At 41.0% G+C, this 57,530-nt stretch overlaps 4 protein-coding genes across 6 annotated transcripts; 1 reads left to right on the forward strand and 3 right to left on the reverse strand.

Annotated features, from left to right (window-relative positions):
* Nucleotides 1-3,101: 3,101 nt before the first annotated feature.
* Nucleotides 3,102-5,159, reverse strand: LOC123626969 (alpha-1,6-mannosyl-glycoprotein 4-beta-N-acetylglucosaminyltransferase-like). Its single transcript, XM_045536271.1, has 2 exons — nucleotides 4,912-5,159; nucleotides 3,102-4,153 (listed from the first exon to the last, which is right to left on the reverse strand). The coding sequence occupies exons 1-2, from the start codon at nucleotides 4,982-4,984 to the stop codon at nucleotides 3,102-3,104; spliced, it is 1,125 nt and encodes a 374-aa protein (XP_045392227.1). The 5' UTR covers nucleotides 4,985-5,159.
* A 4,200-nt stretch (nucleotides 5,160-9,359) lies between these two features.
* LOC123627103 (alpha-1,3-mannosyl-glycoprotein 4-beta-N-acetylglucosaminyltransferase C-like) lies at nucleotides 9,360-19,704 on the reverse strand. The gene is made up of 3 exons (XM_045536515.1): nucleotides 19,597-19,704; nucleotides 18,552-18,708; nucleotides 9,360-10,579 (listed from the first exon to the last, which is right to left on the reverse strand). The coding sequence occupies exons 1-3, from the start codon at nucleotides 19,702-19,704 to the stop codon at nucleotides 9,360-9,362; spliced, it is 1,485 nt and encodes a 494-aa protein (XP_045392471.1).
* Nucleotides 19,705-29,262: 9,558 nt separating this feature from the next.
* On the reverse strand, nucleotides 29,263-40,474 carry LOC123626970 (alpha-1,6-mannosyl-glycoprotein 4-beta-N-acetylglucosaminyltransferase-like). Its single transcript, XM_045536272.1, has 3 exons — nucleotides 40,423-40,474; nucleotides 31,181-31,334; nucleotides 29,263-30,425 (listed from the first exon to the last, which is right to left on the reverse strand). The coding sequence occupies exons 2-3, from the start codon at nucleotides 31,251-31,253 to the stop codon at nucleotides 29,284-29,286; spliced, it is 1,215 nt and encodes a 404-aa protein (XP_045392228.1). The 5' UTR covers nucleotides 31,254-31,334; nucleotides 40,423-40,474; the 3' UTR covers nucleotides 29,263-29,283.
* Nucleotides 40,475-42,941: 2,467 nt separating this feature from the next.
* On the forward strand, nucleotides 42,942-57,180 carry TMEM183A (transmembrane protein 183A). Of its 3 annotated transcripts, none has more exons than XM_045536273.1 (8): nucleotides 42,942-43,161; nucleotides 43,352-43,441; nucleotides 44,229-44,396; nucleotides 48,633-48,792; nucleotides 49,697-49,877; nucleotides 52,298-52,378; nucleotides 54,996-55,151; nucleotides 56,490-57,180. In XM_045536273.1, the coding sequence occupies exons 1-8, from the start codon at nucleotides 43,053-43,055 to the stop codon at nucleotides 56,673-56,675; spliced, it is 1,131 nt and encodes a 376-aa protein (XP_045392229.1). In that variant the 5' UTR covers nucleotides 42,942-43,052; the 3' UTR covers nucleotides 56,676-57,180. The 3 variants fall into 3 exon arrangements, 2 of the variants coding, with proteins under 2 accessions (XP_045392229.1, XP_045392231.1); XM_045536275.1 differs by having other exon boundaries at nucleotides 48,636-48,792; XR_006731085.1 differs by lacking the exons at nucleotides 54,996-55,151; nucleotides 56,490-57,180 and adding an exon at nucleotides 51,567-51,730 and having other exon boundaries at nucleotides 42,967-43,161.
* The last annotated feature ends 350 nt before the right edge of the window (nucleotides 57,181-57,530 follow it).

The following is a 57,530-nucleotide window of genomic DNA, read 5'->3' on the forward strand; positions in this document are numbered from 1 at the left end:
TATAAATTCTGTCCTTTTTAGACATTTATTTTGTGCACCATGACTTATTGAACTAGTTAGTGGTTTTGCCTTTTGTGGCAGAAGAATTTTTTTTGACCCATCTGCTGTTTGAAGAATCTGTTCTCTCTGCATACTTTGACACTTTCTACTTTTAATACAATTTTTTAAAAGTAGTTTCACCCTGTGACAAAAGCTGTTGCTGATTTGTTGAAGAGCAGGGTTTCTTAATTTTGGCACTATTCACATTTTGGGCAGGATAATTCTTTGTTGTCGGAGGCTGTTCCATCCATTGTAGTTTACTAAGCAGCATCCCCAGCTGCACTAGATGTCAACAGCATGCTTTAGTTGTGACAACCCACAATATTTCCAGACATTGTTGAACATCCCTGGGGTCAAAATCACTCCTGGCTGAGACCACCTGTTGAAGAGAGGGTCAGAGAAGGATGAAATGCAAGAAGGCTGGAAAGAAGATATATGTGGGGTGAGCGTAGAGTGGAACTGAGGAAGCAAAACCAAACACTTTGTTGTCTCATTTTATTTTTGCCTTTGTTCTAGTCTTTTCACTCTTTGTTATTTAGAACAGCCCGAGTTCTTTGGAAACAGCACAACTATGTTTCAGCACCTGCCTTACTTCTTGTGACTCTCTCTTGAGATGGCACAGGTTGAGGGTGAGGAGCCAATATCTGGGGAGGATTAATGTCTTCCATGGGCACAGAAAGAACCCTGGAAATTACTGAGATCAATTCTTTCTTTCTTTCTTTTTTTGTCCCCGATTGTTTCTTTAATCTTTGCTTTCCTGCCCACTATTCCTTTGTGAGTGTTGCTGTGCCTTGATCAGTCTTTGCTAAGGACAATGGTCTGAATCAAGTCCAAGTTCTTCATGCCCCTTTGAACATCATAATTTGTCAAAGAATAAAGGGAGAAATGGTATCCTGGGGGGTAAGTAGAGTGTAGGATGGCTGGTAGCAAAGCAGCTAGCAGATGCAGTAGTGGTTGGATTGTGTTCTTGCAAAGAATTACTGGTTAATCCTCTAAATAATAATAGTAATGATAATAGTTGCTAATAAAAACAGGCCCTTAGTACATGGCAGCTACTGTTTTAAGTGTCTCTCATGAATTAAATCATTTAATCCTCACAACTCCATTACAAAGAACTATTTTTATTTCCATATTAGAGATGAGGAAATCAAGGCCCAGAGGGGTCAAAACAACTTGCCCGAGAGGTAGAGCTGTGTTTTGAATTCATGCACTCTGCCTTCCAATCCTCATTCTTAAGCCCAGTGATATTTACAAACCCCATGGTCACTCTAGAAAATGCCAGTGACATGGAGAAAGGTTCCCTGGGAAGTCTGGGGTTGCTTTGCCATATTTTCCTTTGTTTTGTTCTGCTTTTTGTAATATCTATAATTCTGTAGTTGCTGGATTGTTTTCAGTGTGGAAATTTCCTCAGGGACTTGGGTAAGGTTGCTGACAAACATGCAAGGTCATCTGGGCCCCTCATGTCTTGTGTGAGATATCACTGACACCAGGTCCTGACCCACACATTGAGCTGTGCCCACCTTTTACCACACCTCACCCCCTTCATGTCCTTTCTCCTATGCTCACACAGATTTAATTCAGTCCATCCCTATAGTCATTGATTTGCATATACTTGTAACTTCTTTGCCTCTCAACTCACTGTATAAATTTGGAAAATCCACAATGCTGTTTAAATCTGAGCGTCAATTTTCTCGTTTATTTATTTTTTTTGGAGACAAGGTCTCACTTTGTTGCCCGGGCATGAGGGCAGTGGCATGATCATAGGTCACTACAACCTCAAACTCCTGGGCTCAAGGGATCTTCCTGCCTCAGCCTCCCAGAGTGCTAGGATTACAGGTGTGAGCCACCATGCCCAGCCTGATTTTGGAATATTTGCCTGGCCATTACTCTGTTTCTAATGAAATGGGAGAATAAATATTCTAGTGAGATGCAACTGGCTAGATGCAAACTTTTTCTGTAAGTTTAACTTTAGGAAAAATTTCAAAAGCAAAGGAAACTACAAAAAACCTTATTTGTGTTTTTATTGGAGTTTATCAATTTTATTCATCAATTTTGAGAGAATCGACATCTATGTCCCATTTCCTGATTTTTGCTGTTAAGCCCTTGGTGGTGTCATCCATGTTTGGTTGATCTTATTATTCATATTGTCTTTAAAAGCACTCAACATTAAGTATGCACCCAAATATTTCCTGATTAGATAGATGAAGGAATGTATGATCCCATCTTCTTATTTTCCAATGGAAATAGATTTCTGCTACAAGTAACAGAAGTTTACAGCTACTGGCTTAGCTATACTTAACTTTTTAGGAGAAGATATGGAACATTTCAATGCTCTGATGAAAGTAAAGTGTCCTCTGCTTAGAAAACATGCATGTATAAACCTACACCAAATTTTGCACACAGTTCTAGGAAATTAATGGATACTTGAAACATTCATTCCTTAAACCCAGGTCAGCTAATTTTGCTCCAGCAAGGTCTCAACCTTGGAGGTTTGGGTGTACAGATGAGAGTCAAAGTCAGTTCTGCGTCCATGATCATAGTTATATTAAGACTGTTCCCAACTCTAGAGAAATAACTACCTCAAAGAAAGATCGTAGGATGTTATACTTGTGTGTAGACAAGAACAAGGCAGTTTGTGGTGACTCCTTGCTGCGCTCTCTGGCCCTTGGAAGCCAGAAGGATATTGTCTTTGCCCCTCATCAGAATGTGTCACCTATATTCAATAGCCTAGAAAACTCAGAATTAGGGTGACCATACATCTTGTCTTGCCCAGGACAGTCCTGGGCTTACATCTATTTCGTGTAATTTTTAATAGCATTTTCTTTCACTTTCAAAAGTGTGCTAGTTTCGATAATAAATTATAGGGTCACCCTACTAAGAATGAGCGGCCCTTGATTAATTTCTAGATTTATTTCTTGTCAACCATGTAGATTCCATTCCAAGACCCGATTCTTCTGGAAGAATCCCCATGGTGCCTTCTAACTCTCCTCTTCCTCAGGCTCAGTCCAGACTCTGATCTGCCTGATCAGTACCCAAGCCTTTTGAGATGCTAACACCAGCAGTCAGATACAACTCACCTGCTCAGAATCTTCTTCAGAGAATACCCTCTGGTCCAGATTTCCTTCCACCAGCGGCCCTAGCAGGGTATAGTGAGCACAGTCTTTGGTCTCTGCCACGGGACCATAGCCCAGTTCTACCTGTCCCTGCTGCAGGCGATATCTCTTTCCATTATCCAAGCCCGTCAGCACCGCTATCCGGGTGACTTTTTGTGGTCTCTCCAGAATCACTGTCAAGTGATTGCCTTTTAAAAGATCCAAGACAGAGTAGCTCTCCTGGTTCAGAGTATAAGCATATTGTGGAATCATATCCAACGATGTTTCCATGTCTGTGACGACAGTAGCAATAGGGTTATCTGGTTCCCCAAAGGCTTTGTCCTTCTCCACAGGAAAGCAGCTCTCCTCAACTGCAGAAAAAGTGCCCACATGGTGCAAGACAGAAGGAGTGAAACAAATTGGAATGTTTTGGGCCAAGAGAAGATGGAATTCAGAGAGAAGCAAGGGAGCAGGAGTGTTAAGGAAGAGGAGGAAGAAAGAGGTCAGGCGGGAGAGATCACTAGTGTGGAAAACTTTCCCTGAGATGTGCAGGCTGGAGAACTCCAGGATCACCCAAGGTAGTTCCTCCCAGGCTGATAATGCCCAGTAGATGGAGGAAACAAATTTGGGGCTGCAGCGTACATGATCTTCCATCAACAGAAAGTAATCAGAGAGGCTGCTAGCGAAGTTCATGAGGAGGGCATAGTCTACTTTCTGCCTGGAATAAAGTGCTTCACAGGGTGAGGCGTGATTAGCGTCACTGAGATTTCCTGGGAGAGGAGAGCCACCGAGAAGGCCGTGGATCACCAGCAGCTTCCTGGCATCAATGTGTGGTGCAAAGAGCCTGGAAATGTTGGCAGCTGTTTGGCGGAGCCACTCAGGGTCAGGATCTGACAGGTGGACCAGCACCACGATAGACTTCTGCTCAGGTTCCGAGGACGCTTCAAACACGGACTGCAGGGTGTCCAAGAGGTAGCTCCCACGAGGATGCTGCACTGAGGAAATCCCCACCGTGAGCAGTTCTGGAGGGAGAGAGGGGGACCTTTAGCACTTCAGGATGGTGACGAGTCCCTAGAACTCTCCTCCCAGGTCTTCCCTTATGCCAATACCTGTGACAATTCACATTTCTTTTCCCTGGGTGTGTACAGTCCCGCTGAGGGGTTAATATCTATGTGATCCGAAGTAGTGAAGTGGATTCACGGATCCATATGTTGAAAGGCTACTGGGGGAAGCTTTATGAAGGACAAGGCTCTCTCTCATGGGGAAGGCCACAGGGCACCAAAGGGAAACTTGCGGGCTTGGCAAATTATCTCAGCCTGGCCTTGACCTTCAGAGTTATCTCAGCTACCCCAGATCAATCAAACCTGGATTAGAGGATCTCCAGGGACCCATGTATACCCAAGGGTCTGGCCGTCTAGTGCACTGGGACCTGAAGTCCACACCACCCACCCTCTTTTCCCTCTACCCAGTGCTTTTTCCCATGGTTCCCGCAGTTCCTCTCCCATCCTGTCTTCCGCTCCCTGAGGGCCTGCCATGAATGAGCTTCTCTATGGGACACTAGGGCTTCTCATCCTGTCGGCCATTCAAGGGGTGACCAGGTGGCAGGAAAACACACTCAGGGTTATAACATGCACCAAATCCCATGGCATGGCCCTCCCTCAGAGCACCCTTCTTTCCTCAGCAGATGCCAGTCATTTCCCCTTTGACCCTCCTTCCCTTTTCTTGTTAAACTCCCTTGTCTGGCCTTCTCCTAGCCCGACCTTCCCTCCCGTGTACTCACTCTTTTGCTGGGGAGGGGCTCCAGCCAGGACTTTGTACTTGGCATGTTGGAGTAAAGGGGACCTTTGCTGCATCTCCTTGAAGGTTTCCAGATGGTTCTTGCTTTCAGAGCTGATTTGCTCTACAAGTATTTGCCAAGCTTTCTCCTTTTCTTTCTGAGGATAAGATACATGTGAGCCCTGAGGTTTGTCCCAGATTCTCTGGGGACAACTAAGGAGCAGATCCCCCTTTTAGGGCAGGCCGGGCAAGCCCCAGTACCCAGTCACCAGGGAGGCCGAGTCAGGGCTCAGTTCAGTGCTCTCCCCACCTTGTCATGAGAACACACAGGCTTTCGGCAGAAGCCATGAGTCCCGAGTAGGGGGGTGGGGGGGCTTCCCCAGTTTGGGCAAGATGTCTGTGGGAAGGTCCTAGGCTTATGTGGAGTAAGAATTTGCCTGTCCCCACCATGGCCCACACCTAATTTCTCCTACCATTATCAGCCTGGCAAATGTCATCTAGCTCAGCTTAGGCCTGTGCTAGTGTCTCTGAGATGTGCTGAGGACCAATGCCTGGCCCTGTCCTTAAAGAACATGCACACGGTGCCTCAATTCTGAAGTCCTTCCTTTTGCTCCAATCTGACCACAAATGCATTTCTGAACCACTTCCCCACATCTGCCCTGTGCTTTGCTCCAGCTGATCTAAGATGTTTTGGGAAAAAAATGAGGATTCCTAAACCTTATCACGACTTGTGTGGGATTTGGTCTTCTCCCTTGCAAACTATGTCCACTTGGGGAAGTTACTTCAAATCCCTTCATGTGAGAAATGGGGAGAATAAGATCTCCCGTGCCAGGCCCTGGTTGGGAGGTGGCCAGTGCCCAGGCGGTCCTCGTTGCCTGCTGGTCCTGCCAGTCAGCCTGGTCCTCTAGAGGTGGGTGTGCATTGCCCTCTCCACACGTCAAATGCCCTCTCTCCATCTCTGTCCCTATTCAAATCCCATGCATATTTCAAATCTGGTTCATATTTTTTCTCTGACACTCTCCTGATTGTTCAAGTATTCTCTTGTTAGAACTCCTTATGATGGGACTAATGTTTCACGTAATTGAGATAATTTCCCTCCCACTGAAAGGTAGGCAAATGGTCCAGTCTTTATCTCTGGTACTCACCAATGATACACTGTGCTCAACATGCTCTTCTTTATTCTCTTGGAAGATGAAGCCCAGGAGGACTAAGGACACAGCCACTATGAGATATCTCCATAGGCAGCAGTGCATGGTGCTGGGGCCAGGAACCACTCTGCATAGAAATGTCAGCTGGTTATGGATCCTGACTGCCTCCCACTCAGAGAGCACAAGGGTATTTTCCTCTTGCCTGGAAGCCTGCCACTTCATTGTCCCCATCTCTCTTCCTAGATACCACTGCCTAATTATTTCCTTAACCTTTTCCCTCCCAGATCAACTCTCCCTCCTCTGCTTATAGCCATCTAAGGAAAGACAAAGGCCAAGGAGTTTGATTCTGTTCAGCCTTTACCTTCTTTTTCCCCTCCCCGGGTTTCCAGGTAAAACTGGAGGAGCTACCTTCATTTATCCATTCTTGGAGCAGAGATCCTACCAGAGAGGATGTGTTGCCAAGAAGAGCAAATCCAAGGTTGGGTGTTATATTCTTCCCCATAGTTCAGACTCACGCTGAACACTCCTTTTGGGTTTTATTGCTGGGTAAACTGAGTCTTGTCTATTAGCTCCACACTTACTTTTTGTGTCTGATCCTATTTAGGATGATGTTAGGCATATATATGAGGTTTTGGATCAAGTCAGAAGGACGAAGGGAAATGCTTGTTAGTATATCTTCCCTATGCCAGACTGGTAAGAAGGATGGAAGCCCGGAAGTGACCAGAAATTTCTGATCATGTGAGAGTCTTCACCAGGTTTGGAGTATTATATCCATTGACACCTTTTTGTCTAACAGAAAATGTGGCTTGAGTGTTGAGAGCAGGGATGTCTCTGAAATCTGGGAGAAAAAATGTTAATGAAGGATGGGGTCCTCGAGTGGCTCCTTTGAAGTTGCTGAAACTAGTCACCCCTCCCAGGAGACCCCGCCTGACAACCATTGTTCACCCTGAATGGGGGCTGCTCACCTATCTGGCCTCACACTATGCACCTGTTTTGTGGTGTGGTCGAGATATAGTTTCAAAACCAGCTTTGCAGTCTTTTATCTCAAACCAAGAAATTTGTAGGCCGGGTGCGGTGGCTCACGCCTGTAATCCTAGCACTCTGGGAGGCCAAGGTGGGTGGATTGTTTGAGCTCAGGAGTTCGAGACCAGCCTGAGCAAGAGCAAGACCCTGTCTCTGCTAAAAATAGAAAGAAATTATCTGGCCAACTAAAAAATATATATAGAAAAAATTAGCCAGGCATGGTGGCACATGCCTGTAGTCCCAGCTACTCGGGAGGCTGAGGCAGGAGGATAGCTTAAGCCCAGGAGTTTGAGGTTGCCGTGAGCTAGGCTGACACCACAGCACTCACTCTAGCCCGGGCAACAAAGCGAGACTCTGTCTCAAAAAAAAAAAAAGATTAAGAACAAAATTCTTGCATTAAAATTAGTTGTAATTCTGATGAAGTTCAATTTTTTATTAATGGTCAGTGATTTTTTGGTCTTATTTAAGAAATACCATATACTACAAGGGGGCAACGATATTTTCTTACATTTCCTTCTAGCAGCTTTATGGTGTTAGCTTTTGCGTTTCAGTCTGTGATTCATCTCAAATTAATATTGGTGTCTGAGATGAGGTAGGGGTTGAGCTCATTGTTTTACACTGATATCCAGTTGTTCCAGCACCATTTGTGAAAAAGCCTTTCCCTTCCCTTCAGATTGCCTTAGTAACTTGTCAGAATCAATTAACTGTGTAAGCTTGGAGCTATTTTTATTCTTTTTAGTTTCGTTGATCTATTTGTCTATCTTTACTATTATAAATTGCCTTCCTTCCCTCCACTGTGAGGTCATAATGATGGTCTCCTGTGTTATGTAGGATGGATTTTTATGTAGAATATGAATTAGGGCTCCAATCATTATTTTTCCCGTGTGGATGATCAGGAGAAAATCTTTGCACTATTTATTAAAATGATCATTATTTCCCAACTCATCTGCAATGCTATCTCCATTATAAATCTGGTTTCTATATATCCCTATTTCTATCCCTATATATCCCTATTTCCCAGTGGCCTGTGTTGTGATTGTCCCACTGCTGCTTGTCATAAATTCTACCCTGCATTTTTGCCCGTCACTATAATCTTTGATACCATAGCATCTGCTGGATCATATTGCCCAAGTGGCAAAGCCTCTTGTCTTATGACCTGCTATAAGCCCTTTCTTGCCCCAGGACCCAATCTAAGCTGGCAGCTTTCAGTGTTACCCAGTAAATGAGCTGGAGCAGTGTTCCTAGGTGTGGAAAGTGTTGCCTCCAAAACCTGAGGAAGGCTACAAGGCATTGTGCTTCCTTTGTCATGGTAAAGGATGCAAAATGCTGCAATTTGTCCTTTACTCTGGACCCCTAAAAACTTTAGTCAAGTGGCAAGTTCCTGAATCTTTGCAGGGTTTATCTCTTATCCTCTTACCAAGGCCTCCGGCATCTAAGGTACCTCTTGCTTGTCCTGCCTAAGCAGCATGATGTCATCAGGGTAATGGGTTGATATGATGTTCTGTGGGAGGTCCACCCAGTCTAAATCTCTTTGGATTATATTATGACAGAGAGAAGGAAAGTTAACATAGTTCTGGGGCAGAAATGTGAATAAACATTATCACCTCACATGAACGTGAACCATTTCTGATCTTTTCCAATCAGAACAGAGAAGAATGAACTTGCCAAATCAAAGGCTGCAGAGCATATGCCCAAGGGCTTATTAATATGCTTTAGCAATGATACCATGTCTGCACAGCAGCTGTGATCAGGGCTACTCACCGGATGAGTTTGTGGCAGTCTATGGTCATTTTTCAGGATCTATCTGGTTTCTGCAGGGCCCAGACTAGTGAATGAAACAGACATATGTATGATAGAGTCCACCACCCTTGTATCTTTTAGGTCTCTAATGGTGGCTCTACTTTGTGCCATCAGCCCCCAACCTGGGATATAACACTTTTTAATTTACTATCTGGTGGAAGTATTACTTTCTGGCTAGTGGAAGGATCCTTTGTGTTCTTTCATGCACTGTTAGAATCTTGTGATACGAGCATCAGTTAGTCTTACATGTTCCTGTCCTTTTTAGAAGTCTGGTGTTATTGATCTAAGGAAAGAATTTTGGATGGTAGACCCTTTTGGATAGAAAACCAGAGAAGGCCTTAAGAAGTCCCCTTCTCCCACCCATGACTCTCTAGGACAAAGAGGATATTACCTTCACTCTGCCTTTCAACATGCTGTATCTTCTGTATTAAGCATCCTGAAAGGACCCAGCAAAGAGATGTGTCTGACCAATTTTAAGACTTTAATGTTTTGTTACCTTTGTAGACTCTACCTCCAACCTGACCACACCCAGAACTTCCAATGGCTTCTCTATGTATTTCTCAGTTTCCTTAATCCAGAGGTTGATGTGCCTGACTATTAATCCAGAGGGTAGAGTGGCTGTTACAAGGACTCTCACACATTTCACCTTCTTCCCAGACTCTTCAGATAATACGTGTTTATCCAGGATGCCATTTATGAGGAGCCCCAGCAGAATATAGTCGTCACAGTCATTGATCCTGTTAGTAGAGTCATAGCCCAGTTCTACTTGCCCCTCTTCCAACTGATTCTCCTTCTTTAGTGCAGAGCCAGTCAGCACTTGAATTCGGAACACTACAGCAGGTATGTCCAAAAGCACAGTCAGATGGCTTCCAGCCTTAGCCTCCTTGATATAAAAGAAATTCTCATCCAAGCTATAGGCATTCATGAGAACAGAGCCATTGGTAACATTTAGGTTAGTGTAAATGGTGGCAGCAGGGTTGCTGGGAGAGCCAGTGTCATTTTCCTTAAATTCTTCATCTTTGAGCCTATTGAATTTGCCTTCAAAGGAAGAGTACTGGCCCGTGTGCTGGAAGAGGGAGGGGAAGAACCGGATTGGTTTTTTCTGCATGAGAATGTCAAGGAAATGGGAGAGAAGGGAGTCGCAGGGCATTTCTTGGTAGAAGAGGAGAAGGAAACGAACAAAGCAGGGGAGGTCTCTGGTATGAAAGAGTTTTCCAATGAAGCCCACCTGGGAGAACTCCAGAGTCACCCAAGGTTTCCTCTCCCAGGCAGACAGTATGGAAGCAATCTGGGTGACAAATCCAGGGGCACATTTCACGTCATCTTCGATCATCAGGAAGTAATCAGAGTGGTTGGTAGCAAAGTTCATAAGGAAGGCATAATCCATGTTCTGCTTGGAGTGAAAGACTACATAGGTGGGGGTGTCATTAAAGTATTTCTTAAGGCCCTTCAAGGGAAGATAGCTGTTGAGAGGAGTAGTCATCACTACTAGCTGTCTGGCCTGGACATATGATTTAAAGAGAGTTGAGATGTTGGAGATCATTTGATCAAGCCACTTGGGGTCAGGATCGGCCAGTTGTACCAGAACAATGAAGTGTTTTCGTTCGGACAGGGAGGAAGCAAAGAAGAGAGATTGCAGGGTGTCCAAGAGGTAGCTCCCTCGGGGACGCCACACCGAGGAAATTCCTATGGTCAGCAGTTCTAGGATTGGGGAGAAAAGAGGACCTTTATCAACTTAGAGGACTGAGGGAAGTATTTGCTGTGGGTGAGGTTATGATATTGTCTTAGGTCTTTCTGTATGCCAACTTCATGTATTCCTATGGTTATTTCACATTTTCTCTCCCCCAGGACCAAGTGTAGACCATATTAGGAGTTAATATCTGGTCACAAATGGAGAATTTTTTTTAAAAAAAATTATTACCTTTGAAAACTATTGTGAGGGAAATGTATAAAGGTAACAAACTAAATATTTGCATGTATGTCCCCTCCCACCCAAAATTCTACTGAAAAAAACAGGAAGGTTGCCCTGAGAGAACCACAATATTTGAAGAATTCTGGAAGACAGAGAGAATATGGAATAGGGCTCATAGAGAAATAAAGGAATCTACAGTCCAAAAGACACGCAAGAGAACAACTGAACAGGTGCATCTTTCTACAAAAAACCTTGGGGAGACTCTAAGTTCAGAGCCACCAATACAAAGAAGAGGAGTGGGCCCTGGGCTGGTCATCTGGATAATTAATTATAGAACCATTTCCAGAACCACTGAGCCAGTGGCCACCAAGGGGCTGGTGGTGGCAGCATTTACCCTCAGACTAAAGTCCTAAGGATTTTTTGTCTAAATAATGTGTTCTGCCAGGGGAAAGCTCATGGTGTGAGTCTGGGGCTGGAGAAGACATCAGAACCGAAGCCAAGGACTCCAGGTAACAGAGGTGGGAAAGGAGATACCATGGCTAACTATGGCCTTTGCCTCTAGGATAAAGCTCTACATGTGGCTCTCTGAAGTAAGTTCCGAAATGAAGAGGCTGCCAGCGGGTGTCTAAGGCAGATCAGTGAGGACATGCCTCAGATGACTTAGGACTCTACTAGAAGAGATGGGGGATACTGTGCCCAGAAGATCAGCTACCCACATCCCCCACTGACCCCATGTGTCACTCCTCCTTACAATCAAATGGAGGCAGGCTTCCATAATCACTTTCACAGAGAGGCAAATGGGGATGGCTATTTAGAACAAAGAAGTTCAAAGTTCATTTCAGATCTTCAAATATAAATCTGAAACAGGAATCATCAATATAATGGAAGATAACTCCAGAAATAGAAGCTACCAGAGGAAACAAGGAATTGGAGAATGTCAAACATGTTAAATCAATACTCAGATCGGAGAGGAAATCACATTCTTTGGCAAAAGAACAGGCTGATATGAATCTGAAAGTGTTTGTAGAAAATATGGATGTGGGGACTTGATCAAGTTGAGGTTAGATTTTTGGGCAATGATACTTCACGGGTTGGTGATGTGTTCTTCCACCTGAAGGCACATAATGGCAGGTTGTCTCTGTTTTTATGATGTCAGCAGCCTTTGATGTTCAATGCCTAGATCTGTTACTACATTAAGGGTTACAATGCACTGATATTCTAAGTCAAGCATTTCTTCATTGATTATCTGGAATGTTCTATAAAGAGAAAATTCCCCTCATTTACTTTTTGGTTACCCAGTGGTATAGTTCATATAGCAAAGCAGGACAAATGCTTGATAGTTTCCCTTTGTTTATCAGCTTTCAGAATAATGGATTGATTTCCTAGCATTCTGAAATGAGGACAATATGTGTCAGGTTTTTTTTTTTTGTATCCATATTAACTCATGGATTTTATGTTTTTCAACCATTGAAATTTTATTCTTGTTGATGCTTAAATTGTTCCATCTTTGGCAAGTAGCTTCTTAAAGTTGAATCCTGAGCAGTTTTGATACAACTTTAGTCACTTTTTAAAAGCTTCCTTGCTATCTGGTATGACATTTCCTGCCGTGGACTGGGAATCACCCATTTTTACAAGGGTCCCTGGTTATTTTTAGTGGAAAATGATATTTAGAGTCTATAATCTGGGCACCAGGGGTGCTCACTGCTAGTCAGTTGGTAATTTCTAGGCCCTAGTGGGCAGAGTTAAACATTAAAAAAAAATAAGGTAAAATACATCATGAGTTCATACTGATATTTCAAAATACATTCAATTAAAATGCATTTAAACTTAAAGAAAAAGGTAGTTTCTCTTCATCTAGAGTTCTTTGTGTTATCAAAACCAACAAACTTAAGCACTCCTGGACCTAATCTTATTTTATTGACATAATAAACAGTTTAGCCCTGTCCTTTGAATTCTTAAAGTACTTGAATCATTAAAAGCTTATCATGTCTCAAGGTTTATTTTTTTTCTTATCAAAGATGATTGCAACCTGTGGAGATCCAGTGGCTGTCACAGTCAGACTGCGGGAGTCACAGTGCCAAGGGAAGCTGGCTCAGCAAGAGAATCACAAAGTCTTGACTGAGCTGAGAGTGTAAAGGCCACACGTTCTCTGCCACAAACACCAACAACAGATATCTGCAGGGTTGTCAGCATCAGAGAAAAAAGGACACATACCAATGCTGCAGAGGCCAGTGAGGACCACAGGCCAATCCAGGCTGGAGCTATACTTTTGGGAGTAGTTAGAAGATAGATGGTGACTCAAGCTGTGAGATTGGAAGAGGTCACCAAGATAGTGAGTCTAGACAAGGACCGAGCCCTGGAGTACATCAACATTTAGAGGTTGGAAAGAGAAGATAAACCAGCAAAAGAGAGTGAGGATCTCTACCAGCAAAGTCGGAGGAAAACCAGGAGAGTTTGGAATTCTGGAAGCAATTTAAAGGGAATGTTGAAAGAAGAGAGTGGAGTACTGTGTCAATGCTGTGATAGGTCAAGGAAGATAGAGATCAGTGGGTACAGCTATGTGGAAGCTACTGGGTATCTAGATAAGAGTAATTTTGGCTGCAATGATGAGGGCAAAAATGTGTGGTTTAAGAGAGGTTTCTTTCTTTTTTCAAAATGAGAAAAATTGCAGCATGTGTTTGTACGACAACAGGAGAGAGGGAAAATGGATGGCCCAGAAGAGAGACAATTGCTTGAGTGATGCTAACGAGCAGTTAGGAAGAGGTGGAATCTAGTGCCAAACTGGAGAGGCTGGCGCTAGATGGGAACGTGGACAGTTCATCTGGGCCAAGAGAAGGGAACTTTGCTGAAGTCTGACCGTGAGTTCTAGAGAGCACAGTGGAAGGGTGTGAGAAGTTGAGGAGGTGGCGTCAGAAAGGATGTTCAGAGCTTTATGGGAGGAGAGTGTGGAGGACGAGAACTGCCCCGGGTTTCTTGTATTAATAGTAACCTATTTAAACTGGAACGTGCTTCTCTCAAAATAGGAATATCCATCTTCTCATGCAGAAGTTTCTTGACTCTCTCATTTCTGCTTCTCTCTCTGATTGACTTCTTCGTTTAGTGATATGGCAAATCTGACATCCAGTGACCCACGGGTTTCTTTTAGGACTGGGTTATTACCAGTAATGTGTACATGCAGCCTCATTCTCAGCTTCTCTGGACTCTTGCACTCAGTGGAGTGAGAAAGAGGCAAAAATCTTCTGTTCCTCTGAATGTTTAAGTGCCTATTCTACTTTCCTGGGCTTCGAGTAACTTTCTTTAGATTTGCAAACTGAGGACACTGGAACAGGTGGTGGTACAATGTATCAGAAAGCTGATGATGTTCTTAGATCTAAACTGCATTCTTCAATCCAGCTTTATGTGAAGAAAAAGGGGAGGATGTTTCACTTAAATCCCTAGCCAAGCCCCGTGTATTTCTGAATTGGTCCAAGGCCAAGAGAAGAGAGAGACACCTGGACAAATGCCTCATTTAACATCGACATTAAATGAAATCCAGCTCTATACATTTTACTGAAAAATACACACATGCGACACAAAAATGCTGAAATAGTAATGAACAAAAGTATTGTGCAAATGCTAAGAATTGAATTCACTTATTTCAAAGCTATATTTAAAACTTTAGAAATACAAGCAGAAATAGATATATCCAAAGTCACATTGGGAAACATTTTATCTCTCTCAGAAATCAACAGATTAAATAAACAAAAATGAAGAAACAGAATTTTGAATAATGAAACAAAATTCATTGCGTGTACGTGTGTGTATATGTGCAGTGCTCAGCTGAAGATACACATTCCACTTAGATATCCAAAAAAATGTCGACCATACATTAGGCCATGAAGACAATTTTGATTTTAATTGTCCTTAAGATACCAATTTTATAGGCCATATTCTTTGATTACAATGCAATAAAACTAAAACTAATCATGAAAGTCTAACTAAAAGTATCCCTTTGGAAGCAAAAAATCAGTATTCTAAACATCTCTTGGATTCAAGAAGAAATCGAAATGGAAGTTACCAGCTACTTAGAAATAAATGGGACAGGAACACCATAGACCAAGCCCTGTGGGACATGGTTACCGTGGGACTTAGAGGAGAAGTAAAACCTTTCAATGTATTTGCTAGAAAAAAACATAGAAAATAAGGAAAATGAGAACACAATCAAAGGAACTAAGGCAAAAATAAAACTAAGGGAAGCAGAGTGTGGAATTAGGAAAACAAAAGCAAAATGGTAATTAAATACAATAGGTTAAAAAATGTAGAAGATCAATAAAAGGTGGTTGTTAGAAAATATTAAACTAAATTATGGTTAAAAGGGGAGAAAATGTAAATAATGTTAGGAATAAAACAACGTGTCATAACTAGAGGAATGAAGATTTTAAAAATATCGTAAGTGCAAACAAATCGTTAGAAAAATAGACAAAATTTAGGAATTGGCATGTCACGAAATACAAAATATAAATGACCGATAGACACATGAGAGCATAAATGACCAATAGACAGGTGCTCGACCATACTGGTAATCAGAGAAGAGCAAATCAGAACCAAAGAATTACAGAAGTTGAAAAATAGGACGCTGCTAACAGCTGGCAAAGATGTAGAGTAACAAGACTTCATATTTTAATGGCAGGAATATAAACTAAGCCATTTAAAAAAGCTTTAGCATGTTGATATATTTAAAACATAATTTGCATTAGAGAGTGAACCAGTGATAACTGCGTGTGTGTACTTTTTCGTTTTTATTTTGGTAAGCCATTTACAGTTTGGCAAAATCTAAGAAAGTGGAAGGTATACATATCCTCTAAGCTAGCAATTTTACTACTAGGAATATACCCTCCAGAATTTCTCACGTGTGTTCATAAGGATTTGTGTACATGAATATTCACAGCAACGTTCTTGGAAATAGCGAAAACTGGAAGTAACCTAAGTGTCTATCAACAGAAGAATGGATCAACATATTATGATGGTTCATTCAACTCGGTTAAATGTTTTATATATAGTAATACAAACATCACATTAAGTGAAAAGGAGTGAAAAGGAAGTGAAAGAAATCTCTCAAACATAACATTAAGTGAAAAAAGCAAGTCCTGGAGGAAACCCATACAGTTAGTTTTATACCATTTTTATGAAGTTTAAAAACAAGCAAAATAGACCAGGCGCGGTGGCTCATGCCTATAATCCTAGCACTCTGGGAGGCCGAGGCCGGAAGATTGCTTGAGGTCAGGAGTTAGAGATCACCCTGAGCAAGAAGGATACCCCATCTCCACTAAAAATAGAAAAAATTAGCAAGGCGTGGTGGCTCGTGCCCGAGGCAGGAGGATTGCTTGAGCCCAGGAGTTTGAGGTTGCTGTGAGCTAGGCTGATGCCACGGCACTCACTCTAGCCTGGGCAACAAAGTGAGACTCTGTCTCCAAAAAAAAAAAAAGAACTGTAACATACAGAGGAACACACCTAGCCAGAATTTTGAAAGATCTATAAAAGAAAATAACAAAGCTGTAATGAAGCTCATAAAAGAAGACTTGTATACATGTAGATACATAACACATTTGTGAATGGTATGATCAGTATTATAAAGGCATTAAGTAACTCCAAGTTTATCTGTAAATTTAATGCAATCTCAATCAAGAGTATTTTTCATAGAGTTTGATAAGCTAATTAAAAAATTCATCTGGAAGAGAAAAAATAAAGACTAGACAAAAATTTGAAAGAGTACAATAATAAGTCGGGGAGGGAGGATTATTCTAAAAACATGTACAGTAAAGCAACAAAGCTCAAATCATAAGGAATTGGTAGAGGAACATTTAAAAAAGTCAATGGAATAAAATGGTTTCCAGAAATAAGCCCATGTATACGTTGGAGCTTCTATGACAAGGGGAGCATTTCTTATCAGTGGGGTGTGTGTGTGGGGGAGATGGAGTATTTAATAAATGGTACTGAGATCATAGGATATCAAATTTTAAATAAAGCTAATTATCTAGCTCACATGTTACTTAAAAATAAATTTCATCTGTGTAAACTGTTTCTACCTGAAAAAGCAAAACCATGAGAGTATTAGAAGAACTTATAGTGAAAGTTTTCCAAAAATAATCTTGTGGTAGGGAAGTTTTTCCCTTAAGCAAGACAAGGAACCCAGAAGCCATAAAAATCATGGACAGATTTGATTATATAAGATTTAAAAATATCCATATGACAAAAGAATAATGAACAAAACACAAGCAGCAGAGAATATATTTGACACAGAATAAATATTTATAACACATAAAAAACTCCTACAAATCAACAACAAAAAGTAATCAATCCAATAGAAAATGACCAAAGGATGTGAACAGGCAATTCATAGAATACATAAAAATGATCTTTAAACATATATTTCAAAAAAGCCAAACTATTACTAATAATCAGGGATAGCAAATAACAACAAATATCACCAAATAAAAGGAAATGTTTTCTGCTCCTTAAACTGGCAAACAACAATAGCACTGGCAAGATTGTGAGGAAATGGACACTCCAAAACTGATGTGATTATAAATTAGTATCCTTTTTAAATACAATGTGGAGGTATCAATCAAAATCTAAAGTGTATGCTCTTTGACCCATTAGTTTCATGTATAGGAGTATTTCCCATAGAAATATTTTTACATATGAGCAAAAATATATTAATTGTGACATTGATTATAATAGAAAAATATAGAAAACTGAGTGCCCATCAATAAGGAATGATTAAATAAAATTTTTACATTCAGACTATGTTGTTGCCAGCAGTTAAAAAAAGAATGAGGTAAGGGAAAATTCTCCGACATACACATATTAATGAATGAAGAAAGAAAATCTTAGAACAATACATATAAAGCGATCTTTTTAAATCCCACAGATATAGCATACATGCAAATGCTAGAAAGATGTGTAGATTTCAGGAAGGGTACTCATCACACTCCTGGGGTGGGGGAAGAAATGGGGGACAAAAAGAAACTTTCACTTTCTACTCTCTATACAATAGATATTTACAATGTATTCTACGGAAATAGTTTACAATGAGAAGGTGTTCATCTGCTGCAAATGAAGGTTTTTACAGACTGTGAGGGTAGCTCACACCAAGGATGGAAGGACAAGGTCTCTAGCATATGGAAAGCCTAAAGAGCATTAAAACCAATTTTGGTGACCTGAAACTTTCATAGTCCTGGCTTTGCTCTCCAGAATCATCTCCTGTGCTGCAGATCTGCCAAACTATACTTCTTAGGCTTTAATGTGCACACCAATCACCTGTGGGTCTGGTTAAAATGAAAATTCTGATTCTGTAGGTCTAGGGTGGGCCTAGGGGACTGCATTTCTAACAAGCTCCCAGATATTGCTGATGTCTGTCCACAGACTACACCTTGAGTGGCAAAGCACTAGATGGTCTCTAGACCTCCGTGGAACCTAAGGAGACTACGCACTCAAGACTCTGCATTGCCACCTCTCAACTTCTTTCCCTTACAGTCAGTTCTCCTTCCCACACTTTCCTTCTGTATTTTCCCATCATCTCCGTAGTTTCATCAGAAGATGGAATGGGATATTAATGAACTCAGAATTACTATTAATTGTAGTCTAAATTCCACAGGCCTGATCCTTCATCTCTGCATTCCTGCCTTCTTCCCCCAGGAATCTGTTTCCTTTCCTTTCCACTTGTCTTCCCTCTCTACTCTTACCTGACCTGGATGATCTACAGCCGGTGTGGATACTCACTTTTTTCCATCGGAAGGGCTCCAATCAAGATACGGGAGCTCACATTTTTGAGTGGTTCTGAGTTTCTCTGCATATCTTTGAAGGTTTTCAGGTGGCTTGTTTTAACAGGGCTGATCTGCATCCGGGCTCTCTGCCAAGCTACCATCTTCTTTTCCCTCTGAGAAGAGGGTGAGTTTCAGCTCTATAGTTCATTCTCTTTGAAAATAATAGCTAGTAGGATCCCCCCTTACATAATGTAATGAAATAGTCACCAGGGTACCACAGGAGATTGCTCAGGCTCAATTTAAGTTTCTTCCTTATCTTCTGAAAAAGTTCTACCCTATGGGTTTTATATAGATTGTGGATCCTGGGGCAAACGGAGTTGGTAATTCTCTAGCCTGGGTTACATGTAGGGAATGAGATGATGGCAGTCTATGCCACTCTTCACCCACAGTTATCGCATGATTACAGTCTGATATGCCTCGCCTACTCCCATGAAGGGCAGAGCATGTTAGGTGTGAAAGATACAGAAGGCCAGGTAATACCGTCCCAGTGCCCCAATCTAAAGTCTTTCCCATTGCTGGCATTCCACCTTTCCAAATTCATTCACCACTCTCCCTGCTTTTTCTGGGTTCTGGTGAAATTTTCTCTACTCCCTAGAATTTTTCTTGACTTGGAGAAATGACTCAACTGCTCTGAGGTTCAGGATCCTAATGCATAAAATGGAAGAAAATGTATAACTTTGAAAACCAAGGAAATTTTCTAAAATGGGAAACATAAAACAAGAAGAAAAATTTCTATCTCATCGGAAGGCGCCAACTCTGCTGAAACATTAAATAAGTGTTATTTCTTCCCAGCCCTCAATTCTCTTTCTTCCAGAGGGCCGCCATCCCTTACTGTCTTCATCAGAGAAAAACGATACGTTGATTCCTCAAGCTTTCTTGTCTTTCCTTGAATGTCTACGGTATTTGTGACAATTTCACACAAATAGACACTTAGAGGATGCCTTCTTTCTTTTCAGTCCAGGGACTTCAAGTTTGCCCCACCCCAAATTTCTTGTACTTACCCAAGATAGAAAACTTGTAGTATCAAAGGGGTTTTCATCAATGAAATAGAAGATTGGGAGCACCAATACTGCTGCAATAGTGATAAGTCTCCACAGCAAAGCTTTCATGGTGCTGGGTTTGGGAACTTGTAGAGCTGTTTCCCAATCTGTGATCCTTGGAAGTACACTCAGGTGCCTGCAATTTATACACTATTGAGAAAAGTTTCATCTGATGGTAATATTAAAAACTTTTCTAATTTCAAAAAATTAAATTTCTCTCTTGCAGTTATAACTTACAATAGAAAGACATTATCATTGAATAAATGTAGTTTCCAAAGCCAGTAATTCTGAACCTTGGGTTCTTAGATATATATTCTTAGGAGTCCTTAAGCACTTTTTTCCCTCAAAAGAGGACTTTATATTTCTCATGTTTGAGAAACACATGTGTATAGAAGTGTATGCAAGGTGCTCTTAATCTCACAGCCAGGGCTACCCTATACTTGCCTGCAAATCTCCCTATTTATCCATTCCTTCATTTCTTTTCTTCTGGACACCACGGTTTAATTAAATTTCCCAAGCTCTTTCCCACCTTGACTGCCCCACCTGCATACTCCCTAACCTGATTTCCATTGAGGGTAAGGTGAAGGGCAAGGAGCTTCATTCGGTTCCAATAGGAGTTTCTGGGTGCATTACAGGGGAACATTTCTCATTCCCACATTTGAACCCTGAGGAGGAAAGGAAGGGGTGAAGAGGGAATGAGTGAGGAATTGAGAGAGGGTGATCTTTAATGAATATTTGTGGTAGAAGAATTGTGGAAGATCCTATTAACTCCTTTACCCTACTGACTCTCTGAAGCCAGGAAGACATTCTCTGGACTTCGCTCTTGTCTGTGTTGCCTAGATTATGCATCATGGAATGTTCTAGAATGGGATACCTGAAGGCTTTAATTCTCTCTCTCCTCCAAGCTCTGTCCCTTCCAAAATGCTCACTGCTTCCTCTGGCTACCACTAATTCTTATGTGTGATAGATTTTGACCTGATTCATGATGAGCCAGGAGTTCTGTGAGGTGGTGATAGACTTTAATCAGACACTTACTTCCCTCTTCCTCTTCTCTTTGTACAACCCTCAGTGGGATCAGAACACAGTTTAAGCCACATTCAAAGACTGTAGCTCCAAGAAAACAGTGGGTCATTTGGTCTTCTGCAAACTTAAACCTCAAGCCAGCATTTCCTCTTGTTTTTAGGTGTGACATGTCTATTTCCCCACAGATTTTCCTGCCTGATTCCAGAGACTGTCCTCCTTGTATATCTCTGAGGTTTGCTTGTCAGGAGCTTTGGGAATAACTTCATGTTTTCCCAGGGGGGGGGGTCCTCCCCTCCATTACCTGAAGTCTAGACCGTTTTTGGTTATGTATTCATCACTCCTGAATCTTTTTCATGTCATCTTCCTTTGTCCTTCTGGATGACTACTGAACAAAATGTAGACATGGGCACTCATTAAGGCTCTAAGGTAGGTTATGCATGGGGTCAAGTCAGAGGTTCCAGACACAACCTCCCTTTCTGACAGGAGCCAGTCCCACAGGGCTTTTGAGGAGGCAGCAAGTAAGGAGATTAAAAAGTTTTGGTTTTTTAAAAAAGGTTTAACCACAACACATGAAAGTCCTCACCTTGACTGGAGCTGTAGTTTCATGTAAGATTTTCTTTTTCTGGGTGCACAGGAACTGAGCTCTACACTTGACTCTTCAGGGCTTTTCCCAAAGTCAGGAAGTGACTGTAATGTTTGGGAGGACAGTGATGAGGCCAGAATGTGCATCCTCTGAGGCCAGATAAAGCTGGTCACCACTCTCAGATGATATCCCCCTGACAACCATTGTTCTCCCTGAATGTGGGGGGCGGGGAACATTTACCAACCCAGCCTCACACCTAGCACCAGCTCCAGGGTAAGGGATGGTGAGGAAGATCTGATATCAGCTACCCGGGATTCTGACCTGGATCCGGGGATGTGGACTGTAACTGGGACACATATTTCTCCAACTAAAAATAGTTTTATTGGTATTTTCCCTAATTATGAATATAATACATGTTCAGTGTAAAACAAATCAATTATAAGAAAAAAGAATAAAAATGACTCAAAATCCCAATGGTCAGTGATAACCTCTTGTTAATATCTTGAATCAAAATGAGAAGGATGGATGGAAATCCGACTTCATGACAACAGAGTAAAGTCACTCAGAAGCTCTCCAAGAACTATTTGAACAAGAGAACTCACCAAGCGTGGCAATTTCTCAGAGGGCTCAGGGGAAGAGGTAAGTCTGTGGTTCACAAATTGACCAGTTTAAGTTTCCTTAGGAAACTTTCAATTTCTACTTATCCCAAAATTCTGTCTTTTTCCCCTAAAAACTTCCATCACTCTTCTTTATGTGCCACCTTTATTGTTGTCCTTAATAATTATGTCCTAAGTCAGTCTCTCCCACCCCCATGCCCCTCCCAGCATTCCTGGATTGCTGTGGATGACATATACAATTAGTTGCTATCTAAGGGAAAAATGATGGCAATATAATTCTGTCACTTTTATAAGACCAGGATTGCAGTGTCCACTTTTAAGATCTTCCCCAAAAGAACTAGATCTGCAATAAGAATCAGTTATTATTTGGTAAAGATGTTGCTTTGTTTTGATAAAGTCATTTGCTCATAATATTACGATTCTCACTCCCTTCTTCCTCATTGATTCTGTATTTTCTTCCCTCCTTCTTCTTCCTTTTATTGATCCCCTGTAACTAAAGAGTACTCCTTCAAGAACGATGTTGGGAGCCATGGGCACAGCTGCAACCGCAGGAGGCGATGTCTGGGGCCTGGTGCGCAGGAAGGGGCCGCCTAGGTGCTGAGCTGGGGTCGCCGGCTCCAAGGAGAGTGCCTGCAGAGACCTCCTCTTTGATGTGTCCTGGAGGTGGGTCTCGGGCAGAGCAAGGCTGGGCCCGGCCGCCAGCAGGGGAGGAGGCAGCGTGGATGTGGCAGTGTCGTTGGGGCGATGGCTGCCTCTGAGCAACCTGCCCCTGGCTTCCATCTCTTGCCTCTGATGCAGGGCTGGACTCTGTGCTTGGCTATTTAGAGGATGTGATGTGGATGAAGAGGTCCAGCTGTTACAGAGAAATTCCAAGTACTACCAGGAGTTTGACGACACGGAAGAGAATAATCACCCATGCTGCCTATTTTTTTTTTTTTTTGGAGACAGAGTCTCACTCTGTTGCCCAGGCTAGAGTGTCGTGGCATCAGCCTAGCTCACAGCAACCTCCAACTCCTGGGCTCAAGTGATCCTCCTGCCTCAGCCTCCCAAGTAGCTGGGACTACAGGCATGCGCCACCATGTCCGGCTAATTTTTTTTTTCTCTGTGTATTTTTAGTTTTCCAGTTAATTTCTTTCTATTTTTTCGTAGAGACAGGGTCTTGCTCTTGCTCAGGCTGGTCTTGAACTCCTGACCTCAAGTGATCCTCCCGCCTCGCCCTCCCAAAGTGCTAGGATTACAGGCATGAACCACTGAGCCTGGCCTATGCTGTCTATTTTTAACGAACATATTTCCTTGGTAGGAAAGAGGGTGGAGGAACAGCTGCAGTCGGCTTCCTGGATTTAGCATGGAAGCTTTCACAACCACAGTACAGTTCGACATCAGCAGTCATTAGGGAAATATAAATCAAAACCGTAATGAGACACTACTGCATACCCACTAGCATGGCTATAATTAAAGTGATGGACAATAACAAGTGTCGATGAGGATGTGGAGAACCTGGAACCTTCCTACATTGCCAGTGTGAATGTAAAATGATGCAGCCACTGTGGAAAACAGTCGGGCAGTTCTTCAAAAAGTTAAACATAGAGTTACCACATGACCCAGCAATTCGACTCCTAGGTATACAACTCAGAGAAATGAAACCACATGTTCACACAAAAATTTGTACATGAATATCCATAGAAGCAATATTGAGAAGAGCCAAAAAGCGGAAACCTAAGTGTCCGATTGATAAATGGATAAACAAAATGTGATACTCTATATAATGCAATATTATTCAGCCATAAAAAGGAATGAAGTGTTTTTACATGCTACAACATACATGAAACTTGAAAACATGCTAAGTGAGAGAAGACAGATATTAAAGGCCACATATTGTATGATGATTCCGTTTATATGAAATGTCCAGAATAGCAAATCTATAGAGACAGAAAGTAGATTAGGTTGCTAGGTATTTGGGAAAAGGGAGATAGGGAGAGTTTGATAATTGGTACAGGTTTTCTTTTTGGGGTGATTAAAATGTTCTAGAATTAGATAATGGTGACGATTGTATAACTTTGTGAATTTGCTAAAAAAACATTGAATTGTACACTTTAAAAGGATTACTTTTATGATGTGTGAACTGTCTCAAAAATATATATGTATATACACACACACACACATATATATAAACATTGTTAATGAAATCTTTTTCTTCTTTTTCTTTTCTTTTCTCTCTCTCTGTCTTTCTTTCTTTTGTCTTTCTTTCTTTCTCTTTTTCTCTCTTTCTTTCTCACTCTCTTTCTTTCTTCAGAACCTCCCTCTGTTGCCTGGGCTAGAGTGCAGTAGCATCATCATAGCTCACTGCAACCTCGAACTCCTGGGCTTCAGTGATCCTCTTGCTTGAGCCTCTAGAGTAGCTGGGACTATAGGCATGTGCCACCATGCCTGGCTAATTTTTCTATTTTTTTGTAGAGACACGGTCTCCTTGCTCAGGCTGGTCTTGAATTCCTGGCCTCAAGTAGTGCTCCCTCTTCAACCTCCCAGATTCTTTTTCATGTTAAGTCTTTGAGATCAGGTATGCATCTTATACCTATAACGCATCTTAATTTGAACTAGCTTCATTCCAGATGCTCAATAGCTACATACGGCTATCATATTAGACAGTGCAGATTTAGTTCAATGGTAAGTAGATAAGGTTTAATAAAAGGACTTAGTATTTACATAGATGAAGGTAGTGTGGAGAACCTGGGGGCTAATGACAGAACTGTCACCATCCTTAGGCCCAAAACAAAGAGGGAAGGGAGAAGTTACTAGAATCTGGAAGGAGAGTTTTGCAGAGAGGGCCTCCTTGAGAGAGCTGTGGCTTTTGGTAGAGGGACACAGCTAGACAGAGGAGATTCTGCAGGGAAGGAATCAGGGTGATAAATATCCAAACCTCACTCTCCTCCTCCATCTGATCTCATGCCAGGCTCCTGTTAGCCAAACCCTACCAGAAGGCAGAGGGCAAGGGGTCCCGTTAATGTAACCCAGATAGTCTTCTGGGGCAGAGGCTAGAGTAGAGTGGAGAGTGGAAATCTAGCATCTGGTACACCGTATGTCTCTCTCCACTAGACAGTAAATTCATTTTTATTTTTTATTCATTTATTTATTTATTTATTTTTGAGACAGAGTCTTGCTCTGTCACCCTGGCTAGAGTGCCGTGGCATCATCACAGCTCACTGCAACCTCAAACTCCTAGGCTCAAGCAATTCTCCTGCCTCAGGCTCCCAATTAGCTGGGACTACAGGTATGTGCCACTATGCGCAGCTAATTTTTTCTGTATTTTGTAGAGTCAGGGTCTCGCTCTTGCTCAGGCTGGTCCCAAACTCCTGGCATCAAGCAATCCTCCCACATCGGCCTCTCATAGTGCTAGGATTACTGGCATGAGCCATTGTGCCCGGCCAAGGCAGTAAATTTAAATGGGCAGGGATGTTGTTCAGCTTGTTCATCACTGTATACACAGCACCTGGAATACTATCTGGAGCATAGTAGGTGCTCAATAAATATTCATTGACTAATCTTGGGTAAAATGACATTCCTCAACCAATCATTATGATCAGAATGGAAGCTCCCATTGGCTAGAGTAAAGACAGGCACAGTTCCTCAGAGGAAAACACAGTATAGTAGACAAATCATTTGACTCATGATTCCTCCAGTGGTTGTGCATGTGCTATACCTCTTTTTTGGCAACATTTCATCTCCCACTTCCTTGCTCCAGCCGTAAGTCATTCTAATTCTAAATAAAATAAAATAAATCTTTCCCCTGGCTCTGTATTTCCTCTAGCTCCTGTTTGTACATTCCTTTCCCTTCTTATCCAAACTTATCAAGAAATAGATTTCATCACCTCCTATACAATCCACCTTTGCACAATCTTCCTCTATACAATCTTCCTCTGCCATCTCAACCTTCTCCCTTCCCACCTCATTGCACTGAAATGTCTCTTCCTCAGAACACTGAAGAATCCTACCTGCCAAATCCAATAGACACTTTTTATACCTTCTGTTCATGATCCTCAGCAATAGGTATCTTTGCAACTTTTTAACCCAGTTCCCAATTACTTCCTTAATGGCTTTGAACACATAGAGGTGGACACTGGTGTTGTTTGACCCTCCCCCCCTGCTCACAGTTGATTGGGTCAGAATCAAACACATGATCAAAGCTGGACCAATCAGATTCTCCCCAAATGTGCTATCAGAATAAACACATTCTATTTCATACTAGATGGATCTCCTAAATGAAGGTGTAAACTTGGGCGATGGTGAGACAGTAATGAGAGCCAGAGAGATTCCCAACAGTACAAACCACCCTGGATTCCTGTCCTTGTGTACCTAAAAACTATAGGTGCCACACATGTTGTTTTCTTAGAGTGTCCCTGAAACACTATTAGCATGTACTATTATTTTCCCCTTTTTATAGATGAGAAAATAGACAAAGAGAAGTAAGCTACCCAAGATCACACAGCCAGTAACGTAAGAGAGCAAAGATGAGAACCCAGGCAAGTCCAGAACCCATACTTCTAACCACCGTGAATACCACTTATAGATACCTTTCCTTTTTTGTTGGGCACTAGGTTGAGTTGGCTAATGTTATTTGTGAAGAGTTTTAACTAATATAAATACTCTGATCCCTGATGCTGTTGGCTGCCCCTTCTTTTCTGGAACACTCAGACTCCCTTTGCCTTGGTGAGATGGCTGGCACTTTTCTGGTTCTCATGTGGTCTGTTTCCTCTGTGGTCCTCTCCTCCTCTGCTCACCCCTTCAAGGCTGGCTTTCCGTGAGCTCCCACTGTCAGCCCTCTGCTTGTCTCACTGCACTCCGCCCCAGGCCTTGTCTTCCCCCTTGCCCTGCCTGGCACTTCTGCTCCCATAACACTCTATTTCCTCACACACACATCCTGTCTTTACGTGTGCCATGACGAATGTGAGAACAGAAATGGTGAAACAGTAAAAAACATACCATAGAGAAAATAGACCCAGCCAGAAGTTGTTACTTTTAAAAGAGTAACAAAATTGATAAACCTCTAGGCAAGTCTGATCAAGAAAAAAGAGCATAAACAAATCACCATAGCAAGAGAACAAGCCATAAATTTGGCAATGTTTTAAATAAAATGGACAAAATTCTTAAAAAACAACTTAAAGATGAACATGGGAAGAAATAGAAAATCTGATTAGTTTTATATCTATTAAAGAATCTGAATTCATGATTAACTAGTTTCCCACACATAAGAAATTATAGGCTCCGATAGCTTCATGGGTGAATTAAAGTGTTTAAGAAAAAAATATACTAATTTTAAACAAATTCTTTCAAAAATGCAGGAGGCAACACTTCCCAACTGATTTTTATGAAGCCAGTTTAACCTTAATACCAACACCTGACTAGGGTTGGTCTGAGTGCAGTGGTGTTTGTGACTAATTGATCACAACCAGTTACAGATTACTTTGTTCCTTCTCCACTCCCACTGCTTCACTTGACCAGCCTTAAAACAAAACCAAACAAAAACAAAAAACAAAAAAAACCCCAAAACATGACTTGGACATTATAAGAAAGAAAAATTATAGCCCAATTTCTCACAGAAACACAGATGCAAAAATCCTGCATGAATATTAGCAAATTGAGTCCAGCAATGTTTAAAAAGTATAATACATAATGACTACGTGATAAATTTCTCAGGAATTATCATCTTGATAGATTAAAAAAAAACATTGGATAAAATTCAACATTCATTCATGGCAAAAACTCTTATCAAACTAGGAATAAAGGGAAGATTTCCTTAATCTGTTGAGAGTATCTACCCATCTTCCTCCCAAATCCTTCATGGTGAATTATTGGAAGCTCTCCCAACTCCCGGGAATAGCAACGGACAAGGCTGGCCACAGTTCCTATTCAGCATGGTGCTGTGGGTCGCAGCCAGTTCAAGAAGTCAAGAAAAAAATTAGAAAAGGTGTATCATTTGGAACTAAATAAATAAAATTGTCATTATTTTCAGATGACATGATTGTATACAGAGAAAAATCCCAAAGAATCTACAGATAAACTATTAGAATTCATGTGTGAATTTAGCAAGGCCACTGAGTACAAGGTCAATATATACAAATATCAATTGTATTTTCCATATACTAAACACAAATAATTAGAAAATAAAATTTCCACATGATATCATTTATAATACAACAAAAATATCAGTTCCCAGAAATAAATCTGACAAAAGGTGTGTAAGTCCTCTAAACTGAAAACTGTAAGCTATTATTCCAATAAATGAAAAGATATAAAGAGACCGGGCGTGGTGGTTCACGCCTGTAATCCTAGCACTCTGGGAGGCCGAGGTGGGAAGATTGCTTGAGCTCAGGAGTTCGAGACCAGCCTGAGCAAGAGCAAGACCCCATCTCTACTAAAAATAGAAAGAAATTAGCTGGACAACTAAAAATATATAGAAAAAATTAGCCAGGCATGGTGGTGCATGCCTGTAGTTCCAGCTACTTGGGAGGCTGAGGCAGTAGGATCGCTTGAGCCCAGGAGTTTGAGGTTGCTGTGAGCTAGGCTGATGCTGCGGCACTCTAGCCTGGGTAACAGAGCAAGACTCTGTCTCCAAAAACAAAAAAAAAGAAAATTCAAAAGAATCTATAGACAAACCACTTATCATTTTGAATGGGAAGCATTTGTTGTTGCTATTAGTCTTTTGCTAGCACCAACTATGTTTTATTCATTTTAGAATCTTTACTACCTTGAATAGGGCCCAACAAAAAGAACTCATAAAATTAATACCTCTGAATGAATTAATGTATGCTCTCAATTCTTAAACTAAAAATGCTAAACAGATGATTTCATGCCCTTAGGTAATAAATTGTTTACTGCAATCAAGAAAGTATATATCTACCAGTTTAGTAATTTTTATGATTTTGGAGGGGGCATATGGAACACAGATGAAAGTTACGGGTCTTCATCCTAGAAAAATGCAGATTTGAAAATATGCAAAGATTTGCATTTACTTCTGAAGCATTTATGGACAGTTGAAAGTGCATGTTTGGACTCTCAATATTTGGCATTTTGGAGGACTGATCTTGCATGAAGGCAAATGACAGTTCTACCCTGATGTCACATTTTAGGCCATTCTCAATACTCTGTAAGGCAGTACCTACCTCAGGGAAAGTTCTGAGGATGGGAGATCTGTATGGAGAGAAAACTGGGCAATGTCTTGGTGAATACTTTCATCTCTCTGGCTCTTGGGGGTCAGATGGATCCAGTTCTCTTTCTGCCTCTTATGAGGATGTGTCATCTATATTAAGTAGCCTGGAATGACTATACATGGGATGCTCCTGACCAATTCAAAGCTTTAATTCCTTATCATCTGTGTTGAGTCCATTCCCAAACCCAATTCTTCCAGAATTCACATTGGCCCTTTTATCTCTACCCTTTCCCAGACTTAATCCAGATGCTGATATTTCTAATCCATACTGTGTAATCATGAGGGGCTGTCACCAGCAGTCTTACACATTTCACTGCCTCCACAAAGCCTTCTTCATAATATACCTTCTGATAGAATTTCCCCTTTACCAGAGGTCCCAGCAGGCTATAGCGGGCACAGACATTATTCTCCAACATAGGCTCATAGCCGAGTTCCACCTGCCCGTGTTGCAGGTAATATATCCTCTGCTTACCCACGCCTGTCAGAAACTTTATGTGGGATACGTTGTGAGGCTGATCAAAAACCACAGTGTATTTGTGGCCTGGTATGAGATACTTAGTCTGGAAGTAACTCTCATTCATGAAATAAGCATATTCTGGGATAGTAGAGCCTGTCGACATCATGTTTGTAAAGAAAGAGGCAGGAGGGTTGTTGGGTTTACCAAGATTCTCTTCCTCTTCGCCTTCCTTTTGGTAACATGTGTCCTTGGAAGTAAAATTATAGCCCCAAGAGTGAAAGAGATTTGGAGCAAGGCTAATGGGAACTGTCTGGCCCAAGAGGAAACTAAAATTTGATAGAAGCAAGTGAGCAGGAATGTCCTTAAGGAAGAGGAGGAAGAAAGAGGTCAGGCGGGAGAGATCACTAGTGTGGAAAACTTTCCCTGAGATGTGCAGGCTGGAGAACTCCAGGATCACCCAAGGTAGTTCCTCCCAGGCTGATAATGCCCAGTAGATGGAGGAAACAAATTTGGGGCTGCAGCGTACATGATCTTCCATCAACAGAAAGTAATCAGAGAGGCTGCTAGCGAAGTTCATGAGGAGGGCATAGTCTACTTTCTGCCTGGAATAAAGTGCTTCACAGGGTGAGGCGTGATTAGCGTCACTGAGATTTCCTGGGAGAGGAGAGCCACCGAGAAGGCCGTGGATCACCAGCAGCTTCCTGGCATCAATGCGTGGTGCAAAGAGCCTGGAAATGTTGGCAGCTGTTTGGCGGAGCCACTCAGGGTCAGGATCTGACAGGTGGACCAGCACCACGATAGACTTCTGCTCAGGTTCCGAGGACGCTTCAAACACGGACTGCAGGGTGTCCAAGAGGTAGCTCCCACGAGGATGCTGCACTGAGGAAATCCCCACCGTGAGCAGTTCTGGAGGGAGAGAGGGGGACCTTTAGCACTTCAGGATGGTGACGAGTCCCTAGAACTCTCCTCCCAGGTCTTCCCTTATGCCAATACCTGTGACAATTCACATTTCTTTTCCCTGGGAGTGTACAGTCCTGCTGAGGGGTTAATATCTATGTGATCAGAAATTGTGAAGTGGATTCACGGATCCATACGTTGAAAGGCTACTGGGGGAGGCTTTATGAAGGACGAGGCTCTCTCTCACGGGGAAGGCCACAGGGCACCAAAGGGAAACTTGCTGGCTTGGCAAATTATCTCAGCCTGGCCTTGACCTTCAGAGTTATCTCAGCTACCCCAGATCAATCAAACCTGGATTAGAGGATCTCCAGGGACCCATGTATACCCAAGGGTCTGGCCGTCTAGTGCACTGGGACCTGAAGTCCACACCACCCTCTTTTCCCTCTACCCAGTGCTTTTTCCCATGGCTCCCGCAGTTCCTCTCCCATCCTGTCTTCCGCTCCCTGAGGGCCTGCCATGAATGAGCTTCTCTATGGGACACTAGGGCTTCTCATCCTGTCGGCTATTCAAGGGGTGACCAGGTGGCAGGAAAACACACTCAGGGTTATAACATGCACCAAATCCCATGGCATGGCCCTCCCTCAGAGCACCCTTCTTTCCTCAGCAGATGCCAGTCATTTCCCCTTTGACCCTCCTTCCCTTTTCTTGTTAAACTCCCTTGTCTGGCCTTCTCCTAGCCCGACCCTTCCCTCCCATGTACTCACTCTTTTGCTGGGGAGGGGCTCCAGCCAGGACTTTGTACTTGGCATGTTGGAGTAAAGGGGACCTTTGCTGCATCTCCTTGAAGGTTTCCAGATGGTTCTTGCTTTCAGAGCTGATTTGCTCTACAAGTATTTGCCAAGCTTTCTCCTTTTCTTTCTGAGGATAAGATACATGTGAGCCCTGAGGTTTGTCCCAGATTCTCTGGGGACAACTAAGGAGCAGATCCCCCTTTTAGGGCAGGCCGGGCAAGCCCCAGTACCCAGTCACCAGGGAGGCCAAGTCAGGGCTCAGTTCAGTGCTCTCCCCACCTTGTCATGAGAACACACAGGCTTTCGGCAGAAGCCATGAGTCCCGAGTGGGGGGGGGGGGCTTCCCCAGTTTGGGCAAGATGTCTGTGGGAAGGTCCTAGGCTTATGTGGAGTAAGAATTTGCCTGTCCCCACCATGGCCCACACCTAATTTCTCCTACCATTATCAGCCTGGCAAATGTCATCTAGCTCAGCTTAGGCCTGTGCTAGTGTTTCTGAGATGTGCTGAGGACCAATGCCTGGCCCTGTCCTTAAGGAACATGCACACGCTGCCTCAATTCTGAAGTCCTTCCTTTTGCTCCAATCTGACCACGAATGCATTTTTGAACCACTTCCCCACATCTGCCCTGTGCTTTGCTCCAGCTGATCTAAGATGTTTTGGGAAAAAAATGAGGATTCCAAAACTTTATCACGACTTGTGTGGGATTTGGTCTTCCCCCTTGCAAACTATGTCCACTTGGGGAAGTTACTTCAAATCCCTTCATGTGAGAAATGGGGAGAATAAGATCTCCCGTGCCAGGCCCTGGTTGGGAGGTGGCCAGCACCTGTGTGGCCAATACCTGCTGGTCCTGCCAGTCAGCCTGGTCCTCTAGAGGTGGGTGTGCATTGCCCTCTCCACACGTCAAATGCCCTCTCTCCATCTCTGTCCCTATTCAAATCCCATGCATATTTCAAGGGTCAGTGGAAAGCGGCTATTTTCAATTGAAAAATTTAGGAAGTAACTGTGAATCAAGCTGGCTGGTGTTGGTTCTGAATGATTCCTTCAACAATGTAGAACACCTTTGTGGAGCTTTTAAAGTAGAGCTACAGGAAGTGGTGGAGTCTCTACCACTCCCATTCCTCTGCTAGGTGGGTGTCTTAGTTACCCCAAATTAGGTTTCTAATTGCCTATCCTCTTCTGTGTCTAGTAGTCCTCTGTTTTCCCCTGGAAACTTCCCCTGTCTTCATCTGTACTTCTCTATTGTCACCATTGACAGTCATAACAAATTACTCTTTTTTTTCTCTTCTAGCTAGGCAATTCTCAGAAAGTAAATTGCCTTTTCTTAAGGAAAATAAATAAGAAAATTATGTGACTTCCTTTCATATTCATTTAAAAAAATTCACTCTCAGCCTTTACTTCTCTGAGAACATTTGCGGTGATTCTAGAGTGATCCACATAGATGAGACCTAAACACTGACTTGTATTTATTTTCCTACTTAATAACTGAAAATTGGCCCCACTGTAAGGCTCTGGTACTTACCAAAAGAAGTTTATATTCAACATTTTGGATTTTCTCATGGAGGAAGAAGCTGCAGAGGAGTAAGGACACAATTGCTATGACACATCTCCAGAAGCAATGGTACATGCTGCCAGGGGTTGGATGTAGCTCTGCAGAGAGATGTGAGTAGCACCTGGGTCTTAAGTACCTCCCACTCAGAGATGTGCATGGATCCATTTTCTCACCCCTTTTACCTTCCTACCTCAAGGTATCCCTGCTTTATTGTTTCCTGAGCTTCCCCAGTCATACTGACACCACTCACTCCAATTTTTTGCCGTCTAATAATGAGAAAGGCCAAGGAGCTTGAGTCTATTCACCCTCAACATTCTGTACCTTCTGCCTGGGTTTCCAGATGTATTGTCATTTTCTAGTTGTTTGTGATAGGAAGTGAACTAAATCTGCCTTTATTTATCCATGTAAATCAGGGATACATCGTAGGAAAGGAGAGGGAAAAAATGAACAGGGCCACACTACAGAGGGGACAAACCGTCTTAGAGTAGGGGTCCAAGCAGAAAAGCTGTTATCAAAGAAACGAAATCAAAGCGGGCAATGGGCCGAGATTGCATTCTTCCAAATCCTATATATCAAACTAAAGTTCCCTCACCGGTTTTTCCGATTCTCCGCATTGTCCAGCCACTATGCTGCCTGATTCATCAAGGCTCGCCTCAATGTCTCCTTCCAAGCTTGTGTTTGGATAAGGTGGCAGAATTTTTGTAGGAACTTGTACCTCTGAGTTAAGTAACGATATCTGAATACAAGACCTTTATTGCATATGCCACAATCCCTCCAGGGCTACTAAGGTAGGAAGGAAAATTGAAAGTAACCAGAAGTTTCTAACCAGCTGAAAATTCTCACCATAATTGGAGCAGTAAGTCCATTGGAATCATTTCATCCATCTGATGGCTCTTAGCTCACACACACACACACACACACACACATGTAATTTGAAGTTCCTCGGTGAGCAGGAATTTTTCTGAAACTCCAAAGAAAACAACCTTAGTATCAGAAGGGCTGGGCTCTGACTATACAGAGTAGGTTGAGGCCACTGAATGGCTCCTACAAGACAGCCAGACCTGGTCATCACCCCCAGGAGACGCCCCCTGGAAACCATTGTTGTCTCTCAATGGGGGGCAGGCAGCTCACCATCCCCACCATCACAGCAAGACCTGTTTGCAAGTGAAGGTTAGTTTTGGATGGTGAGTAAGTGTTAAAACCAGCTTTCTAGTTGTGGCAGAGATATAGCATGTCTCTCCAAACATTCAACTTTCTCCCCTACATTGCCTGGTCCCCTTGCAGTTAGGTGAGGCCACAATACTAACTCTAGCCAATGAAAAATGAGTGGAAACGGGTGTCTTATTTCTGGGATGAGACAGTGAAAAATCCAAAAGACATTCTCCACTTTTCTCTTTCCCCTACTCTAGTGACTGAGTCAGTCTGGTCTCCATAGAGTGTATGGAGAGAGCAGAGTCAATACTTCTTTAAACTTGGATGACACATGTAATTTTTTTCTTATATTTTACCCAATTTTCTAGTTGTTTATAATAGGAGGTTAATACAAGTTCTAATTACTTTATAGTGAACAGAAATAGGGATCCTAAATTCAACTTTTAAATCTGAAGAATAAAACCTATAATTATAGATAAGCTTTACTTAGTGATAATACTGTTTTGTTAAAAGTACATGAATAGGCTGGCCATGGTGGCTGGTGCCGTAATCGTAGCACTCTGGGAGGCTGAGGTGGGAGGACTGCCTGAGGTCAGGAGTTTGAGACCAGCCTGAGCAAGAGTGAGGCCAGTCTCTACTAAAAAATAGAAAAATTAGCTGGGCGTCATGGCATGTGTGCCTGTAGTCCCAGCTACTGGAGAAGCTGAGGCAGGAGGATCGCTTGAGCCCAGGAGTTTGAGGTTGCTATGAGCTAGGCTGATGCCATGGTACTCTAGGCTAGGTGACAGAGCAAGGCTCTGTTTCAAAAAAAAAAAAAAAGGTTCATGAATAGAACTATAGCATTATTTCATAGGCCATGACTCATCTGAGACTGAGATAAAAAGCATCCTCTTCCTCTCCCTTTCCTCTTCTTCCTTCTTCTACCCCTTACTCATTTTCCTTCTGAGTCTTTTTTTTTTTTTTTTTTTAAGACAGAGTCTTGCCCTGATGCTCAGGCTGGAGTACAGTGACAGGATCATAGCTCACTGCAGCCTCGAACTCCTGGGCTCAGGTGATTCTTCTGCCTCAGCCTCCTGAGCTAGTACTGCAGACATGAGCCACCATGCCCGACTAATTTTTAAATATTTTTTGTACAGATGGGGTCTCACTGTGTTGCCCAGGTTAGTCTTGAACTCCTACCCTCAAGCGATCCTCCCACCTTGGTCTCCCAAAGTGCTCAGATTACAGGTGTGAGCCACCATGTCCAGCCTTTTTAGTTTTTTAAAAAGATTTTTCCTCATCCGCTTCCTTCTGTCTCAACCAAAATATCTTTAAAAAAAATTTATATAGAAGTAAATATAATCATAAAAGTTCTAGTATAAAATATAATTATTAGTCTAAAAGCTAGTATTTTTATAACTTTGGTTTGCAACTCCACATTTTGTTTTCTACATGATTTTTGAGCTGAATGCATTAAAAAAAACAATTATTAGTATATGATTTTGGATACACAATGTATAAAGATGTAATTTTGTGATATCAATAACTAAAAAGGGTGGAAAAGGAGCCGACAGGAGCAGGGGTTTTGTATGTTATTGAAGTTAAGCTGGTACAAATTCAAATTAGACTGTTATGACTTTAAGATGTTAAATGTAATCCCCATGGTAACCTTAAAAAATAGTTATAGAATATACACAAAAGGAAATGAGAAGAGAATTAAAACATTTCTCTACAAAAAAATCAGGCAAACACAGAAGAAGACAGTAGTGCAGGAAATGAAGGACAAAAAAGCTGTATGGCATATAGAAAACAAACAGCAAAATTTATGTAATATTTTTCTACATATCTCTGGTATTTGTGTGGTGTATTTAAAAATTGGCCCATGTTATTTTTCAATCACAGTTCTTACTCATATCATCTCCCTTTCAATCTTAAAACTTGACAATTCTGAGTACTACAGTAGTGATCCTTTCCTATCACCCACTGTTGATACTATTAGAGAACCTTTATATGTTCTAAAAATATTATTTCTTACCCCCCTTTTTTATCATTCTACTTATTATATTTTATTCAAAGCATCTGTTAGCTAACCTAATGTTCTTGTTCATTAGACCATTATCCTATGTATGTTTTTAAAAATTTATGACTGACACATAATAATTGTACATATTTATGCGGTACAATGTAATGTTTTGATACCTGTACAAATTGTATAATGATCACATCACAGTAATTAGCATATCCATCACCTTAAACATTTATCATTTCTTTGTGATGAGGACACTCAATAACACCTCTTCTAGTTATTTTGAAATGTACATTCTTGCTAACTCTAGCCATCGTGCTGTGCAACAGACACCAGAAGTTATTCCTCCTCATCTAACTGTAGCTTCTACTTCCCTCCAGTCCTCCCCATCCTCTGGTAACCACTGTTCTACTGTCTACTTCTATGTGAGTCACTACTGAGGTATCCCACTCAACATACTAAAACTTTTGCATAGCTTATCAAGGAACTATATTCTAGGACCATGCTTTATAAGAGAAAGAAAGAAGAAATGACACAGGGAAATTATAAAATACTTAGAGATGAATGAAAATGAAAATACAACATACCAAAACTTATAGGATACAACAAAAGTACCGAGGGGAAAATTTATAACTATAAATGCGTACATTTAAAAAGAAGAAAGAGCTAAACTCAACAACCTATTAGGGAACTAGAACAATTTAAGGAAATAGAGAAAGGATAATTAAGTCCACAGCTAGCAGAAGGGAGGAAATAATAAAGATTAGAGCAGAGATAAACAAAATAGAGAATAGAAAAACAATAGAGAAAATAAACCAAACCAAAAGTTGTTCTTTGAAAAGATCAACAAAATTGATAAATCTTTTAGCTAGATTGACTAAGAAAAAATGAGAAGACTCAGATAACTAATGTCAGAAATGAAAGCGGGACATTACTACTGATTCACAGAAATAAAAGGGATTATAAGGGAGTATTAGGAACAATTGCATGCCAACAAATTGGATAACCTGGGATTAAATGGATGAATTCCTAGAAACACAAAACCTACCAAGACTGAATCATGAAGAAACAGAAAATACGAATAGACTTACAACCAGTAAGGAGACTGAATCAGTAATGAAAAAAATCTCACAAAGAAAAGCCCTGGATCTGATGGCTTTACCAACAAATTCTACCAAACATTTAAGAGGAACTAGCATCCATCTATCTCAAACTGTTGCAATAAATTTAAGAGGATGAAACACTTCCTAATTCATTCTGTGAGGCCAGTATTGCCCTGATACTAAAGCCAGCAAAGACACCATGAGAAAAGAAAACTACAGACCAATATCCCTTATGAACATTTATGCAAAAATGCTCAACAATCCATAACCATTGCTTGCTTGTATAAAAAAAATCTTCAAAAAGATATTAGCAAACAGAATTAAGCAGCATCTTAAGCACAATATACTATGACCAAGGGGGATTTATTCCTGGATGTAAGAACAGTTTAACATGAAAATCAATCAACGTAATATAACATATTAACATAATAAAGGGAAAAACCCACATAATTATCTCAACTGATTCAGAAAAAGCATTTGACAAAATTCCACATCCTAATATAATGAAGGGGAAACCCCCCCCACATAATTATCTCAATTGATGCAGAAGAAGCATTTGACAAAATTCCATACCCTTTCCTGATAAAAACACTGAACAAGCTAGGAATAAAAGGAAATTACCACAAGACAATAAAAACCATGTATGAAAAAGTCATAGGAAACATCAATGGTGAAAGAGCGAAAGCTTTTCCTCTGAGATCAGGAACAAGGAAAGGATGCTTGCTTTGCCACTTATACTCAATATAGTACTGGAAGTTCTAGCCAGAGCAATTAGGCAAGAAAAAAAAGGCATCCAAATTGGAAAGGAAGAAGCAAAATTATCTGTTTGAAGACGATAAGATCAGCGTGTATTCTAGCCCCAGTGAAAGAGCAAGACTCTGTCTCAAAAAAAAATTAGCCACAGATAATACATAAACAAATAGTAGCCTGTAGATAGAAAACATATACTCATTTCTGTAATTCTTGATTTGTTTAGTTTTGCAATTACCAAGTTTTATTACTCCCCAAATTTTGATCCCTGTGATGAGGCTATACTGCCCCCGTGTGGTGTAGTCTGCCCAGGAACTTTAAACTGGAAGTCTGCACGCTTGCTGTGTAACTAAATGGGCCAGATAGTAAATATCTATTTTAGATTTTTGAGGGTCATATATATGGTCTTTGTCATAACTACTCAACAGTCTTGCAGAGTGAATGTAGTCATCCATAGCTCTTTGAGGAAGACGCGGTGGCAGCTGTAGTGGAACCCTGGTCCGCCCGCTCCTGCTCCTGCCTCTCCGCTGTCGCTCTCGCAGGGAAACTGCGCCACGGAAATACATCCGTGGAGCCACAGGTGGCGATTCGCGGAACTAAAATTACCCTAACCAGTCGCAACTTAAAACCCCCTGCCGAATATGTGTGCTGACTTTGATCAGAGGGGCAAAGGAAAAGAATCTCAAAGTGAAAGGACTGGTTTGGATCCCTACCAAGATTCTGAGAATCAGTAAGAGAAAAACTTGTAGTTAAGGATGGGCATGTGGCTCATGCCTGTAATCCTAGCACTCTGGGGGGCCGAGGCGGGAGGATCGCTTGAGCTCAGGAGTTCGAGACCAGCCTGAGCAAGAGTGAGACCCGCCCCGTCTCTACTAAAAAATAGAAATTAGCTGGACAACTAAATATATATAGAAAAAATTAGCTGGGCATGGTGGCACATGCCTGTAGTCCCAGCTACTCGGGAGGCTGAGGCAGGAGGATTGCTTGAGCCCAGGAGTTTGAGGTTGCTGTGAGCTAGGCTGACGCCATGGCACTCTAGCCTGGGCAACAGAGTAAGACTCTGTCTCAAAAAACAACAAACAAACAAACAAACAAACAAAACTTGTAGTTAAGATTCCAGGACTGGGGAGAATCTCAAGATGAACCCACATGAGAATCCGCAAGCGACACACTGACTTGCACAGAATTTATGAGACTGTTAAACAGATTACTTCCATCAGTATTGAGCCAGATGTTGAAACTGAAGTCATCATTGCTTGCTAAAAAAAACAAAGTAGGCCTGGCCCTTGGCTCTGCTTGTAATCCTAGCTCTCTGGGAGGCTGAGGCAGGAGGATTCTCTTGAGCCCAGGAGTTTGAGGTTGCAGTAAGTTAGGCTGACGCCACTGTACTCTAGTACCGGTGAAAGAGCAAGACTCTGTCTCAAAAAAAAAAAAAAATTAGCCACAGATAATACATAAACAAATAGGCATGTCTGTGGTCCAATAAAACTATTTATAAAAATACATAGGGGTCAGATTTGGCCGGTAGCCTCTGGTTTGCTGGCCCTTGGTCTAAACCTGTGGTTCTCAGTATTTGGGCTGAACAGTCCTAACACTAAAGTTGCCTGGGGAGTGTTTCTTTATGTTGCCTAAATTGGACTTGCACTTGGAACTCTGGTCTCAAGGGATCTCAGCTTCCTGGTGTGTGCCCGATCAGCTTTCTGGGTGTTGTTTTAAAATAATGTGGGTGCCCAGGCCCCACCTCAGACTGACTGAATAAGAAACTTTGGGTATGGGCCCAGCTCACTGGTACTTTATAAAATTCCACCAGGGAGTCCATTGTGCAGTCAAGGTTGAGAACTACTGACTTTTAAAATTAAAGTACAGCCTGCATTTTTTGAGTGCTTATTATATGCCAGGTGCTGAGCTAAGAGTTTTCCATGTACTATATTATTTCATTTAATCCTCACAACAACTCTATGAATTGGGAACCATTTACTTTGCCTATTTTATAGATAAGGAAACTGAATTTTGGTGAGATTAAGTAATTTGCTCAAGGTCATATAGTTTTAAGAGGAAGGACAGTGATTCAAACCCAGACATCTGCCTCTAGAGTCTGAGCTTCCTATCACTAGGCTACTCTATTTGTTATTATTATTACTATTATTATTTTTTTAAGAGATAGGGTCATAATATATCACCCGGCTGGTCTCAAACTCCTGGCCTCAAGTGATCCTTTCACCTCAACCTCATGAGTAGCTGGGACTATAGACATGAGCCACCATGCCAGCTATTATTATTTTTAACTGAAAACACTCAGCCTCTATCTGAACTTAACTAGATAAACTATTTATTTTTTTTACCATATACTATATTTAAAGTAAGGCATACAAAATTAGTCACAAGCAGTTTTACCCAGATTTAATGTACTTTTTCTAGTGCCATTGAATTTTCATTTCAAGTCAATTTCTTCCCCGACCTTGTCCACAGTTTGGCAGATCATATAAATTCATTGGTTAAGTACCCTTTCAGTTTGTTTTCTGTGTTTCAGATTTGCTTCATCTTAGCCACTGTTTGACTCCACATCTGCTTAGGCTATCAATATTAGAGGCAAAGGTTTAGTATGACTTTCGTCATTTTAGAGGCAGTATAATATAGTGGATTTTTTATATATTACCTTTGATGACAGGCTTCGGTTTGAATTCTGGTCCTGCCACTTGTTTGTTAAGTGCCTGATAGTCTTCTAGCATTTTAATCAACTGGAGTGGGCTGTCTTGCTTCTGAGTCCCCCATATATTCTTTCTTCATGCTGTAGAAGCAAAAAGGAATGAGTTACCTACGGTGTTTTTAAGTAACAGTAACAATCACAACTTTATCACCACCACAATAACAATAGCTGACATTTTTTGAATCCTTACTATGTGCTATTTTAAATACTTTTTTATGGGTTGATTTATTTAATTATTTCAATAACTTTGTGAAATAGGTGTTACTATCTGCAACAAAACTGAGGCCCAGAGAGGTTAAGTAACTTTTCCAAAGTCACATAGATAATAAGTGGCAGCGGCAGGTTTTGAATCTAGGGAAGTCTGACTTCACAATCTGTACTCTGTACTACTTTTAAAACATTGCTTTATCATTCTAAGCTGCCTCCAATAGGAACTTCCACTGTCATATATATTCAAATAAGGAATGATTTTCCAATGCCTCCAAAGCAATGGTTACCAGGCTTTAGGATTTCACAGGGTATTAAAATTTAAAATAAGATGCTGGCAACCAACATAGATTTGCTACTTTTAAGTTTTAATAAGAAAGGATCTTAAAAAGCAACCCCTCCACCATCATTTACTATTAGCTCAAAATAAAGGACAATTTAACATCAAAAAAAGTAGAGTGGACATAATCTAGAAAGATAGCATCCTAACACTACATGTATTCATATATTGTCCTTAAATTTCTCACTTTTCTGAGAACAAAGATTTTAGAATAACGTTTTCCTTCTACCTTCTTCCTTATAGATAGGTTAAGCCACACTTCTATTTAAATATAATAGCAATTTTAGTAACTTTCACACTTGTCTTTCTAGAAAGAACCTATATCCTTGGATCTGGAAATTAACAGTGTCATTAATTAAATTTTTTTTGCTTTTTGTTTTTTTTCCCCTAGGAAACCATGTTTGGTAAAAGTTTTTGCTTTTTAATAAAAGGTGGAATAAAAGATCTATGGATCTTTTGTTCCAATAAAGTGGCCAAAGGACTTAAGAGTCTGACAGGCTTTGCTCAAGACCTTTTTAGTTTTAATATTTTGAAAGATGAAATAAACAGTTTTGGGAACTAGCTCTTCTCTCATCCAGTGCATTTAAACAGTAATTACAGTATTGAAAAATGAGAGAATATTTCAGTTAAAACCTTTAAGTTTTTGACGGAGACAGTGTTCTAATAGGGCTTATGTTTCTTGTACTTCTGATTCCCTCCAGAGACCAAATGCTTGAGGATTTTCAATGCAGGTGTGGGTTCCAGGTGCCACATGAGTAGAAATCTATATGCACATGGGACGCATGAATTTTTTATCATAGCATTGTAAAATGAGAAGGCTCAGCACTTTCCATCAGCATTTTGAACTTGACTACAAACATGAATTACATATACATGGAAAAATTATTTGAAACAATTTTATAGTTATTAAATAGTCTATTAAAACCTTGTTTCAGGTTATAACTTTAAAGAAATTAAATTTGATTATTTCATTACAACCAATTATGTTGTTTTAATTGTAATTCCTAATTGATTCAAGCCCATTAGCCCGACCCCTGTAGTAGTCTGTTCCATAATGTTAGTAAAAGGCCAGCGGTTTTCCCCTAACGAATTTCTATGTACTAGCTAATTAGATTAAAATAGGAGTCTCCTTTTTTCTATCTTCTTTTTTAAATTTAATGACACAAAGAACAAGGGAGTCTCCTTCTAGATACATATCGTAGGGTGGCACTCTCTGGTGGATCCAGCAGATTGGATGCCTGGGCCCTAGGTACTGTTTATCAAACCAGGGATTATCACCCACTGGAGGTGCAAGGAAGTTAGAGGATAAAGGAGAACATAACTCAGGATACCAAATAACTTCTTATTCCTACTGGTGATACTAGCCTAGGGTCCTGCTCCTCCCTCACAGTACTTTAGCTTTCACTCAACGACTCACTTCCCTCTCAATACAAAGGAAAGACGATATTCTTTTCTCATTGATCCTTCTGATATTTGGGGGATGGTGATAGATTGAAAAACTTTTAAGTACCCCTTCTTATGAGAATTCAGACATTGATAGCTCTCGTAAAAGAAATTTGAGCGAAGACTCTTATAGACCCACGTTGGAATAGCAGGCGCTCAGTCTTTGTGGCACCAGTGAGACAGAGCACGAAGACAACGTTTATGCATTTGGGTGCTGAAGTGGACAGAGGCGTTAGAAGAATCCAGGAGACAAGGATGTAAACGCTCAGTTCTAGTCAAAGCAGATGTGGGTGTCGGGTCTGAGACACCCCAATCACCTTACGAGAGGTACGACAAAAGCCGACACACCTAGTAAAACAACACTGCACACCTGTCTGGAACGCTGACCCAGCTCGGTACGCGGGCGCCGGCTGATGACGTATCTCCGGACCCTGGAGGCGATTGGTTTCGGAAGAGGGGCGTCGGCCACCAGCGCGACTCGGAATCCTGGCCTAAGTCCTCGCGAGAGCAGCGGCCTCCGGCGAGGGATGGCCGCGGAGCCGGGCGGAGCTGGCCTGCGGCTCCCGGGGCAGGCTCGCCGGCTCGAGACATGGCCCGGGGTCCCGGCCCGCTAGACCGGCCTCGCCCCGACACGGTCGCCATGCCCAAGAGAGGAAAGCGACTCAAATTCCGGGCCCACGACGCCTGCTCCGGTCGAGGTGGGCAAAGGGGCAGCGACGCTAAAAGACTAGGGTCTAGTGGCGGGAAGGGGGCTGGACCGTGCCGAGCCGAGCGCTCGCCTGCCTGCGGTGGGAGGGCGGCTCGGGCCAGGGACCCAAAGCGAGGAGGGGACGGTGGGGGAGACCCTGAAGAGAGGCCTCTTCCTTGAGGGTTGGTGCTGTGTTTCAGTGACCGTGGCGGATTATGCCAACTCGGATCCGGCAGTCGTGAGGTCTGGACGAGTCAAGAAAGCCGTCGCCAACGCTGTGCAGCAGGAAGGTAAGCTTTCGGTGAGCCTTTCAAGGCTCAGGCCTAGGTGTTTTATTTTCACGGGATTCTGTCTCAGTGTTTTTCTTGCAGTACTCTGGGCATCTTCCCATAAACATGTTTGCTTTTCTCAATGTTTACGCAGATATTGGGGGTGGGGGAGGGTTAGCCAAGAGTAGCAGTTCTGTAGCAGAAATATTTTATTTTTGCCTTTGCCTTTAAAAAAATGTTTGTATACTCTTCTTAAGTTTCCACTGCTTTCTTCTTGGGCAGTAATATCTTTCCTGTAGTTCACATATATTTTACTCTGCAGTTTGCTTCCTTGTGTAAATAACCTTGGAGTGTTCTTTACCTTTCCCGGTGTTTTTCTTGTTTTCAAGCTTTCTATGCATGGGTCCCCAAGACATGTATTTTATGACACAGTCTCCAGCCTAGTACCAGGGTTAAATTGGATCCAATTCCTCTTAAACATTGCTCCTCAGAACTTACGAGAATACAGCTCACCTTTTGTTTTATCCTGCAGGGTTCATGGTGGAAGAATTATGCTCTCCCTTCAGTGCTGAAGTCAGCAACTTTAAGGAGTCTTTTGGTCCACTGCTTTCCAATTTTTTGTGTTTAATATACTAAAATTTCTTTCTTTTTTTTAAAACTTAGTGACAGAGTCTCAGCTTTCTCCAGGAGACTCTCTCACATTGTTTTTTTTTTTCCTTTTCCTGATGGCTGCTGGTATCTTGGCTTAGTTGTTTGTATTTCTGGGTGTAACTGTGTGCCATCTCATTCTCCCCTTATTTTCTTCTAGTAAAATCTCTGTGTGGGTTGGAAGCTTCCCAGGTTCCTGCCGAGGAAGCTCTTTCTGGGGCTGGTGAGCCCTGTGACATAATTGACAGCAGTGATGAGATGGATGCCCAGGAGGAAAGCATCCATGAGAGAACCGTCTCCAGAAAAAAGAAAAGCAAAAGGCACAAAGGTACAGGGCTTGCTCTCTTTTGACTCGTTAGTCCTGTCTGTGGTGATAAATTGAAGCTGTTACTTTCTCAGTAGCACAGGGGGGATGTAAGAAGCAATACCAGGGGAGTTTGGAGAAAACATGGCTCTCGACTAAAATCTTGTTAGTGGGACAGCGTTTGATACTCCTGAGCTTTTTGCTTTTGTCTAAATTTAAAAGGGAAGGAGATTGGTAAGAGTTAGTAGATTCTGGAGCTGTGAACTGGACATTCATTGAGTACATGTTATTATTAGGTAAAAATGCACATGGCAATGTGAAAACAAAAAGCCTTTGCATTTCTGGATTTCTGAATGTGTAAGGAGGCAGAGATATGATGAAAAAATGTTTTCCCAAATATGTGGATTTTATGAAGCCAGTTTTATTTCACATAAACTTAGATATTATCATGGGCTTTTAAATGTTCTGCAGTTATTAATGTCTGCTTCATGTCTAATAGGTACTGTGGGAAATAGAAAAGTATGTGATGCTTACCTCTTAATGGTGATAATACTTACACAAATGAAACAAAGAATAATAAACTGATGTTATATAACATGCCAAACCATCATTCAGGTTCCATATTTTGCTCTGGACTTAATGAGTCAGAATCTCTTGGGGTGGAGCCCAGAATTCTTAAAATTAAAGTGGTTCTGATGATCAGCTAGGTTTAGGGGGAAGCTGATAAGTAATAAATGATGTGTGTATTTTTGGTTTCACCTCTACTTGAGAATCAGGTAACAGATATTTGTATATGTTAGAATATATTGAAAGAATCAATAAATTAATGAACTGGCATTGCTTTATAATTATATCGGTTATTGCCAGTGATATCTCTCTTTTTCAGGATCCAAAAATTAATACAGTTTGAGCATTCCAAATACAAAATCCAGAATGCTCCAAAAGCTGAAACTTTTTGAGCACCGGCAAGATGCTCAAAGGAAATGCTCATTGGAGCATTTTGGATTTCTGATTTTTGGCTGAGGGGTGCTCAACCAGTAAGTGTAATGCAGGTATTCCAAAATCTTGAAAAAGCCAAAATCTGAAACATATCTGGTTCTAAGCATTTCAGGTAAGGGATACTCAACCTGTATTGACGTTCTGCACACTTATTTGTCCTTAATTTCTCACTTAAAATTTATCACTATACTATTAGGGAATTGTCTTGGGTTGTGGGTTTTGTGGGTTTTTTTTTGATACATTCTCCTTAGACTTTTTGTTAAAAAAAATCTTTATTGAGATAGAGTTCATTCTTTTAAGTTGTACAATTCAGTGGTTTTAGTTTGTTCACAGAATTGTGGACCCATGAACATTATCTAAGTTTGGAACATTTCCAGAAGAAATCCCATACTTACTAGCATCCCTCTTCATTCCCTCCGAAACCCTGTCCTCAACCCTGGGTAACCACTAATCTACTTTCTGTCTTTATAGATTTACCTATTCTGGACATTTCATATAAATGAAATCATATGGTCTTTTGTATCTGGCTTCTTTCACTTAGCTAATGTTTTTAAAGTTCGTATTGTAGCATGTATCAGTGTCTTATTCCTTTTTATTGCGTTTTGTTTGTCTATTATGAATAATGCTGCTATGAATATTCACAGACAGGTTTTTAAGTGGATGTATACTTTCATTTGGTTAGGTAGGAGTGAAATTGCTGGATCATATGGAAACTCTGTGTTTAACTTATTTTGGGGAATTGCCAAACCATTTTCCAAAGTGGCTGTACCATTTATATTCCCACCAGCAATATATAAGTGTTCCAATTTCTGCACATCCTCACCAAAACTTGTTATTGTCTGACTTTTTAAATTATGTTGTCTGACTTTTTTTAAATGTAAATTTAAATTTTTAGAGACAGGATCTTGCTTTGTCACCAGGCTGGAGTACAGTGGCACAATCATAACTCACTGTAACCCTGAACTCTTGGGTTCCAGTGATCCTCCTGCCTCAGCCCCCCAAGTAGCTAGGTCTACAGGTGTGTGCCACCATGCCTAGCTGATAAAAAAAAAATTCTTTTTTGTAGAGATGGGATCTTGCTATGTTGCTCAGGCTAGTCTTGAACTCCTGGGCTCAAGTGGTTCTCTCACCTCAGCCTCACAAAGTGCTGGAATTATAGGCATGAACCACCCAGCCTGGCCTGAATTTTTAAATTATAGTGGATGTGAATGGCTAATGATGTTGAGTATCTTTTCATGTGCTTTTTGGCCATTTGTGTATCTTCTTTGGAAAAATGCTATTCAAATCCTTTGCCCATTTTTAACTTGGGTTATTTTTTTATTATTGAGTTGTAAGACTTCTTTTTATATTCAGGATACCAGTCACTTATCAAATATATGATTTGTGGCATACAGAGTCATCTTTTGCTCCTTTGCTCCAGTTTACCCCCATTAGGTTCCTTCATTCTAGCAGACTGGCCTTTCTTTCTTTTAGTTTCCTTTTTAATGAAACATATACAAAAGAAGAGAGCATAGCAAAATGAGCCCTATGTAGCCATTACCCAGCTTCAACAATTAGCAATTCATGGCTCTTTTTGTTTCAACCATTATTCCACCACCCCTTCACACACACACTGGATTATTTTGAAAAAAATTTCCTGATATTGTATCTTTATCTCTAAATATTTTAGTGGTTATCACCAAAAGATAAATACTCTTAAAAATACCATTATAACATCTAAAAGTCTTAACAGTAATTTCTTAATATCATGAAAATCTTGTTAGACTTTTCTTTTTATTGCTGTCATACATTTTGTTTTTCTAAGTAACTTGGCTTCGTGTTAGCTCTTTATTTCACGTGCTTTTCCTCTTAATCTATGCCTATCAAAATTCTTCATGTCCTTTGTGACTTAATCTGCATGAAGGTTTCCTTTGCTGATTCCATTTCCCTCATTTTGAAATTTCCTATGTGTTCTATAATTATTAAATTCTGTAATTATGTATAAAACACTGGCAATTCTTCAGTATTTACTGAATTTTGTCTCTTAAGACAGAAAATTTTTTAATAGCACTTTTCTTTGTAAAGGTCCTTATGGGTCTCAGTAGAGGAAATTCTGATAGTTATTTGCCTTTCAGAGAAAGAAGATGTAATGTGGGAGAAGGTGGGGCCCCAGACATGGTAGACTGAGCGTTGAAATGGTTACCGGAAATTAAAAGAATGGATAGGAACCGGAAAAGAGGATGTTGTTTTAGACATATTGGTCTGTGTTGTGAAAAACCTAATGCAAGAACCTGACCTAATGCAAGAACAAGAATCATAGAGCCGTAGGAAGCAGTTAGCTAGAAAATCAGAGATAACTTTGGGGAAGTGGTGTGGGGGCTCTTTGCCAGGAAAGAAGACTGGTTTTAGGACAGTTTTATGACTATGTCTGAAATAAAGCTTAGGGTTAAGATTAGCTCAGATTTAGGTATCTTTACAGGGTGTGTGTTTTTACCTGCACCTGAGAAGTATAGGGGACCTCAGGGTCAAGAGAATTAACACTAATGAATTCTGAAGGAGCAGTAGTTAGCGATACATTGTCTAGGAGTGACTGAATGCCTCTGGCCAGGATCATAGGCCAAACTGGCAATGAAACTAGAAGAAAATAAACAGGTTTACAAGTAAGGTTATCTGTAAACAGGTTATATAATAGATAACAGGTTACAGATAATAAGAATGCATTGTAACTTATCTAGTGTCCTATTTAGTTTGCACTTTGAGGTTTCCTCATACTATTTTAAAGTCAATTTTGTTTTTTATGTGACCAAACTGAAGAAAATGTTTGGTGAGTGGAGACTTGGAGGGAAATCAAGGGCAGGGTTTACAGTATGCAGCTGGAATTTGGAGTCAGAAAACCTGGGTTCTGATTACCTTGACTAGGTGGCAAAGTTCTTTTTTCTTATTAGTAAAATGGGCACGATAATATTTTCCTTATTTCTATTGAAGAATTATTAGAGTTGAATGATTAGTGTATGCAAAGGCACTTTGAAAACTTCAAACTAGGTCGTAAATTGTCATGAGATAAAGGTCTTAAGAACAACATCTATTCACTTGAGCTACAGGAGGTAAGTTTCCAGCAGCTAGGTAGGATAAATGGGAAATGATAAGTGTGAGGGGCTTCCTTGGACCTATTTAAAACCTTTTTCTTAATGTTGCAAGCCCTGAGAGAATTGAAATGATTGAGTATCTTTAGATATGTGTATAGTAGAATATCAAAGATTATCATCCCTATTTCTGTTTCAGAAGACCTGGACGGGGCTGGAGGAGAAGAGTATCCCATGGATATTTGGCTATTGCTGGCCTCCTACATCCGTCCTGAGGACATTGTGAATTTTTCCCTGATTTGTAAGAATGCCTGGACTGTCACTTGCACTGCTGCCTTTTGGACCAGGTTGTACCGAAGGTGCGACCACAGAGAGCTCACTCTGTAATCTGTGTAGCTGATTTAATTGCTGTTTGTGATTTGGAGCTACTCACTGGATAGTGACCTCTTTTTACTCTTTCCGTTCCACGTCTGGGCATGACCCTAGCTTTGGAGTTCCTGAGCCCCTCTCTAATTTAGATTTGATATTATTAATTATCCAGGTATTTGTCTTCCCCGTGATCGCTTCCTTTCACCCTCCAGTATGCACTTCCAGCAAAAAGTTTTGCTTCAGATGTCAGAAGGAACTGTTTTGACTTTTCCTCAGAGGTTCATTTTAGCTAGAATGTTCAAAAGCTACAGATGCCAGTCTGCTTATCTTCCCAACTGGATTAGTTGTTTCTTAGATTTGCCAGTCATCTTGAAGTATCATAGTTTTGGTATTTGTGCTGTCTTATGTATAGTTGTAGTGGTAAGGAGTGAGTGAATTATTTGATTAGTAAAAGGGCTAGCTTTTGATGCTTGTTGTGGAAATGTATGGAAATTGTAAACTGTCAGTAAAGCTGTGGTGGGAAGGGGTGTTGAAGTAGAAGGAATAGAGAACTTGCTGAGACATCTGACAGGAGAACCTGGTGGCTCTTCTCCAGTACAGGTTCATTTTCAGCAAGTGAAGTATATTATATTGGTATCAATTCAGAGAGCTTGCTTTTTTGTATAGCGAAAGGGTGACGATTCAAACTTTTAAAATGGACGGAGAAGTACAGTATTACAAGGCAAAGAAGCAAAAGTTGCTGAGAGGTTGAGATGGTGATTTGTCTAGGTATGAGCACTGGGGACAAGCTAACTACTGGCCTGTGTAATAGTGCAGTGAAGTTCACACAGAGACCAAGACCTACAGCTGGAGAGACAGGTCACGTATTGGTAGGAGTAATGTGTCCTGTTTCAGGCACTACACGCTGGATGCTTCTCTGCCTTTGCGCCTACGACCAGAATCAATGGAGAAGCTGCGCTGTCTCCGGGCATGTGTGATCCGATCTTTGTACCATATGTATGAGCCATTTGCTGCTCGAATCTCCAAGAATCCAGCCATTCCAGAAAGCACTCCCAGCACATTAAGGAATTCCAAAGTAAGTGAGAATTAGTGTTGGAGTTTGACTAATGGACTCTTGTGTGGTGGGCCTGTTATTATGGCTTGTCTCCAGCTTCTTTGATGGGGAGGGCTATAGGTCCCAGGCTGCTAGCAGACTAATGTAAACTTTAGTTCAGAGGTTTCACTTCTCCAAGACATTCCCGCTATGCTGGTCTGGCTTATCTTTACCTTAAAGCTTTCTTGTGCTTTTAGCGTATTCCTTATTCTTTTTATTTTAATTTATTTTCATGCATTGTACATTGGACCACTTCAGATATAATAGTTTTGATGGTTTGGGCTAGGAAGAGCACAACTCAAATGGTAGCTCTATGCTATAATTTTTAAAAGGTACTTTCGATCATGGTACAAAGATATAACATGAACAACTCACTAATTTTCTAATGCAACCTTGACATCTGGGATTCCCCTTTATTGACCTCCTTAAAGGATTCTGGTGTAGGCTTTACTTCTTTAGTGTTTACTAAGTGCCCTGTGCCAGCCTGTTGCCAGGCTCTGTAGTAGGTTGTGTCAGAGATTATAAGGTACTTTGATTCATAGACCTCAGTTCTCTAAAATTCTTCCTGTGTTTTAGGCTATTTTAAATTCAGGATTACTCCAGTATTTTATATTCCTACATTATATTCAAGTTTCCAGCATTCTTCTAATTTATAAATAGGTCTACTAGCCTTCGGTCCATTCTCTCTTTCCCTTGCTGAAATCTAGACTAACATAGCAGATATGATTATTTAGGCAAGTTGATGTCTCAGCCCTTTTCTGTTCAACTAATACCATTGTCTAAATTTCATATCTTTGAGTTTGTAGATCCTTTTTATTACTGTTCCTACCCACAATCTGATGTTCTATAGCACTTCTCATTCTCTTATACTTTGTTTTTATGGTAATGGACATTATATAATGATTCTTCTCCCCTAGTTTAGCTCTAGCGTGATAATATTCTGCCTGATACATATTAATTTAAAAGGGTACTATTGATTTCAAGATTATCAAGATTCCCCCCTGGCTTGCAAGCTGAGGTGGTCAGGGCCATTGGCTGAGCTGTATGTAATATCATGCTAGCTGGTGGATTTAGGGCAGGAGTAGAATGCTGGGAGAGTAGGATTTCACCCAGCAGCTGCTTCTGCTTGTAATATGAGTGTACAGTGTATCACCTCACATTTACAGTGTCCCTCTCCCCAGAAACATTTGATAGTATCACACTAACTATGGTGAGGGTGGGGATCATCCCTAAGTTAGTCGTGCCAGGAGTGAAGCAATTGCTGGGAGCAGAGCAGCATTGGGCAAACTCCTCATGCTTGACACATCTTAGCGGCTCCAGTGCACAATGCAAGTGCTACTGCCTAAATTCTAAAATATGCATACCTTCATATCCCTATCACTGTGTATTAATTTTTTTGAAGTGGACTGTATAAAGCCAAAGTGGAATGAAAACTAAGGTCTTAACCCAGATAGTAAGCCCAGGCCATGTGGCTGCTTCTTTTGTGCCTTGTTAGAGGTCTTCTGAAGAGGGTGTGGGACCTGCGGTGGCAGGTGTCCCATGCATGGCCTTGCCACTTGTATACCCACAATCGCATGGCATTCAGGGAGTTGCCAGCATGCCTAAAGGAAGTTGTCCCATGTTCCTAGACTCTAGCTTTTCGCATTTGATTCCCCCTCTCTCTCTTTTCAGTAGCATAGCTTGTGTGGGACACTGGAGCCGTTGTGATGGCAGCAGAAGTGTTTTCCCCTTAAAGCCAAGCCCATTATTTTTGATGGAACAGCAGGACGTACAGGGCATGTCTGAAGGGCAGGACAGCTGGCACGGCGGACGACCCACCCCTTATCCCCTGGGAGGTATTTCACTTCTTGTGCTTAACACTAGCTGTAGCCTGACTTTCACTGAGGGGCTTACTCTAGACTGAATTCAGCCTAGCTCAGTCGTTTCCATACCGGCTGTCTGCTCCCAGAAGGTCCTGAGCAGTTTGCTTCTATTACAGGGCTGGCCTTCCCTGGCTGCCTTATGGTCTTGTTATCATCTTGCCTGGTGGCTACTGGCTGCCCTTATATTTTAATGTAGAGGACTGGCCTGGTGAATCAGAGAATGCCCCAGTCTCTACGCATCATGTTTCTTTCTGTCTTTAAAGAGGAGAACAATAGGGGTTAATGTCAGTAGCCTTTGAGGTTGACTTGTATCGGTCCCTCTTCTCCTTACTAAACAGCCCTGGGATTGTCTGTTTTCATGTTGCACCAGTGTCAAGTTGGGGGTCTATCTGAGCCAAAGTAAAATCTCAGCATTAAGACTGTGGCTGGCTTTAGAGCTGTTGAACAGAGGATTTTGCTGATTATTTTTTTGTTACCTTATAATGTATTTTGATTTTTTTTTCTTTTTTCTCAGTTTATTTTATTTTTACTTTCTTATAGTGCTTACTTTTCTGGTGCAGAAAGATTGTTGGGAACAGACAGGAACCAATGTGGGAATTCAACTTCAAGTTCAAAAAGCAGGTATGTGGTCTTCTCTTTGTTTTTCAGGTAATATTTTGTTCTAATAAATTTCACTAGGTGTCTTTCTTAGTCTATTTGTGCTGCTATAACAAAGTACAGGAGACTGGGTAATTTATAAAGGACAGAAATTTATTTCCTCAAAGTTCTGGTGTTGGGAAGTCCAAGATTAAGGTGCTGGCAGGGCCTGGTCTCTCTGTTTCCAAGATGGCCCCTTGTTGCATCCTCCAGAAGGGAGGAATACTTTGTCCTTCCCTAGTGGAAGGTAGAAGGCCAAAAGGGGCCAAACCCATTGTGAAGACTCTTTTATAAGAACTTTAATCCCATTCACGAGGCAGGAGTCCTCATAACCTAATTGCCTCCTAAAGGCCCCACCTCCTAGTAATACTGCATTGGAGATTAAGTTACAACATGAATTTTGGAGGGGACACAAATATTCAAACCATAATACTAGGCATGAAATTGCCTTATTAAAATCAAATAATGTATTTCAGAACTTACAGTATGTGTTGAGCATTCCAAATCCAAAAATGCAAAATCTGAAATGCTTCAAAATTTGAAACTTTTTGAGTACTGACAAGACGCTCAAAGGAAATGCTCATTGGAGCATTATGGATTTCAGATGGTGAACTGATATTAAGGCAGATATTCCAAAATTTTGAAAAAATCTAAAACACTTCTGGTCCCAAACATTTTGGATAAGGGATACTCAACTTGTAATGCCATGAAAAGAAAAGGAAGAACTATTCTATATTGAAATACACAAAGATAACAACCTAATGTAAAGTAAACCTTGAGTGAATCCTAGATCAGAACAAAGAGCCTGGCCAGGCACAGTGGCTCACACCTGTAATCCTAGCACTCTGGGAGGCTGAGGCAGGAGGATTACTTGAGCTGAGGAGTTCGAGGCTAGCCTGATCAAGAGCGAGACCCCATCTACAAAAAAACAGAAAAATTAGCTGGGTGTAGTGGCGTGCACCTGTAGTCCCAGCTACTCGGGAGGCTAAGGCAAGAGGATTGCTTAAGCCCAGGAGTGTGGGGTTGCAGTGAGCTATGATGATGCCACTGTACTCTAGCCGGTCTAGCTGAGGCTACAGAGTGAGACTCTGTCTCCAAAAAAAAAAAAAAAAAAAAAGAGAGCTATAAAAGACATTTTGGAGGCAGTTAAGGAAATTTGAATATGCTATGGAAAATACAAATAATTTTCTTATGTGTGATAATGATATTATGGTTATGCCTGAGTGTCTATTTGTGCTGAAGGGTGAAGTGTAACTGTTACTTTCAAATGATTTTGCACCCCCTTCCCTCCCAGAGTGTTTATGATTTTTATATGTGTATTTAATGGGGGGAGAGAAAGTAAATATGGCAAAATATCCCACGATAGAGTATATGTAGAAGTTTATTGCAATAATTAATTAACTTTTCTGTATATTTGAAGACTTAAAAAATGATAAAAAAGGGGAAAACTTACTGTAACAATGTACTGAAGTTTTTTGCCTTAATTTTGTCATCGTCGTTCAAAGATAGTGTATTTGTAAACAATAATATACATAGTCTTATGTTTGAGGTAATTTGAGGAAACCATGAGAAGAGGGATTGCCAGAAAGGCTTTTAATCTTTAGCAGCTTCATTTTTTTTCCGCCTGTCATCTCTACTTAGTATGTCACTGATGAGACACATTACAGATAGTTAGTTATCTCTCACTTGATGGCAGGTGGGTTATAGATAAGTTTGTAATTAAAGTAAACCGTATTTTCATGTTGATTTATTTCAAAAACAGGTGTGAGGAGGAATTTTGGCTCTGGTATTTCTGCATTTAATAAGATTCCCCCAAATCTGTGATATCCATTAGACATAGGTAGAAAGTCCACCACACGACCTTTCTGGAAGGGACTGAGGGCAGTCTTAGCAGTGGTGAGACATGACGAGGAGAGACCAGGATTACTGGAGGAAGTGAAGAATGCTGAGACTTCCTTTAGTTCTGAGACTTGTGACTCCATTGTTTTATGGTGCCTAGAATTAAGTGGCCACTTCTGCTTCCATCCCTTTTGTGCAGCAGGTATTCCTTAGAGTTTGACAAGTAATAAGGAATTTGTAATCTTTCAGACATTGGAAAGCCTCTGATAGAGACTATTAGTTTCCATTTTTGATCAGATGGTAAGGAGTACCATCTAAAGGAAGCATAAACCCATTGCCATATTTCCTCATCCAAATATATTTCCGATTTTTTCAAAGGTCAGGTTTTCTTTGATCTCTGTATAGAAACTAATATGTATATAAAGAGAGAGGAAATAACAGAAGAGTGTATCTTGCTAGCTTCAGTTGAGCCATAGGATTTTCACTGGGGGAGAATTAGAGCCATATACGTTTCTTCTAAGCCCGTGGTCTCCAACCTTTTTGGCACCAGGGGCCGGTTTCATGGAAGATAGTTTTTCCACAGACTGAGGGTGGGGTGGAGTGGGGTGGGGTGGGGTGTTGTGGGGTGAGGGGTGTGTAATGTGTAGCTCAGGTGGTGATGTATGGCCTGTTTCCGAACAGGCCATGGATCGGGAATGGGCCATGGCCCAGGGGTTAGGGACCACAGTTCTAAGCTATTAGATTAATTCTCAGTTCTCTTCAGTCCCCTAGGTTGAAGAGCAAGTGTATGGGAGGATTACAGCCTCCCATTCAGTACGAAGATGTTCACACTAACCCAGATCAGGACTGCTGCCTACTGCAGGTCACCACACTCAATTTCATCTTTATTCCAATTGTCATGGGAATGATATTTACGCTGGTAAGTAGAGACTCAGGATATCATGCTCAGCTCTTTTATAGACTCTCACTATGTGTAAGTTTGATAGAGATTTATAAATTTAACCATTAAGGGAGAAAGCTTTGAAGAATAATAAAAATAAGTCTCAAATCAGTCATGTATATTAGGAACAGACAGATTTGTGGAGATGTTAATTATATCTGAGAATATTTTACCTCTGTTAACTTCTCTGTAGGACGGAGAATGTTTTTATATTTTCATATGTAGTGATCATTAATGATTGAGAAACATTATCCTGTTAGGAATAATGATGAGACACATATATGAGCACTGTATGTTAGGACCTTGAGGCGTACATACAGGGTCATAAATGGGATAGTAAAACATAGGGTGACCAGCTCAGCTCTGTCCTTTGTGTGATGCTGTCACTGTTCAATGCTTACCTGAGAATTAGATTGGTAAACAATGTGTGTGCCTGTGGCATATTTTTTCCAGGTTTTAAAAAATTTTTATTGGATTGGCAGCTGGAGAGTTCATGTAGTTTGTCTTTTCTGTATCTTAGGCGTCTATTCAGAGATACATGGGGTTCCCCTTCCACGATGAAAATAGCTTTTTTTAATTGTAAAATAAAAAATGCATGTTTCATGTAAAGAATTTAAATAATTTATAAGATATATTGAGAAAGTAAAGGTGACTTAGACTTCCACTATCCTGTAACTGCAATTAATCTTTTGGGAACTGTTCTTTTAATGTGTCTGTTAATGTGTACATACCCACTCTCTTAAATAATTTTGTATAATTGAGATTATGTCATACATGCAGTTTTTATTATAAGTACCTCTCTCTTCTCTCTAGGTTAAGCCACATTAATGACCTAGTTATATACTCATACTCCATGTATTTCATACACATACAATTCTATACTGACCCACCTACACACACACACATTTAGAAATTTTGTGTTTTATTTTATGAAAAATCAGATCAGGTTTATGTTTCATGCATCTTGCTTGACTTGCTTAACATTATCTCATCAAAATCCCTTTAGGCTGTCTCTTACTGCTCCAACCCAATTTTAAAAAGTTGGCTTTGATGATAGTCTATGTACATGTATCTTGATTTATTCATCCATTTGTGAGGCTTTCTTAATATAGTTTAAATAATATGAAGCTGAGAAGACCTTATAATTTCATCCTTAATTTTTTATATCTTTACACAGGTGTTGGTGTTATAACTTAGAAATTAATCTTGTGGTCCAGCCAGTGTAAATTATGTCTGTACTGTTTGTTTCCTTTCAGAGTGAGATGTTGGAAACCAAGGTTGTGTGAGTTGGATACTGAATTTACTTTTCCCTTCCAGTTTACTATCAATGTGAGCACGGACATGCGGCATCATCGCGTGAGACTGGTGTTCCAAGATTCTCCTGTCCATGGTGGTCGGAAACTGCGCAGTGAACAGGGTGTACAAGTCATCTTGGACCCAGTGCACAGTGTTCGACTCTTTGACTGGTGGCATCCTCAGTATCCATTCTCCCTGAGAGCATAGTTACTGCTTCCCGTCCCTTGGGGGCAGCCCTGAGTCTAGTCCATTAGTAATCAGATTCCAGTTTGAAAGGGGCAGCTGGATTGTATATCTGATTAGTAATGCACATGCTCAGGTTGCTGGGGCTCCTGTTGGGGGAGGGAGAAGTGTTGAATCAAGAGGAGAAACAACTATGATTTATAAACATATTTTAATGTAAAAATTTGCATTTGAAAGGAGTGGCCCTGTTTTCTGTGTTAAAACCCCATTTGGTGCTATTGAGTTTGTTGTTCTTTATTCTTTTATCCCAGCGAAAATGGTTGATCTTGTTCTAGGGAAAAATTAAACTCTGAAATCTCCAAACAAGGAAGTTTCAGCATTCCCTTACGGTTCAGAGGAACTTTAGAGGCCTAAATTGTTACTACTATTGCTTCCAATTTGGCTATCCTTCAAATTCAAGTGAATATTTTATCTTTTCTCTTTACCCTTCTCTGGAAATAAAGCAGGTGACAGGGTTTTCAGAATCTTATAAGATTGACTTGTGTACCTTTTTTAAACAATAATTTTTGGGTATTTATTGCATACATATTCTTTTGCCAGTTTTGAATTTAGGTATGTTTTTGCATGAGGCTGATAGTGGTGATGATGACTTTGTACCCTTGGTACTATACTAGGAACTTTATATAGTATCTTTAATTCTCAGTCTTGCAAAGTATGATTTTTTTGGTTGAGAAAACTGAATGAATGACTGTACTGATAATACCAGTAAATGCAGAGCCAGGATTCCAACCCAGGTCTTTCATTAAAACCACAAGTAAAAAGATCCGTCTCATTTTTCTTGTGGTAGATGGTGGTAAAAGGGAGTAGGCAGAATGTGTA

This window comes from Lemur catta, chromosome 23 (assembly GCF_020740605.2).
Source record: "Lemur catta isolate mLemCat1 chromosome 23, mLemCat1.pri, whole genome shotgun sequence".
Classification (NCBI taxonomy): Eukaryota; Metazoa; Chordata; class Mammalia; order Primates; family Lemuridae; genus Lemur; species Lemur catta.

Excerpts from the sequence above, each read along its gene's own strand:
- LOC123626970 (XM_045536272.1), bottom strand. The coding sequence starts at position 31,253 with ATGCAGCAAAGGTCCCCTTTACTCCAACATGCCAAGTACAAAGTCCTG. Across the intron at positions 30,426-31,180 it reads AGCCCCTCCCCAGCAAAAGA|AACTGCTCACGGTGGGGATT; the intron begins GTGAGTACATGG and ends CTCTCCCTCCAG.
- TMEM183A (XM_045536273.1), top strand. The coding sequence starts at position 43,053 with ATGGCCCGGGGTCCCGGCCCGCTAGACCGGCCTCGCCCCGACACGGTC. Across the intron at positions 43,162-43,351 it reads CGACGCCTGCTCCGGTCGAG|TGACCGTGGCGGATTATGCC; the intron begins GTGGGCAAAGGG and ends GCTGTGTTTCAG. Across the intron at positions 48,793-49,696 it reads TGGACCAGGTTGTACCGAAG|GCACTACACGCTGGATGCTT; the intron begins GTGCGACCACAG and ends GTCCTGTTTCAG.
- LOC123626969 (XM_045536271.1), bottom strand. The coding sequence starts at position 4,984 with ATGCAGCAAAGGTCCCCTTTACTCCAACATGCCAAGTACAAAGTCCTG. Across the intron at positions 4,154-4,911 it reads AGCCCCTCCCCAGCAAAAGA|AACTGCTCACGGTGGGGATT; the intron begins GTGAGTACACGG and ends CTCTCCCTCCAG.
- LOC123627103 (XM_045536515.1), bottom strand. The coding sequence starts at position 19,704 with ATGAAAGCTTTGCTGTGGAGACTTATCACTATTGCAGCAGTATTGGTG. Across the intron at positions 18,709-19,596 it reads CTACAAGTTTTCTATCTTGG|AGGGAAAAGAAGATGGTAGC; the intron begins GTAAGTACAAGA and ends CCCTCTTCTCAG. Across the intron at positions 10,580-18,551 it reads AGCCCTTCCGATGGAAAAAA|AACTGCTGACCATAGGAATT; the intron begins GTGAGTATCCAC and ends CCCCAATCCTAG.